The 72,089-nt window shown below is 38.7% G+C and overlaps 1 protein-coding gene across 1 annotated transcript; it reads right to left on the bottom strand.

Moving 5' to 3' along the window:
• Positions 1-22,429: 22,429 nt before the first annotated feature.
• Positions 22,430-40,834, bottom strand: LOC110933248 (RNA-binding protein 25-like). Its single transcript, XM_035989291.1, has 6 exons — positions 40,322-40,834; positions 26,405-26,422; positions 24,752-24,974; positions 24,600-24,694; positions 24,393-24,503; positions 22,430-22,522 (listed from the first exon to the last, which is right to left on the bottom strand). The coding sequence occupies exons 1-6, from the start codon at positions 40,832-40,834 to the stop codon at positions 22,430-22,432; spliced, it is 1,053 nt and encodes a 350-aa protein (XP_035845184.1).
• Positions 40,835-72,089: the final 31,255 nt, after the last annotated feature.

Raw genomic sequence — 72,089 nt, 5'->3', positions numbered from 1 at the left:
AATCATGCTTAGGCATGTTCAACAATATTTACCAATTCATTAAAGTGATAAACTGATTTTATGGTTTTTATGTTAATAGTTGTGTATTTTATTTAATAGTAACCCGTTTGACTTTTATTTAACCCGACAATTTAACTAAGTAAACGTGGTAATTAGGAGGTGCCCTTTTGAGGGTTTAACACCTACCTAATTACGGTCACATAGTGTTGGTGCATACATCTGTCGACTTCATCTTGTATCGAGTCTTAGATTGTATTGTATAGATTAGGGCACGTTTTACGAGAAAATAGGATAGTTTATGTAGTTAACAAGCTGTTCGCTCATAGGGTGAGTTTGGTGATTTTGGGCGAAATCACAATTACTGATTTCGCTCCTGATGGTCTGTGCATGTTCGGGCGAAATCAGAAACCTATAAATAGGTCATCCTAAGCGAAATCAAGTATCTGTTGTCTTGTATTCCACGCCGAGGTGCTGCCGGCGTGAAGACTGATTGTAATCGTTGTTAGATCAATATAATCAGTAGTTAAAGTGAAGAATCAGCTATTTCTAAGTCAATTACTTGTTTTCCGCACCTGTATTTGATCAAAGCTCCTCTGAACGACTCATTCGGGTCAGAACACGATCCTACAAGTGGTATCAGAGCTCAGGAGGAGGAGTTCTGCAGAGATAAGCTGGAATTCATCAAGATTTCTTACTTCTACACCTTCTTTCTTCACCAGAACGAGATTTAACGGACAAAACCTGCTCAAAATTTCACAGATAATAGATAATTGGATATTAACAAACCCTGGAAAGTTTCACACCTAAAATCGGACTAAAAATGGACCAAATTGACATCTGAGCTGATTTCGCTCGAAATGAACTTGTCTGATTTCGCTCATATTACATCCTGATTTCGCTCCTGGTTGCCAAATCTTGCTAATTTCGCTCTAAAGTGCATTCTGATTTCGCTCCATTGTGCCAAAATCAGTTATTTCGCTCTAAAATACATTGAGATTTCGCTCCTGGGTTACATTAGTTGAGATTTCGCTCCAGGGTAACATCTTGTGATTTCGCTCAAGGGTGAATTGTAGTGATTTCGCTCCAGATTGTGTTGTGGGATTTCGCTTGAAGCTGCAATCAGATTAATTTCGCTCCAAAGTCACTGTTTTTTTTTAACAACGTGTTGACAAATCATGGATACCGAGTTCCATAACGCGTTTGCAACACCGTCTGCTCCGGCTGCCATTGCTCAAGCCATGAGTTTGGAAAATGAGACGGGAACCACCCAAAAGCCCCCTAAATTGATGAGTATCGAAGAATACTACGGGTGGAAGGACATATTCGAAAATTGGGTTCAGGCAAACCATCTTAGGTCATGGGAATGTATACTGAAGAAATATGTGTTACCTCGAACAGATTTACAGGTTATCAAAGATCTATCAGAGTTTACTGATCAAGAACGGGTTATGTATAAGGCCGAAAAGATGATGATCAGTCTGCTGCAACAAGCTATCAAAGAAGACATCTTCATACTTTTACAACATGACAAAACATCGAAATCGATCTGGGATGCTCTTCGTGTTAAATTTGAGGGTAGTGAGAACATGATAAAGAGCAAAAAGGCGCTGCTCAAGAAAGAGTTTGACCTATTTAGTAGTCTACCGGGTGAGGATACGAAGAAACTGATTGAGCAATACTGCCACTTAGTGCGATCCATGTCAATGCTGAGTATTACAAAAGATCGTGAAGAGTGGGTAGACAAGCTTGCTGATGCATTACCGCAGAAAGAGTGGGGAACGTATTTGATGATTCTGAAGAATACTGGGATTTATGACGGGCAAACGATTTCTCAGTTTGTTGAAAAGATCGAGAGTCAGAATTTGGAACAGCAAAAAATCGCGAGGATGAACAGTCCAAGTGGTCAACAGGATGTAAAGATGTATTACAAAGGTAGTGTTCCGGTTCCAGAATCTGAGAGAAGTCCTAAAATCCAGACTGCATTTAGTGCTGGGGATTCAACAGAAAAGGTTGATCAGGGTTCTAACAAAGGCAGTAGTGGATTCTCATCATTTCCTAGTGTCAATCCGAAAGAATCAACTACAAGTTTTCATTCTCAGAGCACAAAGACAGGAAATGGTTATGTGATTCAGTGCAACGTCGCTTTAAATCTTCCAGAAGGTCAAAGTTTTTCGGAGAAACTGCTAAAGACCATATGGCATTACTTGGTTCAGTGCTTCTTTCATATGAAGGTCTTGTTGCTGGTCGGGTCGGAAATCCTATGCTCACAAAGGAGGATTACGATCAGATAGACGCCAAAGAGATGGAATTAATGGATATCAAATGGTGTCTAGCGAGTGTTCTCAGACGAGCTGAAAAGTTCAAGTTTATTACTGGGAGAAATGACTTTCTCGATGCACATGTTTCTACTTTAGGTTTTGATAAATCTAAAGTTACTTGTTTTCGATGCAGGGAGAAAGGCCATTTCAAGCGAGAGTGCAAGAACAGGGAAGCTAGTGCTGCTCAGAATCCGTTTGGAAAAGACGATTACTACCGGAAAGCCATTTATCAGCAGGTTGGTCAACAACAAGATTCACAGACGGCTCATGGTAGAAAGATTGAAGATTCTAAAAGAGCATGTTTGGTGGATTTTAACTGGAACAACTACATATCACCTGAAAGCAAAGCATGTTTAGTCGATCAATATGATGAAAGGCTACCTGAAGGCTTTAGCTGGGATATGTTTGTTGATGAAAAGGGAGAATTCAAAGCTTTCATCGCTAAGATTGTCAGAGAACCAGACATGTTTGCCACATGGATGAAGTCTATTGGTGAGACTGTAAAGAGTGTGGAAGAAGAGTCTGTTACATCTAATGAAAGTTTAGAAAGTGCTGATGAAAACTCACAGAGTTCAGATGAGAGTGTACAAAATGATGTTAGTTCAGAAAAGGAAGTTGTTTTTGATCAAACTCCATCTGATTCTGGTTTATCAGATGCTTGTTCTGAAAAATCTGTTTAGTTTGATCAGTCACCTCCAGATGACAGCAGTGATGATGAGGAGGAAAAACACATTTATATTGCAAAATCACATTTATCTCCTGAAAGTTTTCATTTCTATTTTGCAGATCGCATGGAGAAGCTGAAGGAGAAAAGAGCTGCTAAAGAACAACAACAAAACAAATCTGAAGATGTTGTTCAGAATGATAATGTTGAAAGTGTTGCTAAGAAGATGATTGAAACTGAGCAAGTGAAAGTAGAAGAAAAGGTGACTGAAGCAGAAAAGGTGGTTGAAGTGGAGAAAACAATCGAAGTTGAAAAGATTGTTGAAGTCATCAAGCCTTGCATGAAGTGTTTGGAAGCATACAAGGAATGTGCAGCAAAAGATAATATGATTACTGAGTATGAGAAGAAGAAGAAGAAGAAGGAACAGTTGCTGTTTAATCTAAACTATGTAAAAGAATCTTATGATGTCTTGAACAAGACAGTAACTGGTCTTCAAAAGACAAATTCTGAGAGAGAACAAGCACTAACGATGATGAATGCAGTCATGATGACAAAGCAAAAAGCTATAAATTTTTACATCGAAGAGAGTGCTAAATGGAAGCAAGAGTTGGAAACGGAGAAGATTGAGAATGAGAGAATCAGACATTTATTGCAGAGTTATTCTAGTTCTGATTATCTTATTGATCGTATTTACCCAACTGTTGCAGGTATGGAAGTTTTCCAAGATGAGAAGCCAAAGAAAAAGGATACTGGTAAGAAACCGACTGTTAGCTATAACAAGTGTCCGCCTCCAATTTGGGAAGGGTATTCTCCTAGAAAACTGAATGAGGAGCAACTTGAAAAAGCAGTCAATATAAACCTAAAAACCGACACAACTGACGTATTACCAGAAAACATTGATGTCACGTTTACCTCGTCTGACACTGATCATGAGTCTGAGTTAATCAAAAAGGTGGTCGATCAGGTGTTGGATACTGATGAGGAGTCCGAGTCAAAGTCTGAGTCTGGAGGGTTAAATTCGTCAGTCAACAGTACAAAGTCGTCGGTCAAACGGTCTTATAGTAAAGAATTTTTATTATCAAAAGAAAATTTGGATGATGAAACATTTGAAGTCGCATACACTTCAAATGATTCTGACAAATTATACTCTGACAAAGAGTTTCCAATAAGTAGTGTTCGTTTTGACATGATCAAAAAGGTTTTCAAAATGACAGAAATTAATATTTCTGAAATAAAAGATTTAAATCTTATTGGAAAACCTAAAAAATACACTTCAAGAGTTCAATAATGATTAAACAAGAAAAAAGGTTACAATTTTGGTCCTGGTTTTCAAAAGAAACCAAACCAAAATCGTAGCTACAAAAAGAAAGGTCTTGGTTTTGTTCCACCAGAAAATCATAAAAATATGAAAAATTCTAAAACAAAAACAGAATTTGTGTCAGGTGGAAGTGCAGAGGATGAACAGAAGAAACCGTTCTGGAGACAGTCAAACCAGGAGTTTCTTGCTGAGAAGAAGAGGAGTGGAACTGAAATGTTGTATCCAAAGGAAACTCGAACTTGTTACAAGTGCAATGAAGATGGTCACATTGCATGGAATTATCCAAAAAATGCCAAAACAAAACAGAGAGTTTCTAAGAAATTGAAAGAAAAAGTTGTTGATGTTGAACCACCAATCGAAAAATTTAAAATTTTTGAAAACTCAACTTATGAGATTGGTGAGTGTTCTAAAAAGAATGTTTACAAAAAGAAAGAGAAAGACAACCAAGTGTGGGTTGTTAAAAAGGTTGATGAGAAAGTCGGCGATGAATCTGGTTCCACAAAGCCAGAAGAACCACAAGTTGAGGTGAAAATTTCAGTGAATGATGATGAATTTCCATCACTGAAGTTTGAAGAGGTTAAACAAAAGATTGGAAAGGTTGAAATCTCGAATCAGTTTTACACAGAGAAAACTAAGTTTGATGTCGAGAAAACGTTCAATGGGAATGTTAAGAAAATTTTTGGGAAAATGCTGAATGGGAAAGCTAAGGGGGTTAAAGATTTTTATGCAACTAAAAAGGCAACTTACAACCCCACTGCGCAAGAATTGAAAACCATCAAGTCTGAAAAGACTTGGATGGAAGTTTGTTTCCCTTAAAGTCTTAGGACTATGCCGGAGATCCCAAGTTTATATCGTGGATCAGGAATCGGCATCATTCATGTTTTATGAGTTTGTATGAAAGTTTTTGATAGTGTTCAAATGTTACAGGTTAAAAGACTATGCCGGAGCTTCCAGGTTGGTAAGTGTGAAGCAGGAATCGGCATCCTGATTGGTAAAGTGTTTTATGTAGACGTGACATTCCTACAAGTGGTAGTGTTTCGGATATACTTACAATTGGTACAGAGGTTGCTTCATTGCAAAACGGTAAATCAGGGACATTAAGTTGTACTTGATTTACTACATATGGGTAAAGGACAAAGATGATGAACCAAATCCCCAAATCTATTCTTGTTGATCCTAGAATTGGTTAAAACAAACTCATTTTCCGGAAAAATCATTTTGATTAAAACAAACTTAAGTGTTTTGAAATCTAAATGAGAAAATGGTTTGTTGAAAGGGGGAGCTCGGATTGTTTATGCCTTAGTGGATGGTGAATTGATGCAATTCGATGTCAGTTGTCAAGTTTCTGTATAGTTTTAGTTTACAATTGGGTCAAGAGTCGTGTTTTCAATTTTTCTTTAATGTGTTTGCATTTTAGGGGGAGTAGAAAATTTTCAGAAAATTCAAAAACATTAGAAAATTTGAAAAAGACAAAAAACATGATAAAATCAAAATGAGTTTTGTTGTGAAAAGAGGAAATGATAGTACATCAGTGGACTGTCACAACATGCTAAAGAATTGGAATGTTAAAAATGTGATAAACAATCTCACTGTGGATGTGTCAGTAGGTTTTAGCACATTTAGTAAATTGTGACGAGATATAAACATAAAAATTCAAACTTGGTTATTCTGTGGGTAACAACTTCTTGAATATATAGGTAACCCCTGAAATCTTGTTTGAAAGGTCCCTTATTCTGAGATACTAGGTCTTTATGCTCAGTGATATCTGGGGTATTATCCCGGGACTTCTGCTGAATGGAAGTTCTGACCTAGTCCCCGGATAATGCTTTCCACAAAAGCTTGAAACATAGCTTCACCCCGAGCAAGTCGATGAAACAATAAAATTGATAGTCACTGCTGTTGTAATCAAAAGATCCTCTAAAGGGGACACACCGATAAGTCGAAGCCGTCATCTCTCTGCGTATACGAAAGTATCGACCTGAGCTCTCACGACCCTCGCAATTAACCCCTAAACAGATATCATCTGTGGTATACTCACCTGTAAGACTGAATATTGGGATCTGGATACGAGAGTATATTCAAGTGGTGGGACACACGAATAAGTTCAAGCGTTTAAGACATTAACATCGTATCTCGGATCATTTGAAATTTGTGTGAAAATTTAAGTGGACAAATATACTGGCAATCTAGGTGAATTGTTTAGAACTTATAATGAAATACAGCTTAACGGTGTTAGTGACATGTCTCATAAACTGATATGATCCTCTTACACAAACTCACATAAATATTATTTGTAAATATTTCATTTCTGCATTTTCTTGTTTTTACAATTGGTGTCAGTTATTTTCGTTCCAAAAATCCAAAAAGATTTTGTGTGCGTTTTAGCATAAACTTTTGAAAGAAGTCAAAAAGATTTTTGACAACTGATGTTGGAAAGCTGATTTTCAAATTTCGAGTGCTAAACATGATGACATTGTTGTGAGGGGGAGTGTGTTTTAAATGTTAAAATTTGTTTTAAATCAACAAGTGGTTCATCAAAGAGGAAGATATTATGAGAGGGAGTCGTTTGATTATATCAGCGTGCTGATGCATACGTTTATACTCACATTGTTAAATGTAAATCTTACTTTGAGGTAGAGTTTATGCAGGTTAAGTTGAGCCAGGTTAATTCAATCCTGAGATCTAAGCTGAAAGAGAGCAAGGTTATGATACCTGAGGACTCTGATTGAAGAAAGCCAGGTTTCCGATTCCTGTAAACTCTGAAGACAAAGCATGAACCAGGCCATTGATTGTAGGCAAAACTAGAGCCAAGTTTTGATTCTGTGGTGAAAATTAAAGCCAGGCAATAATCTTGGACCTGTCAAATCCAAGCTGCGATCCCAGCAAATCGAGAGGGGGAGTCTGAAGATATTCAAGTAGAAATTGCTAAAGGGGAGTCTGTTGATGAAGAAAGAGAGAGAGAAGCCCAGAGACAGATCAAGACTGAAGAAGTGAAGACATGACATTGTCAAAGACTCGATGGACGACTCGTCAACATCTGAGGGGGAGTCTGTTGGTGCATACATCTGTCGACTTCGTCTTGTATCGAGTCTTAGATTGTATTGTATAGATTAGGGCACGTTTTACGAGAAAATAGGATAATTTATGTAGTTAACAAGCTGATTTCGCCTATAGGGTGAGTTTGGTGATTCCGGGCGAAATCACAATTACTGATTTCGCTCCTGATGGTCTGTGCATGTTCGGGCGAAATCAGAAACCTATAAATAGGTCATCCTGAGCGAAATCAAGTATCTGTTGTCTTGTATTCCATGCCGAGGTGCTGCCGGTGTGAAGACTGATTGTAATCATTGTTAGATCAATATAATCAGTAGTTAAAGTGAAGAATCAGCTGTTTCTAAGTCAATTACTTGTTTTCCGCACCTGTATTTGATCAAAGCTCCTCTGAACGACTCATTCGGGTCAGAACACGATCCTACACGTAGCCACGTTTAGTGCGAACAATGGCTTTGTTGGGATTGAACCCTACCAGAGGAACAGATAATGAAAGCCAAAACCGAATCACAACAGTGGATTCAGAATAAGCAGCTGTTTACACTTTGCTTTCCACTTGACAATGGTAATCTAACAGCTGATGGATCTTAAGTACTGCTCACTATAACAACTGATGAACCAAACACTGATGAAACTCTAAAGACTGCTGAAGACAAACACTGTTGCTCTATCTACTGTTGTTTCCTAACTACTGCTGAAGAGACAAGCACTGCCCATTCAAGGACTGATCACCTTTGAAGAAAGCACTGATGCTCAACATCAGTGCTCAGGCTACAACAGCGGAACGTGAAGCAGTAGTTATCTCTTGTTTTGTATTGTACTTATAATCAGTTGTTAAACATCAGTAGCTTGTATAGAACAGTGTTTATAGGTTGTTAGGTTGTTAGATGTCACTATCATGGTGACGTCAGCTGAGATGCCTCAGTGGTTTGGTTTGCCTATAAATGGAGCAGTACCCTATACTGTTACATTTGATTGACTGAGTGGTTTCTTCTCCTCCAGTCTAATCCTTTCATCTTGTGCAACCAACCTTGGAGTATCAGGCTGAGGGGGAGCTTAGTTCTGTAAGCATGCTTGTAATCATTTGCTTTGTAATTGAATCATTCAACTTAATGAGAAAGCATTTGTTTACTAAACTATTTTCTCTCTTGATTGTGTTCACAAGTTTGTTTTTCATTTCCGCTGCACTTAATCTTATTTTATATTCATTGATTTGTCAAATTCTTACAAACAAGCACAATCATGACAACCTTCGATCCTAACAATTGGTATCAGAGCTCGGACAGTCAAATTCGATCTAACAATCAGTTTGACATAACAGTTCAGCTCAAAATTCATTGATACTACGGTTGGTTGTATTTAGTTGAAAAACAGAGTAACGAAAAATCATGTTCAAAATGATGAATTAGATACTCTGTAAAACAACCAAGATGTCATAAGATTCACAAATTTCAAACAACAAGTGATGTCATGCACAAATCACTCATAGTTTTCAGATCTGAAAACATGTCTGGTAACTATGGTATGACTATCTTCATTCAAAATTGATTTCAACTGTTGTTATGGAATTTGTGATGATTTTATCATGTTTTATGCTAAAGTATGAACCTCAGATTAACAAAACCTATGTTCATATAAACATTAGTGTTTTGCTAACATTGAAAGAGGAAAATAAAACTTTAGTCATGAGATCTTATGTGTTAGAAGGCAGGTTGAGAATTCTCAAAAGGACTAAATCAATCTTGTCAAAACACATTAAGAAAATCAGGGATTATAAACGGTCCAAATCATAAGTAATGTGAGATTGGGTAATAAAACATGTTCACATGTGGCCAGATCTCTCAAAACATTACTGCAAAATGATTCTGGATTAAGTATTTTCCTAATTAAGTTTCCCAGTGAGTATTTTTGTACTTATGGATGGGAAGGGTAGAAAGGGAAAGAGGAAAATGAATCAAACTCAAAAGTGTGTTTATCTCAAAACTTTTGAAATCAAAAGAAAAGAGTATAAACATAAAACACTTATGAGCCCAGAGTTGGGTAAACAATGGTCATCAAGCAAATGTGTGCATTCATTAAATCAGGAATGTTCAGGTAACAATTGTATCTCCAGTGATTGGACTTAAAAGAGGACTTTGCAATCAATTGATAAGAAAATGATCCAAAATGGTGGTCATTAAAATTTGAGAATGATATGATTATAAACTTATTTTGAAAGGTACCAGATCCTTTTGATGTTATTTTTGAAATTACCTTTAATTTTTGGAAAGGTAGTTTTCTCTAATTAAAACCGGATATATTATTCACTTTCTTGAATAATGTATTTTGTACTTCTACTTTTTTTTATAGTAAAAGTATCAATCACTGGCCAGGATGTAATTTTCCCTATTTTTGTGTGGAGTTACTATCCTTAGAATAAATTAAAAGGAAATGGTACAAGTGTCAAGGTCATGTCACACTCAGGTTTGTTTATCATAGATCAAAAATTGATTGCTAACAGGTCTTAAACTACTGAGATACTTATGTTCTAATTCAGATAATTAGACAAAATGAGTAGCTTTAGTAAAAAGCTTTCATCATCTGGGATGCTAAATCACTGTCGGGATTTATGGACGTGTGGTAAAGCCTAGAGCATAAATTCCTGAAGAACTACTGGTAAAATAAATTGACAATTTGCATCTAAAATGTAAATTGTTAAGAATAGCATTCCTGCAGATCAACAGGTGTTGGATATGATATTGTGTTTACACAAGATAAAATCAATTCTCTCATCTGAACCAGCAGGTGCTCAAATTATTTGTCAATAGTTCAACCTCTGTCTGCACTAACAGTTGCTGAGAATAATTGTTTTTCATTAATTTAGCACTGTTTTACTCTAACTACTGTTGTGGTCAAACATCTGCTCTCTAATGTCTGTCCATTACTGAAAGTCAACCCCTGTTCTCCTTTTTCTCTGATAAGCACTGTTGTTCAAAATCAGTGTCTTATCCACTGATGCAGTAAAAGCATCCACTGATGGTAAAAGTCACCCACTGCTTCATTTATTACCGTTGTAACTACTGATGTTCGTTTCATCAGTGGCACTCAAAACAACTGTCTTCCGTTATTTACTCTTTCATCAGGGGTTGGCACGTGGTCTGGTTTTAGCCGTCCAATCATTATAACTGCTGCCACATCAGTATTCACTTTTTCCCTAAATAAAACCCTGATTAAACCTAAACAGGGTTTCACTGTCGAATTGAATTCCAAACATTCTCTTCACAAAGCAGTTTCCCACTCATAACTCCAAAAATCTTTTTCGATCTTCTTCATCAAAAATGACGAAATCAAAATCATCTTCTTCCTCCGCTCCCACTGACGCCACTCAAATGGCCACTGAAACCACAGAAATTCGTTACAAGTCCCCGCACAACTATGTGGGTATACTCACAAAACCCACAACCAACAACTCTTTCGACTCCATCATCGACATTTTATCTGCATCAAAGTACAAAACTTTGATAACAGCAGACGCTCCCATTTATCTACAAACCCAGAGAGAGTTCTGGAACAAGGCTACCCTTGAAAAACAAGGAGAAACTATCATAGCCATAAACTCCTCGATACAGGGTAAAAAGATCCAAATCACTCCACAATCCATTTCAGAAGTCTTCAAACTCAATGATTTGAAAGGTAAAACCTCATTTTCTAAAGCCGAGTTGAAAAAGGATTTCATAAATAGGGGCTATGCAGAGCAACCGAAAAGGGATACCTTACAAAAAGGCTATTTCCCTCTACACCCAGATTTTTGTTTCACACACTTCTGATGTGTGTTTCTAATAAAACAACTGCTTTTAATGAAATACCATCAAAGATTCAATGCCTGGGATATGCTATCTCAAATAATGAAAATTTTAATTATTCCCAGGAAATTTTTGATGATTTGGTGAAAAATGTTGATAGCAAAGCATTTATGCTCTTTCCAAGGTTTTTAAGCTATTATTTCGAACAAAAATTTGTAAAAGAAGATGAAAATTTGCCCAAACAAGGTGCTTATTTTAAAATAAACTGTTTAACGCCTGAAACATTCTCTAGAATGTTGGCATCAATAAAAACAAAAGCAGAGGTACCTTAGCAGAATTTAGCAGATGAAACTACTCCTCAGGTATCAGCTGCTGAGCCCACTGCTCCAGGTGATCAAAGCAGCACACCCACTGTTTTGAAACCCACACCTGCCACCACTAAAAAGACCAAAAAGAAAATATCCAGAAAGCCCCCCAAACCCAAAACAAAGGCACCTCTGGAAGATGAGATCCCAGAGTCAATGCCAGTGACAGCACAAAAGTCACCAATAACCACTACTGCTACTTCCTCACAGCAGATGGAAGAAAGATCTCAACCCTTGCCTCAAACTCCTCCTGCATCCTCACAAAAGGATCAGGTTGTAAACACAGGGACCCCACAATATGAAGCTCTGGACCCACTCGGATCCATCTTCCACAGTCCTGATCCCAAGGACATGTCTCTTTCAACTCCCTTACCTTCACCCCCCACATTACCACCATCCATATTACCTTTGTTGCATGTAGTTGATATTACTCAGACACAAACCAGTTCCTCTCAATCACCTATCAATGAGAGCATATTCCTACAAGTGACTGGGTCTGATGCTAATATCTCTTTTATCCCAGCAACAACTGAGGAGGTTACACAGCAGGAGTTACAAGTAATTCCTATGAGTAGTTCAAGTGGAGCAGCCACTACAAATGTTGAACCCACTGGTTTACATTTGGATAGTGGTTACATTCATAAGACTCCCTTGAAGGCAATTTCTTCAATAGCACCTCTGAGAACCACTAGTGAGGTTGTTATGCCCACTGGTACCTTTACAAGGTTAACAAGTGCTGAAGGAAGAAGTCCCCAGTACCAAGAACAAGGGGCATCAATGAATGAATTTTGGGACTCAGTTCCTAAGTCATACATTGGTAAAACCACTGCTGGTGGGGATTCAGATGATCCCGTTAACTCGGGTGATGATTCAAAATATCAGGAATTGACGGGCAGAGTTGAAAACCTGGAAACCTCAGTTGCTGAAATAAAGGATATGGTGCAGTAGTTGTTAAAAGCTCAGAAAGCCCAATCCACTGCTGCTCAAGCTCAAGCACCTGCACAACAGGCACCTGCTGCAAATGAGTTATGGAACATGTTCCAACCACTGCTGGAAAGACAAAAGCCGATGGCTGATCAGCAGCATGCTATGCATGTACAAAAGCTGACAAACATGGTGGAGTCAAGATTTAAAGATACTCAGGCAGATATTAAAGCTATTAAGGCTCATATATAAAGTGCTTCTGGAAAAGTTCCTCCCACTGTTCTCTTCATGAATGAACCCTTCCCAGATAATGCCAAAAAGGGGGAGAAGATCAAGTGAAAAAAAAGGAATTGATGATGGCATCTTTATTGAGCCAGAAAATAGCCAAACCAAAGCTGCTGTATTAACACACACCACATCACCACACACCCCCACAACCACTGCTCCACCATCATCTGTGATCACATCACCAACAACAACTTCACCATCAAAAACAGCCACCCCATCATCACCTCCTGCCAAAAAGCAGAAGACAGCAGATGCTACAACATCTGCTGTAATGGCAATAGTAGTTGTAACACCAGTTGTTCCAACTACTGTTAGTCAGTCACTCATCACCACACAAACCACTACCATCATAACCCCTGCTCAAAAGCAGAAGACATCTGCTAATACATCAGTAGTTGTAATGAAAACAGCGGTTGGAACACCAGTTGTTTCAACCACTGTTAGTCAACCATCCACCACTGCTCTCACCATTCCTACATCACAACCAAAGCTCTTCACCAGAAAAAGAAAACCAATCTCTGCCGATGAGGACATACATGATCCTAATGCTGCAAAATATCCATTGGAACTAGAAGCTGTAAAAAATGAGATGAGACAATTCTACACAGAGGAAGATCCTTCAAAAAGAAGATTCCCCACACTCATAGGCTTTCTGGCACCAGAGGATATGGAGGATTATCTCAAGCTCAAGGCAAGGCAAGCTAAAATAAGAGCTAAAGTTGAAAGTGAAGGTCTAAGTGACGAGGCCATTGCTGAAAAACTGGAATTCTTACTCTCAAAAGTGAAGCAGATGGAAGAGTTTGCACAAGAACTGAACAAAGAAAAGGCTGATCAACGAAATAAGTTAAGAAAAGAATATCTAGCCTACATCATGAAATAGAAATTCTATCCTGCTGAAGAAAAACAGTTTGAAGAATGGCAAAGAGTTGCTCTAAAGCATGAGGCGGATAGGATTGATAGAATAAAAAACAATCCTAGAAAGAAGAAGACTGCTCCAAACTGGAGCAAGTACAAAAAGCTCATTGCTGACCTAACATCTGAGTACCAGAGAAAGAAACAAGAGCTAATGGATGCAAATGTGGATACTGCCGAAGCCATATCAAAATGGTCAAAGCAACATACTAATGAAGCCTATGAAAGGCTGAAGAAAAGAAAGATAACTGTTTCAAGCACCTCAAAGAAGCGTGAACAAATGTTAAAGCTTGAACAACAGATTGAAAACCTCAGAACACTGTTCAAATCAACAGATAATCCTATTCTTGTGTCAAACCAAGAAGAAGGAAAACAGCTGTCTGAAGAAGAGGTAAAGAAAAAGGAAGCTGAGTACTTCAAAGAAACCATCATGAAAATGGGTCTAAAAGAAGAGAGCTCAACAAAGCTTCAAAACCTTTTTAAGAAGGTATTAACCAAGCCTGCATCACCAAACACTTCAATAGACATGACAAACATTAAGAGGCAAGAGCTAATTGAAAAAGAGACTGCAGAAGACATAGCTGCAGTAAACAATGTCATTGAAATGGCCTTCAAAAGAATGTCTGAAAGTCTGCAAGTGTTCTCAAGGCCAACATCTCCAAACTCATCTAAAAATAAATCTCTCCCAAAAAACCCATTAGGATTAAAAATACTAAAGTGGACGTCTGATCAAAAGACCCACGTATTGACCGTGGTCAAATCCAATGGTGAAGTGAAGTACATATCAAGGAAAGAAGCACTAGGCCTTAGTGTTGAAGATTTGCAGGATCTCCTTGAACTTACACTGTGTAGGGATGAAGATGACACAAGTTCCAAGGATTTTGAAGAAGAATTTAAAAGACAAGCTAAGGAACTTCTGATGAGGAATAAAGGTCCAGAATAATGAAGGGTTTTGGCATTATCTGTTCCAGGGGGAGATTGTTGGGATTGAACCCTACCAGAGGAACAGATAATGAAAGCCAAAGCCGGATCACAACAGTGGATTCAGAATAAGCAGCTGTTTACACTTTTCTTTCCCCTTGACAGTGGTAATCTAACAGCTGATGGATCTTAAGTACTGCTCACTATAACAACTGATGAACCAAACTCTGATGAAACTCTAAAGACTGCTGAAGACAAACATTGTTGCTCTATCTACTGTTGTTTCCTAAGTACTGCTGAAGACACAAGCACTGCCCATTCAAGGACTGATCACCTTTGAAGAAAGCACTGATGCTCAACATCAGTGCTCAAGCTACAACAGCGGAACGTGAAGCAGTAGTTATCTCTTGTTTTGTATTGTACTTATAATCAGTTGTTAAACATCAGTAGCTTGTATAGAACAGTGTTTATAGGTTGTTAGGTTGTTAGATGTCACTATCATGGTGACGTCAGCTGAGATGCCTCAGTGGTTTGGTTTGCCTATAAATGGAGCAGTACCCTGTACTGTTACATTTGATTGACTGAGTGGTTTCTTCTCCTCCAGTCTAATCCTTTCATCTTGTGCAACCAACCTTGGAGTATCAGGCTGAGGGGGAGCTTAGTTCTGTAAGCATGCTTGTAATCATTTGCTTTGTAATTGAATCATTCAACTTAATGAGAAAGCATTTGTTTACTAAACTATCTTCTCTCTTGATTGTGTTTACAAGTTTGTTTTTCATTTCCGCTGCACTTAATCTTATTTTATATTCATTGATTTGTCAAATTCTTACAAATAAGCACAATCATGACAGCCTTCGATCCTAACAGGCTTAACCGTTTAAAAGTCAAAGCGTTTATCGAAAACGCTTGACTTTTTGGTTTAAAATGCTAAATACTTAAACTAAGCACGAATGAACACTTACAAAGGGTCCAAATGATAGAAGGAGGTTCTCAAGATGCTCAAGACCCTCTTAGATTCAGAGATAAGCAGATGTGAAGGAAGAATGTGAGTTGTAAAGAAAGTGGGGGAAGGGTATTTATAGGTTTTTGAGAACCGTTATGTCACACCCCGATTTCCACGTGTCTCACCGGTGGGCCCGGTGGGGGATTACCGTGACGTAGTTGGCAACAATATAGTCAAACCACACAATATATAAATGCACAGCGGAAGCATAAAGATAAATTATATTTCAACCACTGATTGTAATATCCAAGTATCACGAGTAGTCGAAACAAATCCACAGGGGATCAAAATAAAATATAAAATATTGTTCAACAAATATTGGCATCCCAAGCTTGCGAGACTCTAACGATGCTAAGGAGTAGCCAGCCTATTACGAGTAGAACCTGCATTAATCTTTTTGGGGAAAATACGTCAGTTTACACTGGTAAATACATTCAACCGACACATTTGTAAAATGTTTGATAATATTGATTTGAATGCACAAGGCACAAACTCTTTATAACTTGGGATAATTTATAATCAAATCTTGTAAAAGAATTACATGTTCACTATGCGTTCGGTCGCCCGGGTCGTGCCGGGTTTAAGGTTAATAGACACGCCACAAAGCATAAAGCCGTGGCGGGAAAACCAACGGTTATACCTTTAATAATATAGACACATTGTCGGGTGTACGCCTACACCCGCGTGTCGAGGTCGTGGCCATTTCGTAAAATGATGCCAAGGATATCCGGGACATGGTCATTAAGCTCCCAAAGGCGTAAAGTTAACAAAACGTATTTAAACGGGCCGATTAAATTATTGAATTAACCACCATACGATGGAAGATTTAATGCCCGACCAAGCGGTATTTTATATACCGTAACCCAAGCCCGTATAGGGAAAATAAGTTAAAAGTATTTACCTGAGCAAGTAATAATCCTTAATCAAATAAATGCAAGTTTCTTTTACCGGTCTCCTATTCTGGAACGAAGGTTTAAACAACCTATTAGAATCCTAACGGGTCTTTAATTTAGCCTTAGTTTAGACCGGTTAGTTTCGAAGAATAATTACGGTTTAATCGCGTGAAAGGCGAAAACTGGGAAATGGAATGTGGTTTGGACCCAACAAGTTTTAAGACTTGTTTTATATGGGTAATATAACCACACTCTGGATTTTGAGGTATAAATGATAAGGTTTGACCTGTTTCGGCTAGTTTATGTATACTAGTTACATAAACCGAACCGTGCGTGCAAAAGGCGTATCGGGTAACCGTAAGAGTCCTACATAGGTTTCTAAGTCAATATGCTTTAAAGAGGTTGTGGTATCAGTAGGATACCTTCCATAATGCCCGTAACGAGTTTAAATCCATTATATGCCCCGCAGGGGTATTTTGGTCATTTTAAAGATTATAAAAGAGGTTTCTGAGTTCTACAGGAAATCTGAGTTTTCCGAACAGCTTATAAAGTCCAAAATACTCTACTTATTATTTAAAATCAGTAGCAACTGGAATCGGGTCAAAACACCTTGTAGAACTCAAGTTATGTCCAAAAAGGGTATATTCGGTATATACCGAACCGATGCCATAACCGCAGGTGATAAGCAGGTTAAAAATAATTAAAAATCTTTAAAAATCCCAAAATAGTATTTTACATCAGTATGTAAAAGGTTTGGTGTCGAAATTTGGGTTTAGATAGGCGTTATGCTAATTGCGCCATTTAATTACTAAAGTTTCCGTAATTGCGCTATTTAGCATAACTCCTATTCTGGACCTCGGATTGACGTGAAATTTTAGGGACATGCTTAGAAATCAGTAACTAAGGTTATTGTCCTTTCACGTGTCCAAAATTCTCTTTTTAAAGTAAAAAGGGCGTTACGGTCAACTTTTAAGCTTTTAACGGAAATGTGCTAAAGACTCGGACAAACCACGAACCGGTCACAGAGGGTTATACCATCATGTAACCTGGTCCTAAGAGAGTCCTAAGGCATATCCAACTCATACCAAAACGGGTCAGAACTGAAGTCAAAGCAAAAGTCAAAGTTTTGCGACTTTCGGTTCCGAACCGGGTCTAAACAGTAAATGGTCGGATCAAACAAGCTTAGACTAGCTAATATACTTATTATCATGTTATATGAGTGTTAAAATAGATTACACGCCATCTACATTACTGATTATGCATAAAATCACAAAATAGCATTCTGTTGACTTTTTCTAAGCAAGTTTGACTCGACATTCGGACTAGTTAGAGTGGGAATCAGAGGGTGCCCTTTCAGGGGTTTAAGGCCCACATGATTACCAACATATAACTACCTTTGATTCAACAAACCACTGGACCATTTGTGATTTATCGTAAAGTCAATCGTTAATTACGACGGATTGACTTTTAAGCTAAAACTATGTAAAAACTAAACCACAAAGGGTTAGGCATACTTACAGAAGCTTGGTACACGACCAGAGATGATAGAAGAGTGTTCTTGAGCTCCAGAAGTGATCAAGAAAGCAGGTTTGAGGTGTGTTTACTAAGTGCACAACTCATGGCCTTTTATAGTGAAAATGGAAGCACAAGATCATCATAACTAAGGCTACAAGGGTTCCTTGATCATCAACATGTGTCCCTGGGTGCTAGGGGTCGTTTAGGGGGCGCCCATGCTCTCATAATGGCATTCTAAGGCGGTTAAAATAGCAAACAGTGAACCTGTCCCCGTATTCTGCATCTGGCGGTCTGACGCGGCCCGCGTTAAGGATCAGGCTACCTTTACGCGGGTCGCCTGGATCCTATTGTCAGTAAACGAATCTACACATGGCTCGCGGCCCGCGTAAGATCACTTGAATCTTTAACGCGGCCCGCTTGAGGCTTGATTTCCAAGATTTTCAAATCTTTTGCCATTATTGCCCTGGCCTTTCGGTTTCGAAGGGGTAACTTTGCGTTTTGGGCCTCGTTTATTTACGAATAAGGGCCTCGTGACTTTTACCCGCGCCATTAAGTCCCCGGTTAGTTTAATTACTATCCAAAAGCCCTACATTGTTGACGCTTCTAACCCCTCGCATACGAAATTGATCATAACTTTCTCGTTTTAAAACGGAACTTCGCGAAATTTATATCGTATATTCTAGTGAGCTCAATTTACTGTTACAAAGTCTCGAGTTTGTCAAAGGGTCACTCAGAGGTATAAATTAAACATGTTGGCACCTTTGACCCCTGTAGTTTCTAATCCCTCACTTTCTTCCACCTTTTGTTCCATACGATCCATGATTCATTCGTTTGAAGGTACGAGCGTCATTTAGGGTTACTGTACATTATATTTACCCCTCGTTGACATTTTTAACCCTAGAATTTACATACTTTCAATGTTTGTCAACTTTAGTCCTTTATTTAGCATTTAATACCACGTGTAAACCTAAGACACGTGTCAATACATTATTGGACCCAAAATTTCGAGGTGTTACATCCTCACCCCCTTAAAAGAAATCTCGACCTCGATATTTATTGATATAAATGAGGATATTTTTCTTGCATCGTGGACTCTACTTCCCACGTATACTCGGGAGCTCTACGGGCATCCCATTTCACCTTCACAATTGGTATATACTTCCTGCGAAGTTTCTTAACCTGTCGATCCTCGATCGACACAGGTTTTTCAACGAACTTTAAGCTCTCGTCGATGTGTACATCTGTATGCGGTATAACCAGTGATTCATCAGCGAAACACTTCTTTAAGTTACAGATGTGGAACACATTGTGGATACCACTGAGCTCCTCTGGTAAGTTTAACTTGTAGGCAACCGATCCGACACGTTCGATTACTTCGAAGGGTCCAATATATCTCGGGCTTAATTTGCCTTTCTTACCGAATCACATCACCCCCTTCCAGGGTGATACCTTAAGCAAAACCTTGTCGCCTACTTCGAAATTGAAAGGCTTACGCTTCAAATCTGCGTAGCTCTTCTGCCTATCACGGGCAGCTTTCAATCGATCGCGAATTTGGACAATCTTGTCCGCTGTTTCAAATATTATATCAGGTCCTGTCATCTAGACATCTCCGACTTCTACCCAACAAACGGGCGTTCTACACTTTCTACCATATAGGGCTTCAAAAGATGCAGCCTTAATGCTGGTATGGTAGCTGTTGTTGTAGGAGAATTTGACTAATGGTAGATAGTTATCCCAACTGCCACCTAAGTCGATTGCACATGCACGAAGCATGTCTTCCAACGTTTGAATTGTACGCTCACTCTGTCCATCTGTCTGAGGGTGGTAAGCCGTACTGAAGTTCAAACGTGTGCCCAAAGATTGTTGGAAGCTTTTCCAAAAGTGTGACGTGTACCTGGTATCTCTATCAGAGATAATAGACACAGGCACGCCATGAAGGGCTACAATCTTGTCTACAAACAACTGGGCTAATATATCGGAGCTATGAGTCTCCTTTATGGGTAGGAAATGTGCTGACTTAGTCAGTCTATCAACTATTACCCATATTGTATCGTTTCCCTTCTTTGTCTTTGGCAATTTGGTGATGAAATCCATCGTCACCATTTTGTAGGACCGGTTTTAACTCCGAAACGATTGCGAAACGAACGTATAACGTGCGGAATCCGTACACGAACGCGACCGAACACACAAGACGTAATATAATCTGTGATTCTATTGATCAGATCTGAAAATGTACAAGAACCTGAATCACGATGTCACTTTATCTCTCTAGTTTCTCTCTCTAGCTCTAGAAAGCTCCAAATGACAAATGTAGCAAAAGTTCCTAATCTAAACATAACCTCCCTATTTATAAGCCTTGGCTTTTAATGAGATTTCTCATTAATTACAATATTGCCACCTTGCCTATTTGTCTAGATATTACAATATAACGACTCGTATTCTTCTATCTCTCGCTACGGCTCGGATTGACAAAGGCTATAGACATAAATGTACTAACAGACTCCCCCTTGGATATTGCCGCAGTCAATCTCGAAGCGTCTTGTCTTTCTCTCTTTGAGTCTTCTTGAAGCTTTAACACTTTTTCATCAACATAGACTCTCTCTTGTTTGAACAGAATCCCCGTGGATCTATCTTCAGCTTCAGCTTCTCCTTTCTGTAAACTCTTTTCTTCATAAGGCTCCCCCTTTCGTCAAGCTTCCGTGCTTTGGGATTGACACCTTGCTTTCCGTATACAAGCTCCTTTAAAATATTTATCTGGCTTTGTGAATCCACGCTTCCTCTTGCGTTGAGCTCGTCTTCAGACTCCCCCTTAGACTCCGCTTTCGGGATCGTAGTCTGGTATAACATCTGCAACACTCAGACATTTATAAGTAACAACGTTTTGAACATTCAATTTTCCAGAAATCGTAATCTGGCACTATTCAACTCTCTAAATCACTCCCCCTATCAACAGTCTTTACAGATTTGGCAGTGTTAAAGAATCCAACTCCCTCACAATTAATCATCCAAGTCCAAATTAATGACCTTGGAGATATCACAAACTGTTTTTGAAATTTTTGTTTTTTTTTAATATCAAGTTTCAAATTAATGAACTTGTTTTATTTTCAGAAACACAATCAGCTTACTCAGATTTTAAAACTCAGCATGTCAGACATCGGTTGTCGAAACTAACGCAGAAATCAAAATCTTTTTGTATTTTCTGAAAAATAAAGCAATAAGAAATATGTACAAACATATTTACAAATAATATTTTTGTTTGAGTATGCGTCAGAGGATCATATCAGTTTTTGACAAGTCACAAGTACCGTTGAGCTTAATTACACATTAAGAACTAAACAATTCAGTTAGATCGTCGATATACTGATCCACTTAAATTTTCATACAAATTTCAACTAATTCAGGATACGATTTAGGTGTTTTAAGAACTTAAACTCATTCATGTGTCCCACCTCTTGAATATACTCCCGTATCCAGAATCTCAATATTCAGTCTTACAGGTGATTATACTACAATGATATCTGTATATAAATTAGGTATGCGAGGGCCGAGAGATCTCAGGTCGATACTTCCGTATGCGCAGAGAGATATCAACTTCGACTTTTCAGTATGTCCCCTTTAGAGGATCTTTTAGTTACAACAGCAGCGACTATCAATTTTATTGTTTCGTCTACATGCTGAGGGTTTATGCTATGTTTCAAGCATTTGGTGAAAATATTATCCAAGGACTAGGTCAGAACTTCCATTCAGCAGAAGTCCTGGAATAATACCCCAGACATCATTGAGTATGAAAACCTAGTATATCAGAATACGAGACCTTTCAAACGAGATTTCAGGGGTTACCTATATATCCAAGTAGCGTTCCCTACGAAATAAGCAAGTGTTTGAATTTAGGTTTATATCCCGAAAAAGCTTACTAAGTCTATAAAAACCTATCAACATATCATCAGTGAGACTGTTTAACACTTTTTAATTCTTTATAATTCTTTAGCATATTGTAACTGTCTACTGATGTATTATCATTTCCTCTTTTTTTTACGCAACAACTCAAATTTTTTAATTTTATCATGTTTTTGGCTTTTTCAAATTTTCTAATGTTTTTGTATTTTCTTCTGACAATTTTTCTCCCCCCTAAAATGCAAAATCATTAAAAGAAATTTGATAACCGGTGTAGATAGCTTTGTCTCGCCATCCATTTTCTGCCTCTCATGCTCTGATTGATAGTATCATGTTGTCAAATTTTGTACCCCCATGATTTACAACACATTGATTTTTACAGTTTGAAAACCGTTTTTCAATCTGGTGAAAGTAATCATGTTTGTTCAGCCGTGAGGGTTTCGGCGTATTCAATCAACACATATTTTTGAAATTTTCTATTTTAACAAACTAAAAACATATTTTTGGTTTTTAATTTTTCAAATTTTTAGGGTTTTGAAATATTGTTTATTTATGTACAGAAAACACATAAACTCCCTGTTTCAACCAACATAGGGTCCAGCAGCCTCTTCCTCCTCTCCAAGTACCAGGCTGCTCCTGTTTTGATTCTCACAGTCTTTGGTTCCGATGAGCACCTGCACATTTATACAAGTTGATTATTTGAACAATTTAGCCCAGGTCTGTTGGACCTTAGGCATTTCAACACAATAATTTTCATTCAATTTTGGAAATTCTTTGTCATTTAAAACTTTTTCAGCTTTGATTTCAACTTTCACATCTTTTACCAACAACACTTGTTTCTTAGCACTCCATACTTGACCTTTCGGAGTACCTCTTTTGTAAAAGTTCGTCTCTTTTTGAACCTTTTGATTTTGAACAACATTTTTAGGTTTCCAAAACTCTTGAGGTTTTGTCATATCAACAGATGTTCTCCAACTCTGTGTTGTTCTGAATCTGGGTGTGTGAGAATTCCAGGTCTGTCTTGAATCGAACCTTTTCAGATTTGATTTCCAGTTTTGATTTGAAGCAAACTTGTTTGTATTGTACCTCCAAGTTTGTTTCAAATCAAATCGGGTTGACCATGGTTTCACATTCTCATATTTCTATTTTTCAACATCAACAGGCTTTGGATTTGGACACTTTCGTGCAACATGTCCAATTTGGTCACATTTAAAACACACTTTCTTTGAAACATCCTTGGCCTGTTGTTGTTTCTTTTTCAAAGCATCAAACTCCTCATGAGAGTGTTGTCCAATTTTGAGTTTTTCCTCTTCTTTCAAGCTTTTCCCTTGAACAAAATTCATCTTTTGTTGCAAATTTGGTTTTTCATTTTGTTTCCAGTTCTGTTTTCTTTTATAACCCAAACCAGCCTTCATGTTTTTCTTCTTAAAACCAGGTTTATTATAAAAAAGATTTATAACCTTTACCAGCAAACTTCGGAATCTCAGACTTTTCAATCTCAACCATTTTGAAAACTTTATCAATCTTTTTTGAAATCACATTCTGAATCGGGAATACAACATCTAAGAATAATTTGTCCGATCCAATCATGGTATAAACCAATCCCTTTGAATCATCATTCAAATTTTTCTCAGATTTTGTGTTTTTCAGATAACCATCATAAAGATTTCCTTCATCTTCATCCTGTGATTCAGACTTACCTTTTGCAGACTCATCTTTCAAAACACTTTCGACGACCTTACTTACCACCTCTGAATCATTAGCATCATCAGATTTGGAGTAAGTCACATCGATACTTCCAGGTAACTGGTCAGCTATGTTCAAACCCTTTGCCACCTTTTCCTCATCATAAAAAGTATAATTGTTTCTCAATGGTGGTGGTACCTGATGAAATTCGGAACCAATACCCTTTTTGCAATTATTAGTATCTTTATCATCTGGTGTGATGTGGAAAATGCGTTCAAGAATGTACGAAGAGTTATGATAACTTTGAAGTTTTGTAACAATCTTTTCTTTTTCAGCCAAGACTTGTTTAAGATTAGCATTTTCAACTACACACTTGTTCAATTCAATTTGCTTTTCTTTAAACTTTCTTTCATACATTTCTTTAGTAACTAAAGTTTCAGACAATCTTTGATCAAAACTTTTGACTTGGCTCTTCAAAGTATCATAAGCTTCTTGTACTCTCTGACTTGACCACTTTAAAGAATCATACTGTTTTTGTAAATCTTGAAATTTAGATTCTTTTTCAACACAAGCAACACATTTTGCTATACACTTTTCTTTCAAAACCTTATTTTCTTCTTCAAGACCATGACATTTTAGTGTTAGCTTTTCGACTTTTAATTTCAAAATTTCTTCTGTTTCAACCATTTCTTTACATTTTGTTTTGAAAACATTTTCAAATTTGGTTGCTTCAATTTCTTTTGTTTTTATTATTTTTTCTTTTTCAATACAGGCTTTGCATATTTCTATGCAATTCCTGCACTTGTTTTCATGTTTATCAACAATTTCAACATTCGATAGATCAGAAGATTTTCTTACCTCAATCTCTTTCAGCACCAATTCTTCTGTTTCAGCTTTCTTTTCCTCTCTGTTCTCTTCTTTTCCTTCTTTCTGTTCTTCTTCAGCTTTCTGATCCTTTTCAGCAGCAATCTTCACAACAGTCTTTACTTCTTCAATCATCTTCTTCAATTCTTCTTCTTTTCTCTTCTTCATTTCTACCACCTTCGGTAGACTTGCTTCACAAACCTCTCTTATTTTCTTTTCCAAATCAGGCAGATAAGCTTTATCAGATAACCTTCGTGGGTTGAAAGTAGCCTGCCTTGGAAGCAAATTTGTTACAGCTTCAAAATCCACTTTTGATGGGTCAACAATTGGATTACCCCGTGGATCCATGTAACATTCCAATTCTTCATTCCATCGTTTGGCTCTCTGGGCTTCTTTGAAAGGTTCATTTAATTTTCCAATTTCCCATCTTGCATAGTCGACTTTCCACCATCTATCAGGATCAGCATCAGCAACAAAAGCATACCCAACAGCATCTTCTTCAGGTAAAACTTCTTTGCTCCAATCATATCCTTCATCGTCGTAGATAACTGTAAGAGCCCTTGATTTTTCTTCTGGCTGTTTCAATCTTGGTGGCTCAGACTTGTTCTGATGGTAAATCGCTTTCTTGTAGTAATCTTCGTTGAATGGGTTCTCAGAATCATCAGCAGCATACGCATTTCTGCACTCGCGCTTGAAGTGACATTTTTGTTTGCATTTGAAGCATCTCACTTTGGATTTATCAAATCCCAGTTTGGTAGTTGGTCCACCAATTGACTTTCTCCCCGTGATTTCCATGAACTGTTGTGCTCGACGAACCGCACTGGCCATGCACCATCTTATATCCATTAGTTCCATCTCCTTGGGGTCTAATTGATCATAATCTTCTTTCGTTAAATTGGTATTGCCAATCTTCCCTGCAACAAGGCTTTCATACGATTCAAGTACAGATGCCAAGAAAACCATCTGTTGTTTTGCTGACTCTTCGCTGAAATTCTGCCCATTCTTCAAATCAACTGCGATATTACACTGGAATAGATTCTTTGAAGCAGATTGGTCTGAAGTGTTTGAAGAAGATCCATTGTGAAAACCACTGTGAAGACTTTCATTGTTCACTGAATTTGAACTTTCTGCAGAAAACACTATTTTTGGAGATCCAGCCTGTGGTGCATTTCCTCTGTAGTAAAGTTCCACATTCTGCTGATACGCTGGACTATTGAATTTGGATCTTTTTATCTCCAACTCATGGCTTTCAAGCCTTTCAATCAGCAAATCCACTTTTAAATCATCAGGCTTGATTGTATTTTTCAGCATTAGAGTGAAGTATTGCCAATCTTGATCATTTGGCAATGAATCAAACAATTTATCCACCATCTCTTCTTCAGAATATTTGATTTCATGTCTAGCCAGCTCCATTTTCAGATGTCCAAATCTCTCAATCATTTTGCAAACAGATTCATTTTTCATACAACTGAATAAATCAAACTCTTTACGCAACAATTTCTTTTTGTTTTTGACAATTTCATTACTCCCTATACACTTTTTCCCTAACGCTTCCCACAAACTCTTTGAAGTTTTCTCTTGTTCAAGTAACGAGATAATATCCTCTCTCACTGACTGTTTGATTAATGTGATCATTTTATATTCAGCTACAACATTTTTTATGTCAATGTCAGTGAAATCTTTTGGATCTATCAAATCTCCTCCCTCTTTCACTGGTTCAATGTATCCATTTGTCAATTTTAACCAGCTTTCAGGAGCGAAAGCTTTTACCCAACCCTCAAATCTGTTTTTCCACCAGTTATAGTCTTCAACTTTCATTAACTTTGGTGGCTTCTGTTGGCTTCCGTACATGTTCTCAAACTTCAAATTCTCCGAAATCTCTCTTGAATATTCTTTCAATTCAGATCTTCTATCTGTCGATTCGGAAGTGAACGCGTTGTAAAATGTGTTGTAGAACTCTTCACCGTTGTTTGACATCTCTAATCACCTTGAATGTCTCGAATTACCTGAATATCTCGAAGTACCTGAATCACACAAAACAAACAAAATCAGTTCAAACACTATCAAACAACTGAATCAAAATAATACTCGAACTGGTGAATATTCTGTGCGAGACTGAAGGTTGACAGACTGTGCGGACTGCTATGATCCGAATCAAATTCAAATGACCTGACTCTACTCCCAACAATCTGACAAGGTTCAAGCGAACAGGACCTTTGAATGATCAAACTGTGCGAATTGAACTTAAGTCCAAATAACCTTGATGCAATGAACCTTGACTTTCAATCCATCCAAGCTAACATATCTCATGCACACACTTGAATTAATGCCAACACAACGTAAATGGGATATGCAATCAACTTGAAAATGGCCGACAATCAATGCAAAAATAAAATGTCAGACAACAATTAATAATGACACAATCTTATTTGACCATTACACTGTCATATGCAATCTTTAAATGTCCGACAATATCAATTTTTCTTTTTAAGTTGAACTTTCTTTTTAAATGTGCCCGACAACTTTTTAAAAGTCCAAAATATGATTGGGCCGCTAATATATGTCAGAATACTGATTGGGCCAATGTATTAAACACTTAGTAAAATATGATCAAACCGATTCACTAGGCTGTTATATTCAAATCACATGCACATGGAATGGGCCGTCCACTTTGTATACTAAAACTGTGTATATATCTCAAACATGGCCGACAATTATTTTTACACTTCAATTATCATTGGGCCGATTAAATTCTATAGTTTGACTAAGAGTGACGGCAACTGCAATTTAAACTTTAATATTCTATTTAAACTTCAATCTGGTTTATCCTATAGGGCCGGAAAACCCACTCAGCCAACAAAACTGATCTATTGGGCCGCCAATTTCCACTAACAATTTATGAGTTTGTGCCTTTAATCATTTCACATGTGCAACAGTTGATAGTATCAAGACAAGTATCACGTGAATCTCTGAACCAATTTCAAACGGACTGAATTTTTCAAACGGTTTCTTCAAACGACTAACCACTTTCAAACTAAATACATCATTCAAGCGGAATACTTCAAACGGTAGTCAATTTTCAAACGGAATACTATGTTTTCAAACGAGAGGACTTGTTTTCAAACGGAATGTATCACTTTCAAACGATAGTCCAAACGGAAGATTGCTTCAAACGGTCAGTTCAAACGGGAACCCAAATTTCAAACGGGCAGTCGCTGATTCAAACGGAATCGGACCAAAAAAACTCGAATTTCTCCTAATCGGCTAGGAGTTTGGATCTGAAAATTGGTAGGGTTGTAAATCAAGTGTTTTCGCACAACATATCAAAAAATCAACTGATTCGAACCGTAAAAACCTGTTCAATTTGACGATTTTCAGAAAAAACGTGAAAAATATGAAAAAGATGAAGAAGTAGATGAAATTCGGATCTGAATCTGATAATTTTCTGCTCAGAAATGTGTGATAGATCAGTGCAATTGAGCTCCTGCTCTGATACCACTTGTAGGACTGGTTTTAACTCCGAAACGATTGCGAAACGAACGTATAACGTGCGGAATTCGTACACGAACGCGACCGAACACACAAGACGTAATATAATCTGTGATTCTATTGATCAGATCTGAAAATGTACAAGAACCTGAATCACGATGTCGCTTTCTCTCTCTAGTTTCTCTCTCTAGCTCTAGAAAGCTCCAAATGACAAATGTAGCAAAAGTTCCTAATCTAAACATAACCTCCCTATTTATAGGCCTTGGCTTTTAATGAGATTTCTCATTAATTACAATATTGCCACCTTGCCTATTTGTCTAGATATTACAATATAACGACTCGTATTCTTCTATCTCTCGCTACGGCTCGGATTGACAAAGGCTATAGACATAAATGTACTATCACATTTCCCACTTCCACTCGGGAAGTTCAGGCTGTTGTAGTAAACCTGACGGCTTTTGATGCTCAGCTTTCACTTGCGCACAAGTCAAGCACCTTGCTACGTAGGTGGCTATAGACTTCTTCAAGCCTATCCACCAAAAGTTTGCCTTCAAATCCTGGTACATTTTATCGGCACCAGGATGAACGGAATATCGGGAACTGTGGGCTTCCTGGAGGATAACGTCACGAAGGCCTCCAAAAACAGGGACCCATATCCTTCCATTCAATCTCAGAATTCCGTCTTTTCCATAAGATAACTGCTCTTCAGTTACCCCTAGCTTTTCGTTAGGATAGTTAGCTTCCAACACAGCTTCTTTCTGTGCAGCTAACAATCGTTCATTCAGACTGTTCTTGATTTCAATGCTCTTGGCATTGATCCTTATTGGCTTCACTCTTTCTTTCCTGCTCAAGGCATCTGCGACTACATTGGCCTTGCCTGGATGGTATCTTATTTCACAGTCATAGTCGTTCAGAGGTTCCATCCAACGTTGCTGCCTCATATTCAGATCCTTCTGATTGAACAGGTGCTGGAGGCTTTTGTGATCAGAATAGATCACAAATTTAATGCCATACAAGTAATACCTCCAAAGTTTTAGTGCAAATACAACGGCACCCAACTCCAAGTCGTGGGTGGTGTAATTCTTCTCATGCACCTTTAATTGTCGTGATGCATAGGCAATCACCTTGCCCCTCTGCATAAGCACACAACCCATACTGGTGTGCGATGCATCACAATAAACAACAAATTCTTCCATTCCGTCTGGCAATGTCAACACTGGAGCATTGCTCAGCTTTTGTTTGAGGATATCAAAAGCTTCTCGCTGCTTAGGGCCCCAATTGAACTTTATACTCTTCCTAGTCAAGGAAGTTAGGGGTGCAGCAATTCTTGAAAAGTTTTCGATGAAGCGTCTATAGTATCCTGCTAGACCTAGGAAACTGTGAATCTCCGTAGGTGTCTTCGGCTCTTGCCAATTCATGACGGCTTCAACTTTGGCGGGATCTACTTGGATACCATGCTCACTGACTACATGTCCAAGGAATTGGACTTCTCGTAGCCAAAATTCACATTTAGAGAATTTGGCGTAAAGCTTTTCTTGATGGAGCAATTTAAGAATACATCGAAGATGCTTCTCGTGGTCAGCTTGACTTTTGGAGTAAATGAGGATGTCATCGATGAAGACAATGACAAATTTATCCAAATAAGGCTTGCAAACGCGATTCATGAGATCCATGAATGCGGCAGGTGCATTAGTGAGCCCAAAAGGCATCACTAGGAACTCGAAATGACCATAACGAGTCCTAAAGGCAGTTTTATGCACGTCTTCGTCTTTGACCTTCAATTGATGGTAGCCTGAACGTAGGTCAATCTTGGAGAAATATCTCGCTCCCTGCAACTGATCCAACAGATCGTCAATCCTGGGCAAAGGATACCTATTTTTGATTGTAACTTTATTCAGTTCACGGTAATCGATGCATAGACGCATCAAACAATCTTTCTTCTTGACGAACAAGATTGGCGCTCCCCAAGGAGATGAACTTGGTCTAACAAAACCTTTGGCTAGCAGATCATCTAGCTGCGTCCTCAATTCTTTCATTTCCGTGGGTGCCAATCTATAAGGCGCTCTTGCGATAGGCGCGGCTCTTGGGATGATGTCTATACTGAATTCCACTTGCCTATTTGGTGGAAAACCAGGCAGTTCTTCTGGGAACACTTTAGGATAGTCAGAGATGACTGGGATGTCTTCAATCTTGGGTTTCTCCTCCCCAATAGTCACCTGTGCCATATAGATGACACATCCTTTCTTCAAACATCTGGATGCCTTTAGCATAGATACTTGTGCAGGCAATCCATGTCGAGTATCTCCTTGGATGGTAAGTGGTTCTCCAGACGGAGTCTTGATTACCACTTGCTTCTGGTTGCACACGATTTGGGCTTGGTTATGCGATAACCAATCCATACCCAATACTACGTCGAAACCAGCTAATTTAAAGGGCAACAGGGATAAAGGAAATGAGTGATTCCTAATGGATATAACACATCCATCTAAAACAGTTGAGACTGTTCCCATAGTACCATCAGCTAGTTCTACTTCATATTTCACATTCAAGGCTTTAACAGGCAATTTTAACAATTCACAGAACTTATCATCCACAAAGGATTTATCTGCTCCAGAATCAAACAATACTCTTGCGAATACATCGTTGATAAGAAACGTACCGGTTATGACGTTGTCGTTCTGGATGGCCTCTTTAACATCCATCTGAAAGACCCTCGCATTGGTCTTTTTCCCATCTTCAGCCTTCTTCACTATCTTCGGGCAGTTCATCTTGATATGCCCTTTCTCGTTGCAACTATAGCAAGTTGCATCCTTGAGTTTCTTGCACTCAAGAGTCCTATGCTCAGAGGACTTGCATATCCCACAGGCCTTCGGCTGGGATTTCTTTTCAAATCTGCACCTTCCGAAGTGGTGCTTCTGACAAACCTTGCACAAGGGCTTATCGCCCGCCTGTCGGTCATTCTTCTTGTTCTCTGACCCCTTCTTGTGGTCACAATTGCCCCGATGCTTCTTGTTAGATCTACGTGAATCATCATCTTCACGTTTCCTCTTCTCATTATCAGCATTTCTCAACGATCTCTGCCTCACTGCATCCAGCGTGAGAGACAGAGATATATCTGCCACGGATCTGAAGGTAGCAGGCCTAGAAGCCTTCACGCTAGCTTTTATCTCTGGGGCCAAACCCCCAATGAAGCGCGCGATCCGTTTGGGTTCCGGTGTTACAAGATACGGAACCAATCTCGACAGAGTGTTGAAAGTCGTGAGATATGCCTGGCAATCCAGGTTCTTCATGACCAACGATAAGAAGTCAGACTCTATCTTCTCAACCTCATGCTGAGGGCAGTAGTTTTCCTTGATGAGAGCAATAAATTCCTCCCATGTCATGCTATACAAAACAGCCTTCCCAGAGGCTTGAACCAGAGATCTCCACCACGCTAGGGCTTCACCCTTGAACCACTGGGATACAAACTTCACCACGTCTCTCTCAGCACAACCACTGATGTCCACAACAGTGTCCATTTCGTCTAACCAGGTCATACAATCCACCGCGCCCTTTTCCCCAGTAAAATCTCGGGGTTTGCAAGAAACGAAATACTTATACGTGCAACCCCTGGCGCGAGGTGCATCATCGACCACTTTCTTCTTAGGGTGGACACTATTCTCATTGGATGAGTGCCTATCGTCGTCCTTCTTAGGCTTAGACGGAGTCGAGGGTGGTTTGCTGTGAGATTTAGAGTGGGTTTTTGGCTTTGAGTGTGGTGTAGATAGGGTTCTGCTTCGGGACTCGGTGTATTCTTCGTACTGTCGATCCAAGGCTGCCTTAACAGCGCCGTCTACTAGAGCTTTCAATTCCACGCCCGTTATATGAATTTGGGCGTTATCATTGTCATCCTCCTTCGAATGACTATTAACTTCATTTGGGTCAGCCATTGCAAACTTGAATCTGCTACAGAAGATAATGACAAAGTTTTATTTAGGAGTTTATTATGGAATTGTCTTTTATGGCAATTCATTAACCATGGTAAACATAGACCATATCTGGTTAATTTGTTACTCACTTTCACTTAGGATTTGAATATAACTTATCCTAATTACAAATAATATTGTTAGTGGCACATAAGCCTAGTCACAAGGACGTTTTTATAATATAAGCCGGGATTACAGAGAATCAAGGCATGAAGGTTTGAACCGTAGTCCTTTTACCTTTTTCTGACTGGGAGTCATAGACTATAATTGCCTTTTGTCTTATATGATAATAGGTATGGCCCGTAGGCACTATATCACTAATGGATGATTTAACCCTTGATTTACAAATCATTAATTTGGGTTTTGGAATCCTTTGAAGGATTCTTATATAGGAATGACGCGTGCGATTTTAACGAATCACATCTGCCAAGAACGTTAACATATTTACAGAGGTTAACAGGAATCTGAACCTTTTAATCAGGTCTTACCATCTTGGCCGGGTCTTATAATGACACCAGGCTCGGTTTCACCATTAAGATTCTTTATTTAAGCAGATTAATTTAAAAGGAATGATTTTTGATTTATTTATTTCATATATAATGTGACAAAAATGAAATTTATAAGCTTAACATTCCATTAATCATAATAATGATTACACACTGCCCTAAACGGGACTTTTAAATAGACCAAATACCTACGCAGAGGTTTACAGAAAACAAGTCCACGCAGGGACCAAATACAAGGATAAGTGTCCGCACAGGGACAAAAAGATAAGCCCACGCAGGGACTGAAAAGGCAATTGTCCACGTATGGACTAAACATAATAAATGTCCTCGCAGGGACTAAAGCAAATAAATGTCCACACAAGGACTTGATTATAATAGTAATACAGTAGTACATAAAGAGACTAATGATCTCGTTTCTTCCTCCCTTTTAGTAAGTTTGCTAGGCCTTTGAGGAATCCACGGTTACTTTTACGTTCTTGCTCAAAGTCTCGTTCCACTCGGTTTAGACGGTGGAGGATTTCTTCCTGCTCCGGTGGAGAAAAACGTGGCTGCTGCGACGATTGTTGAACCGGAGGTCTAGGAGGTGCTGGATACCCATGAGCTGAGTAATCTAGTCCCCAAAAGGTTTCCATAAGGTCTGTCGGGATGGAGGGCATTGTAATTGGCCGCTACCACGTATGGGTCGGCATCATAATTATAGTTGTAGTGTGTGTGAGTCGGCTGCTCAAACGGGTTGTACGCGGTGGAACCGGCGTACGCTGGTATCGGATTCTCATAGCCGAATGGTGGCGGAGGTGGTGCAACTGGTGCGGAATTCACCTCTGCAGGGTGACCAGAAGGTTCCCCTAACTGTGGTTCTTCAAGCACTGGCGGAAAGTGGCTTGCACTCGAGTGGCGAGGGGTGCTAAAGTGGAATTCCCCTCCTCGGGTAGACATCCGCGCGCCTGATCTCCTACGCCTTGGCGGATCCGGAGGTGCTGGTTGAACTGGTGGCAGAGGAGGCGGTGGCGTAACTGCCACGAAGCGCGAATCCTCGGAAGGATCCTGCTGCTGTTGCTGCTCATGAGGCGAGAAGTGGTGAGAAGGTGTGAAGTACCAATCACACTGGTTAAACCTCGCCTGGTAACTGTCGGGACCTTGATAGGGTGTTCCATGAAAGGATGACCCATCAGAGATCTCGATAGGGTGGTTGGGAGTACCTCGTGCAGGTTCTATGGGATCCGTGTCTTCATCCATATCTACCGCATTATCTTCGGAGAAATGGTCTTCGGGTCCTAAAGGGTTATACCCTATTGGTTCTTGGACATAATCCGCTGGGTTAAACTGTCCTCGGAAGAAAGGAGAAGGATCGCCAAAAGAACGATGTGAAGCTGAGCGCTGGAGAGGTATAAATGAAGGTTGAGGATTATTGGGATCGTTCTCCGAATTTGGTCCAAAAGAGTGACGGTATGAAGGTGTCGAACTGTGTGAGGTAGAATGTCTTGAAGGTTCAAAGAGGTTTCTTCTACGTCTCTGAGGTTCTTCGCTCCTCGTGCTGGAAGGAGCTCGCATGTTCGAAGGTCCGGCCTCGTGATCATTATGAGTAGTGATCGGCCCTTTGCCTCTTCCTCCTCTTCTAATTGCTGGTGGCATATTTCCTGCTTAACAAATCTTTAAATCACAATAAACGATAAAAGACAAACTGGAATAACAATTCGAATTTGTCCTATGTTCTTGTCTAGACTCAAGTATGTGTAATTGTGTCATTGAGATTAAACACATAAGGATAGTGTTTAATTCACTCAATGTTGGCTCTGATACCAACCTGTCACACCCCGATTTCCACGTGTCTCACCGGTGGGCCCGGTGGGGGATTACCGTGACGTAGTTGGCAACAATATAGTCAAACCACACAATATATAAATGCACAGCGGAAGCATAAAGATAAATTATATTTCAACCACTGATTGTAATATCCAAGTATCACGAGTAGTCGAAACAAATCCACAGGGGATCGAAATAAAATATAAAATATTGTTCAACAGATATTGGCATCCCAAGCTTGCGAGACTCTAACGATGCTTAGGAGTAGCCAGCCTATTACGAGTAGAACCTGCATTAATCTTTTTGGGCAAAATACGTCAGTTTACACTGGTAAATACATTCAACCGACACATTTGTAAAATGTTTGATAAAATTGATTTGAATGCACAAGGCACAAACTCTTTATAACTTGGGATAATTTATAATCAAATCTTGTAAAAGAATTACATGTTCACTATGCGTTCGGTCGCCCGGGTCGTGCCGGCTTTAAGGTTAATAGACACGCCACAAAGCATAAAGTCGTGGCGGGAAAACCAACGGTTATACCTTTAATAATATAGACACATTGTCGGGTGTACGCCTACACCCGCGTGTCGAGGTCGTGGCCATTTCGTAAAATGATGCCAAGGATATCCGGGACATGGTCATTAAGCTCCCAAAGTCGTAAAGCCAACAAAACGTATTTAAACGGGCCGATTAAATTATTCAATTAACCACCATACGATGGAAGATTTAATGCCCGACCAAGCGGTATTTTATATACCGTAACCCAAGCCCGTATAGGGAAAATAAGTTAAAAGTATTTACCTGAGCAAGTAATAATCCTTAATCAAATAAATGCAAGTTTCTTTTACCGGTCTCCTATTCTGGAATGAAGGTTTAAACAACCTATTAGAATCCTAACGGGTCTTTAATTTAGCCTTAGTTTAGACCGGTTAGTTTCGAAGAATAATACGGTTTAACCGCGTGAAAGGCGAAAACCGGGAAATGGAATGTGGTTTGGACCCAACAAGTTTGAAGACTTGTTTTATATGGGTAATATAACCACACTCTGGATTTTGAGGTATAAACGATAAGGTTTGACCCGTTTCGGCTAGTTTATGTATACTAGTTACATAAACCGAACCGTGCGCGCAAAAGGCGTATCGGGTAACCGTAAGAGTCCTACACAGGTTTCCTAAGTCAATATGCTTTAAAGAGGTTGTGGTATCAGTAGGATACCTTCCATAATGCCCGTAACGAGTTTAAATCCATTATATGCCCCGCAGGGGTATTTTGGTCATTTTAAAGATTATAAAAGAGGTTTCTGAGTTCTACAGGAAATCTGAGTTTTCCGAACAGTTTATAAAGTCCAAAAATACTCTACTTATTATTTCAAATCAGTAGCAACTGGAATCGGGTCAAAACACCTTGTAGAACTCAAGTTATGTCCAAAAAGGGCATATTCGGTATATACCGAACCGATGCCATAACCGCAGGTTATGAGCAGGTTAAAAATAATTAAAAATTTTTAAAAATCCCAAAATATTATTTTACATCAGTGTATAAAAGGTTTGGTGTCGAAATTTGGGTTTAGATAGGCGTTATGCTAATTGCGCCATTTAATTACTTAAGTTTCCGTAATTGCGCTATTTAGCATAACTCCTATTCTGGACCTCGGATTGACGTGAAATTAAGGAACAACAGGATTACAACATTGCACAGGATCAATCAGAATGCGGGAGCGCAAAGCCTTTTTTCGCCCGGAGAACTAATTGGATTGTTGCGAGCGGAACGAATGGGGGGACATGCTTAGAAATCAGTAACTAAGGTTATTGTCCTTTCACGTGTCCAAAATTCTCTTTTTAAAGTAAAAAGGGTGTTACGGTCAACTTTTAAGCTTTTAACGGAAATGTGCTAAAGACTCGGACAAACCACGAACCGGTCACAGAGGGTTATACCATCACGTAACCTGGTCCTAAGAGAGTCCTAAGGCATATCCAACTCATACCAAAACGGTCAGAACTGAAGTCAAAGCAAAAGTCAAAGTTTTGCGACTTTCGGTTCCGAACCGGGTCTAAACAGTAAATGGTCGGATCAAACAAGCTTAGACTAGCTAATATACTTATTATCATGTTATATGAGTGTTAAAATAGATTACACGCCATCTACATTACTGATTATGCATAAAATCGCAAAATAGCATTCTGTTGACTTTTTCTAAGCAAGTTTGACTCGACATTCGGACTAGTTAGAGTGGGAATCAGAGGGTGCCCTTTCAAGGGTTTAAGGCCCACATGATTACCAACATATAACTACCTTTGATTCAACAAACCACTTGACCATTTGTGATTTATCGTAAAGTCAATCGTTAATTACGACGGATTGACTTTTAAGCTAAAACTATGTAAAAACTAAACCACAAAGGGTTAGGCATACTTACAGAAGCTTGGTACACGACCAGAGATGATAGAAGAGTGTTCTTGAGCTCCAGAAGTGATCAAGTGATCGGAGTGTCGCGCTCCGGTCAAAGATAATATTTATATACCCTAATTACCCTTAACAAATAGCTAGTGGTAGCAAGGGGTCGAACCACGAAGAGTATGTGGTTTGCGAATGGACTTTGAATGAAATGTAGGAAATGTCACTTTTATGAAGCTTGCTAAGATATGTTTTTGTATTTTTGTTTGATTGGAAGATATAAATTATAACTACTAAAAACAAGCAATTGCAATAATGTAAATAAAGGTTTTGACAAGATAGAGAAAACAAGGTTCACACCCGGTTCGATTATTGCAATCCTAGGGTTCTTACACGTTTTAGATTTAATTCACTTGAATATGTTGTTAACGGATTTCTATCATCAAAGCTTAGGTGCCAATTGTTATCAACGCATACACGGACTACAATGCACTTTGTTACTTCGGACAAGTAAAACCTTTTGAATGACAAGGCATAATTGCACAAACTTATTTCGTAAAGTCAAATTTCATAACTCACTCGACAATTCACAAATATAGGTCAAATGCAAGACAATTGTCAATCAATTCAAATACAAATCAAGTTGTCACAAAACCAAACTAAAACATTGTTCAAACCCTAGACTTACAATTAACCTACACCGGGGTGAAACCTCCGAGGAATTAGCCGCTCATGGTGTAAATGGCACGATCAACGGATGTAAGAGACGTGAATTGGGTCATCTTGGAGCTTGAAGATGGATGGTTGAATGATTAGGGTTTGGAATGGTTGGTGGTGATGAATGGGTTGAATGATTGTAATGGTGAAGAACTAGGGTTTTGATTCGGATGAATAATTCAGGTTGTTGGATGGATCGTGATTGATTAGAGATGAAGTGGTGATGAAAGATGGGTGAATAATGGCTCCAAGAATGTCTTTCAAACTCAAAATTCAGTGTAACTCCCGTCTTCAATGAGTTTTAACCAATAGAAATCGGAATCCCCTCTCAATTTGCAAAAATTCGCGTTTTGAAAATCCCTCACCCGTCGCCGACGGGCCTGACCCCATCGCCGACGGGTCCCCAAAATTGCAAGTTTGGCCGACGGCCTAATCATCTGGATACGGGAATTTCAGCATACGGGGTTATCCAGGGGGCGTCGCCGACGGCCTGTACCCCGTCGCCGACGGCTCCCTAAAAACCAAATTTCCATTTTTAGCTCCTTGCACTTCCGGTTGATCCGTAACGCATCCCGGTGCTCCGGTTTTCGACCCGATGACCCGTAAAGCTCCCGAAAAGCTCCTTAAACTCCATCAAACCTGCAAAACACATTCTTGATTAAAAGTAGGCTATTCGAAACTAAAACTTACGTAAAACGTTAAGTTAAACAATAACAAGCACCGGTTTTCAACCGCGTATCACATCCCCACACTTGTCTTTTGCTTGTCCCCAAGCAAATCTGTTTTTCACTTTCACGTGGGTCGAACAACGAACATACATCCCATTCCCGAGACAAAGGTTAAGGTCTAATGTCATACAAAAGTTCAAACTCTTTACAATATTCAATGTATTTAGCGGTGACGTGCTTTAGATACACAAATGGTTACCCAAGATTAACCCGCCCGTAAAACTAACAAATCATGCATATCCCTCACAATGTGCTCTCCACTCGGCTTAAAGTTTGCTAACATGTGTAATGTATTAGCTTTTCAACAATTAATCGCTCAAAACCAAATAGAACACGTACCCGCATAGGCTTGCAACTCAATCATTCTCCACTATCGAACACAAATACTAAGCACAAGTCAAAAGGTCTTTGAGGGGTTGTAACGGGGCTAGGCGAAGGGTAGGAATAGGATATTTTTAAGTGGCTATGGTGATGAAAAATTCGAATTTTATTACAAAAGACTATCCTAAACAAAAGCAAACTATAAACATCCAAAATGGGCGAAAACTTTCGCCTTTTATTCAACAAACTACTAGCACATCTTTTTGTGTTTTTCTCACTGCTTTTTTTTTCATTCTTTTTCGCAACATTTTCTGATTTTATTTTATTATTATTATTATTTTTTTTTAAATGAATCACAACTATAAAACTTAAGTTCCTATAATCGAATTTTCATCACACGGGTTTAAAAAGAAAAGGCTTATGGTTATGGGCTAAATGGGTTGTCAAACGAAAGGTTTAGGCTCAAATTAGGCGACTAGGGGATTTGTTTGGGTAAGGATAGATAAATGGTTTAAAAGTAAAAAGTTCACCTAATGCCTTAATCATTCTCGTGCTTGTATTCGGTCTATAGTCTCGAATGTATCAAAAGTTGCAAGTTCTACAATACGCGACTAATGGCCCACTCAAACAAAGAAACATGTGAATGTGAATCTATGATGTATAAAGGGCTCAAACCTCACGTATAAGGGTATGATATGTGATATGCATACATTGCTAGTTCCTTAGGCGAATTATTCTCAAATAACCACCCACTAAATACCCGATATGCTTATTAATTTGAACTTGACCATGACAAAAGACCAAATGGTTTGTGACATCCCTCGTTGACTTGGTTACTTGTGCTTTTGAGATTGCTTTGAAAACAAGACATTTTTGAAAAATTTTTGAAATTTTCCCCCATCCCCACACTTGAGGTAGACATTGTCCTCAATGTGTAGTATTTAAATGAACGGGTCAAAATCGAAAATTTTTACTACTCCCCCATCCCCCACACTTGAAGTACATATTGTCCTCAATGTGTAAGAACTAGAGTTTTTAGAGCACAAGGGATGTGACACGGCTAACCTCCCCAAAATTACCCCCCGGAAAATAAAATACAAAATACAGTCCACTTATTTGCTAACTAAAAATCAAAGGTAAAAAGAAACGTATGCACCTGGTTTTTCGCTAGTTCCTTGTGTGCTATTCATCTTTTCAACCAAGCGGTCGTCTCACGAACATAGTGTACCTACAAATCTTAACCCTTGTGTAGAAGCATGCTTCTCACAACCATCAAAATTTGTTAGTTACCTAGTTCTACCACTTTTATGAAATTATTACCAAGCCATACATTATTGTACCTTTGACTTTATGTGGAAAAATATTTTACAACAACAATAAACCTAACTCACTTTCGTAGGAATCACGACGGCATTTAGCATATGCACGCAAGCCCTTTAAACCTCTCGATAGCTCGGGAGGACGAGTCGGTCTCATGAGGGTTATATAGGGAACACACCCACAAAGTTCATTTAACTAGGCAATAATTAAATAAAAACAAAAAGAAATAACGGAAAATAATATACAACAACAACAACATAAAACATATCATACCTCTACCGCTGATATCGCTCGTTTGGATGTATGGGCGGGTTGGGTTGGTATGGATAACCAGTGAGGGCCTCGAACATCTCCCTATAGTTATCTAAGGGGCTTTGTTCCCCTTGGGGTGGTGGTTGGTACGGGATTGGAACGAAGCTAGACCCTACCGCTTCGGGCCAATGCGGAGTCGGGTCGGATGGGCCTTGAGGATAGGGAAGATCGGAGTAATTTGTCCACCCCGAGTGCTCGGCGTAGGGGAGGCCGGCTTGGTAGTCTCTATGGTGTCGCTCCTGATCATGCAACACTTTGGCGTTATTAAGCGCCATCTCTTGAGAGACATACATGGCACTCCAACGGCGGCGGTTCAATTCTTCTTCTTGTTGTCGACGCGCCGTTTCCGCTTCTTCCCATGCCCGCCTTCGGGCTGCTTCATCCTCCTGTTGCTTTGCTAACTGTTCCATGTGTGATCTTTGCATGGCTTGGAACAGTTCTTGCTCTTCCATGAACTTATTCATTCTTTCACGTTGGGCTCCTTGAGCGTCCCAGTATTCTTGCATTGAAGCTCCGTAAGACCCTTGCCAAGCTTCTCTCCTTTGATTGTATTCCTGACCTTCTCCTATACACGCGGAGACGTTATCATATATCTCCTGTTGCCCCCTGTCAAAGTTTTTGTAGGAGGGCACCCGTCGTCGGGTCACAAAACCTGCCACCTCAGCGTTGATCTCCCTATGTGGCCGCATGTAACGTTGCCCTGGTCTTTGTGCATCGGAGGGTTCAGCTTCCTCCTCTTCTTCCTCCATCTCCACATCTTCTTCCTGCACGGGTGGTGCCCCGGAAGTACGAACCTCAAACTTGTTCCCCAAATCATCGGTCACCACATACCTATTTCCCGAAAACTTGACCTCTATCCTCCAATTTTTCTTCATGTAACCCCAAGTAAATTCCTCCACTGGCTTAGAGACCTATAGTGCTTCCGAGGGTAAGCAATTCTGCTGCACAAGCATGGCACTAATGAGGCGTGCATACGGAATAAACCGCCTCTGAGACGACTCCCTGGTAGCCCATGTGTTCATCATGACTATGTGCCTCCACGACAGTGTCGGGGTCCCATACAATAAGGCATGCACCACCCTGCAATCACTTACTCTCACACCCCCACGATCACCAAATCTTGCTAAAATGTTCTCAACCGAGATCCCTTGAAGGATCTTTCCCTCGAGCGACATATGTTTCCGTTTCATGTCACCTCCTGGGTGGGTTGGCAAAATAACATCTATCAATTGATCCATATCGTTGATGTTCAAATGATTATCCAAAAAATTCTCAATGGATGGGTAATCATAGGCTTGTACCCCCAAAGAGTCAAACCCAGCAATACGATTCATAGTTTCGAAAGACATCGTCATGTTTCCTCGAGATGTCTTCCCCACTAACTTCCATTGCGAAGGGGATTCATTCTTGTTTACAAGCTTCAAAGTGGACAACCACTCACATACTTCCGACAAGTAAATCCGGTGAGTATTGTCTTCACACCAATCCAAAACGCTCTCCCATCCCAACCTCTCAAACATTTGTACAATCCCGATTTTCCGGAATTCTTCTACATTCACGGTCCGTTCACATATCACTCTTGTTGGAACCGACGTGTTCACCCCATTTGTCATCTTCCATTTCCACAACTTAGCTTCCAACTTTCTATCTTGGTAGCTCGACAACTGTTTGTTCTTCTCGTCATCCCAAATTCTGGCATTTTGACTATCCCTGAACTTTGCCCATTCCCAATCTTGTCGGTATAATCTTGCATCATTTTCTACAACAGTGCTCGGTTGCTCCCACTTCTTCGGTATTAAACCGGAAGAAGACCCAATCCCGGATGATGAAGCTTGACCCGTAGTCTTTTGTCTCTTGCTTCCTGCCATGACTACAATCAAAAACAAGCAAAACATCAATATAGATTCAACCTTCATTAACTCCCAAACTTTGAACATGAAGTATGATGTTGACAATTTAATTAACAAGTATACGCAAAGTCGCCTCTTTAAACTTCCAAAGTCGCTCACTTTATCATAACTTATTAATCTTTTGTCAATCTTACAATATCTTATAATTTTAACAAAGGTCAACATCATCTTCATGTTCAATCATGTTCATAACAGTGTAATCACTTCACTATGGTTATGACATACTCAAATTCCATTCAAAACAACTAATCTTGCTCAAAATCATGCTATCATAACATACATTGTCTAAACAACCTACTCTTAAACCAAAAAGTTTAAAATTTCGGAAGAAAAACACTAATATATAATAATCAAGCATAAATTTAAGAAGAATCCATACCTTTGATGTTGTTAGACAAGAAGAACTAAGAAAAGATGGCAAACAAGCAATTTGAAGAACACCCTTTCAAAAACCCTAAAGAACACGCCTAGAAATCTTGCACAATAGCAAGAATTGATGAAAACCGTGTTAGGGGTTTCGTTCGTCTTGAAAAATTACTCAAGATGGACCCAAGAATCAGTGGATTTGGTGGAGAATTGAGAGAGTTATGGTAAGTTGAAGGTTTAGGGTTCTTAGGGAGGAAGGTGGAGAAGATGAAGAATTGTGGAAGTAGGAGAGAGAGAGAGCAGGGAATTTGTGGTGAAAAAGTGATGTGGGGTGATGTGGGAATGATATGGGTCGAATTATGTGGAGAGAATTAAGTTTAGGAAGTGTTTGAGAGGTTTGAGAGGTGTTAAGTTCGGCTAAAAACGCTAGTTCACGAAATTGCAGCGGACAGGAATTGAGAGCCCGTCGCCGACGGGTCCCACCCCGTCGCCGACGGGTAAGGGAATTGGATGTGGTGGCGACGGGCTAAGGGTCTGCCGACGGTCAAAATGGTGTCTACGGGCATTTTTGGAAGCCGTCGCCGACGGCCACCACCCCGTCGCCGACGGGTTTTTTTAAAATTTTTTTTTTTTTTATATATGAGGAAAATTATGAACTTTTTTAAAGAGGCTATGTACATAAGAAATTCCTAAAGATTATTAAAAATGTTTTGTGATTTTTTTTTTATATAAGTTAAAATTTTAAACAAATAACCGTTAACGGCCCTACCACCCCCCAAAAAAAATCGTGGATTGTCCTAAATGCACCAAATCAAGTCTAAAACATACCTTATATCTTCATGACCCGTTTGGAGTGCCCGAACTTCACACAATCAAGAAAGGTTAGTATGAACCGGAAACGATTCACATCCAATTACGCAAACAATTGAATAAGTATACATAACTTTACAAAACGTATTACCGGTCTTTTTAATTCACCTCATATGTTGGTACGCTTCCCAAAAAACATACCAACTCCACATTTGCATCCTTTTTCTCTTCATTACCATCAAGGAATGGTTTAAGGCGGTGACCGTTAACCGTTTGCTTCGACCCGTCCTTCGGGTCCTTGATTGTAACATCGCCAAGTTTCCCGACCCGTGTAATCACATACGGGCCCATCCACTTGCTCTTGAGCTTTCCGGGGAAGTATTTAAGCCTCGAATTGTAGAGCCAAACCTTTTGACCCACTTCAAACTCCTTTGGCTTCAACTTCGCGTCATGTGCTCTCTTCATGTCATCCTTGTACTTTGAAGCACACTCGTACGCTTCTTCCCTAAGCTCCTCCAACTCACAAAGCTTCAACTTTCGCTCCTTTCCTGCATCGTCATATTTCATGTTAACCTCTTTTATAGCCCACCAAGCACGATGCACAAGCTCAACTGGTAAATGGCAATTTCGCCCATAAACTAAGCGATAAGGAGTAGTTCCAATAGGTGTTTTATGAGCCGTTCTATAAGCCCATAAAGCATCATTCAACTTCGTTGACCAATCCTTTCGGTCGGGTCGAACGGTCTTTTGCAAAATTTCTTTTATTTGCCCATTGGAAACCTCAACTTGACCGCTTGTTTGTGGGTGGTAGGGAGTAGCAATTCGATGGTCAACACCATACCGTTTCAAGAGTTTGCCAAAATAAAGTTCTTGAAATGAGATCCCCCATCACTAATGATTACCCGGGGAACCCCAAATCGAGAAATAATATTCGTTTGAACAAAATTGCAAACAACGGTGTGGTCATTTGTTTTGGTGGCAATCGCTTCGACCCATTTGGATACATAATCGACCGCCACCAAAATGTATAAATTGCCATGCGAATTAGGGAATGGGCCCATGAAATCGATCCCCCATACATCAAAAATATCTACAATGAGGATCGGTTGCATGGGCATTTCATCCCTTTTTGATATACTCCCCAACTTTTGACACTCAACACAATTTTTGGCGAAATTAAAAGCATCCTTAAAAATAGTCGGCCAATAAAGACCGCTATTGAGCACTTTGTGCCCGGTTTTGTGACCACTAAAATGGCCCCCACAAGCAAATGAATGCAAGTGCATCAAGACGCTAGGAATCTCCTCGTCGGGTATGCATCTTCGAACGACTTGATCCGGACAAATCTTGAATAAGTCCGGTTCTTCCAACGTGTAATACTTAATTTGAGACAGGAAATGCAACCTCTTCCGTCTATCCCAATGAGCCGGTAAATCACCTGTAACCAAATAGTTGACAATATTAGCATACCATGGTAATATTCCAACTTTTAAAATTTGCTCATCTGGAAAAGTCTCATTAATTTCTTCACGGGAAGAATCCTCTACACTCAACCGCGACAGATGGTCCGCGACCACATTCTCACTCCCTTTCTTATCTCGAATCTCTAGGTCAAACTCTTGTAGCAAGAGAACCCATCGGATTAGCCTCGGCTTCGCATCCTTCTTGTCCATGAGATACCTAACTGCAGAATGGTCAGAATAAACAATGACCTTAGTACCCCATATATAAGCACGAAACTTATCCAACGCATATACCACCGCAAGTAGCTCTTTCTCAGTAGTTGTGTAATTCAATTGTGCATCCGAGAGAGTCTTACTTGCGTAGTAAATGGCAACCGGTTTCTTGTCTACCCTTTGACCCAACACGGCCCCCACCGCATAATCACTTGCATCACACATAATTTCGAATGGTAACGACCAATTCAGTGATTGCAAGATTGGGGCCTCAACCAACTTTTGTTTCAAAACATTAAAGGCACTTTGACAATCTTGGTTAAATTCAAACGGTTGGTCTTTTAGCAATAACTTACATAGGGGTTTGGTTATATCACTAAACCCTTTTATAAATCTTCTATAAAACCCCGCGTGACCCAAAAATGATCTAATACCCTTAACATTCGTGGGATAAGGTAAGGTAGAAATAACTTGCACCTTTGCACGATCCACCTCTATCCCACGACTCGACACTACATGCCCCAACACAATCCCTTCTTGAACCATGAAATGGCTCTTTTCCCAACTCAAAACAAGATTTTTCTCAACACATCTTTTCAACACTTTTTCGAGTTGGTCAAGGCATGTATCAAATGATGACCCAAATATTGAGAAATCATCCATGAAGATCTCCAAAGACTCCCCCACCATATCTGAAAAGATACTCATCATACACCTTTGAAAGGTGGCGGGGGCATTACAAAGTCCAAATGGCATCCGCCTAAATGCGAAAGTACCATATGGACAAGTAAAGGTAGTCTTTGCTTGGTCTTCCGGATGTATAGCAATTTGATTGTATCCGGAATAACCATCCAGAAAACAATAAAATTTTTGTCCGACCAATTTCTCAACTATTTGGTCAATAAACGGCAAAGGGAAATGGTCTTTGGAAGTTGCGGCATTCAACTTCCTATAGTCAATACAAATACGCCACCCGGTTACCGGCCGAGTGGCTACCTCTTCACCTGCGTCATTTGTGACGACTTGAATACCCGCCTTTTTTGGAACTGTTTGTGTCGGGCTCACCCATTGGCTATCCGAGATAGGGTATACAATACCCGCATCTAGCCACTTCAAAACTTCCTTCTTCACTACTTCTCGCATATTCGGATTTAGTCTTCTTTGTGTGTCGCGAGAAGGATTCATTCCATCTTCCGTGATGATCTTGTGCATCACCACCGAGGGACTAATTCCCTTCAAATCCGCGATGGTCCACCCGATAGCGGCTCTATGGGTGACCAATACCTTCATCAACCTCTCTTCTTGCTTCCCGGTTAAATTTGATGCAATAATGACCGGGAGCGTGCTACCTTCACCCACATAAGCATACTTAAGATGCTTGGGTAGCACCTTCAACTCTAATGTCGGAGGCTCTTCCAATGACGGCTTCAACTTCGTGTCTATGCTTTCCGGAAGACTTTCCACTTGATGTGTCCACGTGGGCCTTCCTTCTTTTGCCGCCATCACCTCCAACTCTTTCATCTCTTCATCCATGCTCCGATTTGTTTCTCCTTGCAACCTGTCAAACATGAAACACTCCTCTATTGTGTTTTCCTCTTCGACATAGTGTCACATAGAGGTATACACTCGTCAACGATGTCCGCCATATAACATTCATCGCCAACTAGAGGATCCGTTAATCCCGAAAAGACATTTAACCGCAACCGACGGTTACCAAAAGTCATGTCGACCGTGCCCGATTTGCAATTAATTTGGGCATTCGATGTTGCCAAAAATGGTCGACCTAGGATCACCGTTGGTTGCTTGCTTCGGTCCAAAGAAACATAATCTAACACAAGAAAGTCCACCGGATAGTAAAAGTCCTCGACCTTGACTATTACATCCGTGACTATCCCACGGGGTAGTTTAGGGGTTAAGTCGGCCAACACCACGGTGGTGTTAGACACTTGAAGTGGACCAAAATCGTATTGGTCATATAAACTACCCGGCAAGATACTCACACTCGCCCCAAGATCCAAAAGTGCCCGGGTCATTTTAAATTCACCAACTTGTATTGAAATAATGGGCGCCCCCGGATCTTGAAGTTTTGGTGGAAGTGCACCCGAAAGAATCGAACTCACATTTTCGGTTAAATCAAGTTTTTTTGGAAATTTGTGAGTCCTCTTTTGGGTGCATAAATCTTTCAAGTATTTCGCATATGAAGGAATTTGTTTGATAGCATCCAAGAGTGGTAAGTTGATTTTAACTTGTTTAAAAATTTCCCACATCTCTTCTTGATGTGGGCCTCTTTTGTTTACCACTTTCTTAGATGGTCCCAAAAGAGCTTCGGGAAAAGGGGCGGTATTACCCTCCACACCCTTGTCCTTAGCCTTTGGGATGGGAACGGTCGCAACGGGTGTATCTTTGTTAATTTTTAATTCATTTTTATTTTGACCCGTTCGACTGTTATTCTCTTCATCATCACTCGCATCTTCCACCACCCCTTCAACAAACTTGGGTGGTGGTGGCTCAACACCGCTATCTATCACTCGACCACTACGTAAAGAAATTTTGTTTATTGGTACCTCACGTGTGTTTTTCGAGCTCGACCCTTGATGCTTAGGGTTCATCGTGGTGTCGCTTGGAAGTCCTCCTCCACTTCCGCGCATTTGAGCCATCTCTTGAGCAAGTTGCCCCACTTGCTTCTCCAACGCCTTGTGGGATTTATCTCGTACCTCAAACTCTTTCTTCATCTCTTGATTTGAATGATTGATAGCATTCATAATAGCATCAAATTTTGAATTTATCGAGTCATCACCTTGAGAGTTTGAAGCACTACTCCCATTTCCGCCTTGGTTGTAACCTCGTTGATAATTACCTTCACGGTTTTGATACCCTTGGTTACCCCCTTGATTGTAATTCCTTTGATAACCCCCTTGGTTACCACCTTGACGATTGTTGTATGAGGACCCACCTTGACTACCTTGATTACCCGATTGGAAATTCGGATTCATTTGATTTGAGGCGTTACCATACCGGAAATTAGGGTGATTTCTCAAACCCGGATGGTAAGTGTTGGAATTCATGTCGTATTGCTTCCGATCCCCATACACTTGATTTACCTCTTCGGTGTAGTCACTCGATCCCGTTGGGCATTGCTTGGTGCTATGCCCAATATCACCACAATCTTCACACACTTCAAATTGAACCGCATTCACCTCCTTCTTTTTCTTCAATTAAGCTATTTCCCGCTCTAAGGTGGAAATCCGATCCTTGGAATCGAGATCGGGAAGTGACCGGGAAACCGGATGCCTTTTTGCTCTATCGGCCGATTCTTTTTGTTTGGACCGTTTGCTCATCCTCTCCAAAAATTCCCAATCGTCATCCTCATGATTGCTCAAGAGTGTACCATTGCTTGTCGTCTCGAGCCGATTCCAAGTCGCATCATCCAAACCCCGTACGAAACATTTCACCAATTCCCATTTTTCTATTTGGTGATGTGGGCATCTCCTCATGAGTTCTTTGAATCGGGTGAATGCTTCATGTAGAGGTTCACTTGAAAGTTGACGGAATGACCGAATTTCATCTCTAGCATCGTCGGTCTTGGCCATGGAGTAGTATTCATCCAAAAATGCTTGTTGCATTTGCTCCCAAGTTCGAATACTATTGGCCGGAAGTGTAAAGAACCACTGTTTTGCTTTATCTTTCAATGAAAATTGAAATAGCCGAAGCTTCACTTCCTCTAGTGCGAAATTATGCCCTCCAATAGTATCACAAATAGACGAGAACTCCGTCAAATGGGTGTACGGCTCGTCATTGGACCTTCCGTTGAAATGAGGAAGGATGTTGATGTAATGCGGCTTACAATCGAACATCCTCCTTTCGCATACTATTGGAGAGTTGTTCTCGGTCACTATTGGTCGGAAACGGTCGTTTACTCCCCGTGGAGGTTGTTGACGACGTTGTGGCCCATTAACTTCTTGATCGACCGGTCTTCGATTATCCCGTCTTTCATCCCGTCGCTCCTCTCTTCTATTATCTCTCGGGTTACCACCTCCCACAAAACGAGGAATCCGGTTAGGGTTTACATTGTTGTTGTTATTGTTGTTGTTGTAAAACCCTTCATTCCGGTTCCGTTGGTTGTTGTTTTGTGGTTGACGGTTGTTCCCATAACCATTGTTTCTTCCACCCCCGTAGCCATATTCCTCTTCCCCAACATAGTTGGCGTTTTGAGACCCAAACTCCTCATCGTCGTACCTTCGAGCATTGTATACATTTCCCCTATTCAAGTAACCCCAATCTTCATCATCATTGATTAGAGATGAAGTGGTGATGAAAGATGGGTGAATAATGGCTCCAAGAATGTCTTTCAAACTCAAAATTCAGTGTAACTCCCGTCTTCAATGAGTTTTAACCAATAGAAATCGGAATCCCCTCTCAATTTGCAAAAATTCGCGTTTTGAAAATCCCTCACCCGTCGCCGACGGGCCTGACCCCGTCGCCGACGGGTCCCCAAAATTGCAAGTTTGGCCGACGGCCTAATCATCTGGATACGGGAATTTCAGCATACGGGGTTATCCAGGGGGCGTCGCCGACGGCCTGTACCCCGTCGCCGACGGCTCCCTAAAAACCAAATTTCCATTTTTAGCTCCTTGCACTTCCGGTTGATCCGTAACGCATCCCGGTGCTCCGGTTTTCGACCCGATGACCCGTAAAGCTCCCGAAAAGCTCCTTAAACTCCATCAAACCTGCAAAACACATTCTTGATTAAAAGTAGGCTATTCGAAACTAAAACTTACGTAAAACGTTAAGTTAAACAATAACAAGCACCGGTTTTCAACCGCGTATCATCAAGAAAGCAGGTTTGAGGTGTGTTTACTAAGTGCACAACTCATGGCCTTTTATAGTGAAAATGGAAGCACAAGATCATCACAACTAAGGCTACAAGGGTTCCTTGATCATCAACATGTGTCCTTGGGTGCTAGGGGTCGTTTAGGGGGCGCCCATGCTCTCATAATGGCATTCTAAGGCGGTTAAAATAGCAAACAGTGAACCTGTCCCCGTATTCTGCATCTGGCGGTCTGACGCGGCCCGCGTTAAGGATCAGGCTACCTTTACGCGGGTCGCCTGGATCCTATTGTCAGTAAACGAATCTACACATGGCTCGCGGCCCGCGTAAGATCACTTGAATCTTTAACGCGGCCCGCTTGAGGCTTGATTTCCAAGATTTTCAAATCTTTTGCCATTATTGCCCTTGCCTTTCGGTTTCGAAGGAGTAACTTTGCGTTTTGGGCCTCGTTTATTTACGAATAAGGGCCTCGTAACTTTTACCCGCGCCGTTAAGTCCCCGGTTAGTTTAATTACTATCCGAAAAGCCCTAACTTTCATTGTTGACGCTTCTAACCCCTCGCACACGAAATTGATCATAACTTTCTTGTTTTAAAACGGAACTTTGCGAAATTTATATCGTATATTCTAGTGAGCGTAATTTACTGTTACAAAGTCTCGGGTCTGTCAAAGGGTCACTCAGAGGTATAAATTAAACATGTTGGCACCTTTGACCCCTGTAGTTTGTAATCCCTCACTTTCTTCCACCTTTTGTTCCGTACGATCCACGATTCATTCGTTTGAAGGTACGAGAATCATTTAGGGTTACTGTACAGTATATTTGCCCCCCGTTGACATTTTTAACCCTCGAATTTACATACTTTCAATGTTTGTCAACTTTAGTCCTTTATTTAGCATTTAATACCACGTGTAAACCTAAGACACGTGTCAATACATTATTGGGCCCAAAATTTCGAGGTGTTAGACGTTAGGATCGTTCCTCAATGACCGTGCTTAAATCTGGATCGTACACCTCATGCCCATTGTTTTTCAATACCATGGGTGCTCAAAATGGCCCATAGAATTAAGGAAACAATGTGTGGAAACCAGAAATCAGCTGCTGTAATGAAAACAACTGTTTTTACAGGTCTGATGCACTTTAGTTCAGCAAACAAAACTTTTAAAAATTGCAGAAATGGTCCCTATGAGCATATAACTGCATATAACAGCCCTTTATAAACCCGTATATCTTATAAAAAGACATATTTAGTCCCTTTGACCTCTGAATCAGATGGTTACAGGTTTAAAACAACTTTTGAAGGCTGTTAAGATCAGAAACAGTTTGCTGAATTACAGTTTCAGTCCCTGCATATGTTAAATGTAATTTCTGACACATTTAAAGCCCGTTAAGCCATCTTCAAGGCTCTACAATGATGCTTAAACATAGGGGACATGAAACATGCTCAAAAATATGCCAGATGTGGGTTCGTTTGGCCGTACGGTCACGTTGTTCGTCTAATTACGACGAACCACGACCGGACGCGAAAAACGATCCAAATTACGCGACGAATGAATTTTTATCATGCCGAACACTAAAACAAAATATTCTAGTGCTTACATAAAGTTTTAAGTGTCCAGAGATATTCAGAATGTGAGATATGCGCGAAAATGCAAACTTGTGCACTTTTTGACACTTTTAGTCCCTACTTGACTTAAAAGTTTATTTTTGCGCATCAAACACCTCTAAGCCTATATCTAAGCTATAAAAAGAATAAATAGGTATGTTTAACTCATGGTCATATTCCGGAAGGTCCGTTACCATATGAATCGACATACTTTTTCAGTTTGACGCAAATAGTCCTTTAAATGTGCAAAGTAGCGTGAAATGTCGTTTTATGATATCCAAGCCTTCCATGGCCCATAATGGGCATTCCCAAGCATATACTTAAAAATTACCACGCTTCTGTTCGCTTAAATGGTCACTGAAAGGCGTAGATTCAAAAGTTGACGCTTTAGGCCCCTCTATTGCGCAAACTTGCGCATCTCATCATTTAATAGCATTGAAGCCTCATTTAATCCATATTAGGAATTCTTGAAAGTATTATTAAACATCACGATGTTTCGGGTTCACTAAAAGGTCATTCAGAGGTATAATTAAACATATTGACACTTTTAGTCCCTCTAACTTGCAAAGTTGCGCGTAACTATACTTATAGGCATAAAAACCTTAGACGGCCATTATTTGGCATTCCCGAGAGTATAATTAAATATTATGAAGCTCCCGGGTTATTAAAAGGTCACTCAGAGGTAAGAATTAACATGTTGACGCTTTTAACCCTTTATTGCGCAAACTTTCAATTAATTACGCAAACGGCTACACTTATTCATCAAGTGGCACATTTGTGAATATAAACATCGTAAGAGGTTATTTAGAAGCTTATTTTGAGTATGCTAACACTTCCAGCCCTTTCATAAACAAAGTTTTTGATTTTTCAAAAAATTAGTCCCTTAATTTCAGTGTTGGACTTTATTAGGGTTTATCACACGTGTCAATACATCATTGGACGTGATTTTACGAGGTGTTACATAAAAACCTCAAAAATAAATGAAAATGTTACAAATGTAAGATTTATTGTTTCTCACATTAGAATTCAAAATAAAATATGGAAAATTTTTAGTTTTCATATAACCTACACATAGGTGGGTTATGTGTAGGATAAATTATATACATGTATGTAGGCTATGTGTAGGTAAAAATATATGGTTTTTTATGTATATGTAATACACATATGAATGTAAGAAACATAAAAATTAAAAAAATATCAACCTTAAATCCCAAAATTTAGTGATTCAGAGTTGTTCTTTTTGTTCTCGCAATATTTAGTGTTCTGTAATGATCCTCATCCTCATAAGTTATTCAAACGAAATTTACACCAAAATGTAGAAACAAATAAGCACGTCATTTGCGTGTTACGGCACGTCGGTTTAAACATAGATAAAAAGACATGTCGAGATGTTGTATTTTGAGATGAACGTCAGACAATTTAAAACGTCTAAACAACCGGTCGCAATAAAAATGATGTAAGACTGAGTTGGATCGTCCGAGGATGAGGCTCTGGTTGAGGCAGGTGAGGCAATGAATATACAACCAAGAACAATTGTCGTATTGTGGCGTATGGTGAGAGCGAGAGACGACTGACAACTGACGATTGATGAGAGAAAGATGTCAAATATTGTCTGTTCATGACTTAGAGATTTAATTTTAAATTTGGTGTTAAATTTTTTATTGGTTTGATTAAGCTAGTATGGATAAATATAATTGTATATTTGAGTATAGTGGTCCAAATCTAATATAGTGGTATGTAAAAAAATATGAATATACATGTAATTTGTGTGTGCATATATAACTATATATGTAATAAATTAATAAAAATTAATTCGAGCCGAACCGAGCCGAGCGGGCCTTTGCTCATGCTTGGCTCGTTTGCAAACCGAACCAAACCGAGCGAGCATATTTTGAGTGTTTTCCGAGCGATCAGCGAGTGAACGATGAGCAATGAGCGATTTGAAGAGCCCTAGCATATTTTAATGTAGGCTAAATTACAGTTTTCGTCCTTTATGTTTATATTGGATTGCAATGGATGACCTTTAACTTCAATAATTACAGACACAGTCCTTTATTTATAAAACACATTACACCCTACGTCCTTTAGCACTAACCTAGTTAAAATTTTCAGTCAATTATATCATGTGCCTTGCACATAAGGGTAAGGTGGTAATTTTACTCAATTTATTTAAAATTTATTTAATAAATAAAAAAAATTAAAATTAAATTAAAAAATATATATATACCAGTGAACTCTCTCTCTCTCTCTCATGATCCCTCTCTCACTCAACTATCTTCTCTTTCTCTCTCACAATTCCCTATCCCTCTCTAGGTTTTCTCCACCACCACCACCATCATCCTCATCTAGCCACCACTACCGCCGCTAGAAATCACCATAATTTTCGTAACCACCACTTCCCCAACCTTCGGTAACCAAGAGAACCACCACCATCTTCACAACCACCATGGTCGAAAACCACCATCATCTTCGCAACCACCACCGTCGGAAAGCACAAAACTTAACCATTAGAAACCTAATCATATAACCCCCTAATCTTTCATGTCTCCACTCTCCTTCCACAAATTCGTACCCAGATCTGTAAAATCGCAGCCATGGTAACTGTTAGTGTGTTTCAAATCAAGTAGATCGTGGATGCTGTGATAAGATTCAGAGGAAGACAATGATAGAACAGAGGAAGACGATGATAGAACGAGATGTTCATTCTGATTCAATCTAGGGTTTCGGTAAATGATGGGAATAGTTTGGAGATCTTGGAGATTTGCTAAGTGGTGTTAAGTTGTGTTTTCAGATCAGGTGGGGATTGTTTTGGTTTGCTTATTGTGGGTTCAGATAGGGTGGGGATTGTTGTGGTTTGTTGGTGATGGTAAAGTTCTTGCAAGTACAAAACAACAGTGTGTGTTGCAATTTAAAGTCAACTGATTCGGCTTGTGTAAGGACTTTCAAAAAAAATGTCCCTAAATAACTCACAACTAAAAACCTAGACCCCTGAAACCCTAATCCATATCAAAAACCAAGAAATCTAGAAAATTGGTCTTCAGGCGGGCCATGTAAAGGTTAAGTATGTCCTTACGCGGGCCGCGTTAACTAGGAATTTATCAGATAAGCGTTTAGGGTTTCAGACGGGCCGCGTAAGCCATAAAGGGAAACTTACGCGGGCCGCGTCAACTTGAATTTCATCCGGATAAGCATCCGGGCCACGTATAACCCATCTGTCAACCCTAAACCCATGACCCATGCAGCCTATACGTAGACTAGGCGGCCACGCGGGCCGCATAAGATTTAACTAAGGGTTTACGCGGGCCGCGTAAAACCCAAATTCAGGCTATAAATAGCCTAGCTCAGGGGCTTTCATTTTGTGTCGACGAAATCAATTATAAACGAATTCTCACTATTTGAAGCTATAATTTCATAATAGCGAGGTGCTGCTACGATACCGGGTATTAACTCGATCGCTGTTACGATTCAATGTCCGATCGATTAAAACTATCCGATGAATGTTTAAGTGCTGCTCAAATTAGGGTTTATACTTTGTCATTCGTCGTTAATTCGATGGATGTTTAAGTATTGCACTTTGTCATTTATCGTGAGGGTTTAATCTCGTGAGTTATCGTAAATGCTGTATTAGTTACTGACCTGGTTCATATGCATTGTTATTTAAATTAGGTTAAAAGGCTAATCAGTAGGCTAAGCTCTGCCCGCATAAATCTGCAATGTGAGTCATTCTCTTTTTATCAACTATTTTACAAAACTCCAAATTATTTTCTAAGTTATAATTACAGGGATTAAGTCTTTGTAATCACCAAGTTACAGCCGGTATGTGAGGTTTTGTATACATTACTTGATAACCGTCACCATTGGACAACGGGTTAGCCAAGGGGTGATATGACCATAGTCACAGACACCAATTGGACAACGAGGTAGCCAATAGGTGGTCGAGTGACAAATACCGTGGGTATATGGTTGATAGACAGAAACATTGTAATCGCTCTTAATACTGTAAATTATAACAATATGCCATTTTTACAAAAAGAATGATTCACTCAGTATTTCCCCGCTGACAAAACCTTTTTCAAACATGTTTCAGGTGATCTGTTGTGAAGCACTACAAGCTTAAGGAAGTGGCTCAATATAAAAAAGAAACATGTTTTGTAAAATAAAGATTTCCCAGTGAAATCATGTTATTGTAAATTACGAGATTATGAGATAAAATAAAACGGGCAGTTCAAGTTTTAAAAATATCCTGATAAAATCTACCGATGTCACATTAACTAAATAAATAAATACCACGGGGTTCCTGTCCCGCGGCTCCGGACCGGGTCAAACCGAGGCTGGGGCCGTAACAGGAAAAGGTGGTATCAGAGCCACTGATTTAAGCCTATTAAGTATTTGAGAAATACTTAAAATTTCGGATTGCCATTCTGTGATTTTGTGTTTTATTAACTGATTATTTGTTAGTTACAGTATGGGTAAACAAAGACTTTCGGCCATCTATCATAAATTAGATACTTCACCTAAAGAAAAAGGAACTTCCTCAAAATACCCAGCAGATATGGAGGAAGGAATATTTGTCCGTAAGGCACAATTTGAAAAGCCACTTTCTCCTAATAAAAGAAGTTTGATTATTAGGAAAAGTCAGGAGAAAGGAAAGAAATCACAACCAAAAGAAGTAAGGGTTAATCAGGAAACCCAAAAAATAAGCAATAAACCACCTTCGGAAGATGAGTTAGATGAGAAATGGGCAGATCTCTATATGTTAGCCACTGTAGCAGTAAATGCTAATCTTTAAAACTGCCAATACCCTGACCCAGTATTAGCACTTCTATTATCTACAATCTAGAAACCTTAAAGAAAATATTACCCAGTAAATAAATAAAGTTATAATAAAACCTAGTATGTTTTAAATTTCAGTTATCCTTTGTGTAAAAATTTGTCACACGTTATGTAAACTTGAAAGATTATCTGTGAATTTTATTATTATATAAAAAAAATTAACTTAGCCTTTCTATATGCAATACAGCATGAATAAATTATCTGACGCCCTAGAGAATCTCAATCTCTATCCTGTGAAAGTAGAAGTTTCCAACGACTTTACTGGTTACTTTGCTGATATAGAGGAACCTATGGAATTTCAAGCTCCACCTTCGGAGAAACCAAAGCCTAAGAAAAGGAGAAGATTTGTAGGATGGAGACGTGTGCGCAGGAGAAAACCAGCGACTAGGAAAATTCCCAAGATAGAAAATCCCATGGATAAAGGAAACGGGATCGAGATCAGGGATAGTTCTAGGCAAGCAGGAAAAGAGATCGGGGAAAGTTCTAGGCAAACAGGAACAGAAATTGGGGAGAGTTCTAAGCAACCTAAGGAATTACCATTACAAGAAGAATTAGATCGCATACTGGAAAATTGTGATGTCATTAGACCTATCAATAACAACCTTTACCCTTACTCTGCTGAAACCCAACTTCCAATAAACTTGGAACCAGCTATACCAGAACATTTAATCCACACTCGACCTTTAGGAGAAATGGACGAGTGGTGGACTAATGATTGGCAATTCCAAAACCTACTAAATAGCCCTTATACTTTTTCCCTCAGTTCGACCCAGAACCTATACCAAACCCACCAATGAGCAATGAAAACCTAGCTGAACTCCGCCATTTTGGCAAAGAACTTGTGAGTGCAGGGAATAGGATTCGTGAGGTGGGAGAACAAATCTCCTGAAAATACGACGAGGGGGAACGTCACTTCTAAAAGTACTAGTTGACCAGGGATCGTGTGGTTGGGAGACTGTAGTTGTATAATAATAACAAAAATATAAATCTGTAAAATAACTTAAAAATAAAACTTCTGTAAAATAAACAGTGTGTACGGATGCCTAAAATTATCTATAAAAACGGAAGTCGAGAAATCGACAATTTTGATTATACGTGTGTTGAAAGATTTATGTGATTATGTGCAATTTTTTGTTATATTTGGTTATCAATCACTTTATGCTAATTATTTATATAAATTAAATTTCCAGATGGAACCTGCTAATAATGAACCAGTTAATGAGATTAATCAATCTGAGCATAACAATGAGGATCATTTTCTCAATAGGCAAGATATCGAAAATATCGTTGCTCAAGGTATAGCCAATGCTATTCCAGCAATCCTGGCTGCTGCCCAGAAACCTGTTGAACCTCAACAAATTATTCCTAGTAAACGTACTCAAGAAGATAATTTCAGTAATAGCGTAAACGGAGGCGGCAATCATGATAATCACGACAATGATCCACGGCAGGCCCCACTCCTTAAGAAAATGAAAGCTGCAACGCCTGGTTGCACTTACAAAGAATTTCTTGCTTGTAAACCAGCTGAATTTGCAGGCAATGAAGGGGCGACTGCGACACTGCGTTGGTTGGAGAAAACCGAAGCAGTAATTATGATAAGTAAATGTGCTGAAGACGACAAGGTTATGTATGCGTCGCATCTTTTCAAAGAAGGGGCATTAGAATGGTGGAATACGGTACTTCAAGCAAAAGGAAGAAATATGACCTATGCCATGAATTGGGAAGAATTTAAGCAGTTAATGGAAAGAAATTCTGTCCCGAATATGAAAAAGAACAAATGGCAAATAAGTTCCTAACCCATAGGATGGGGGTGTAGATTGTCGAGGATATACGTCGACTTTCTTCGAATATGCTAGAGTGGTACCAACACTGGCTTCGCCAGAACCGGTACTTATTTCTCGTTATATTTGGGGATTAATTGGCGAAATCCGTAATATCGTTAAAGCTACGAGACCTCGCACTATTGACGATGCGGTATAATTAGCTAACACCCTAACTGATGAGCTGGTACGCACAAGAGAAGAAAATCGGAAGAAGGAGTTGGCTCAGAAAATTACCCAAGGATTTCGTATGGGTAATAATAACAAGTTCAAGAAAAGAGGAACCGGGCAATCTTCCACTCCGCCTTTCTGCAGGAATTGCAGAAAGAAACATTTTGGAAAATGTAATGAAACCTGCAACTTTTGCAAAGTTGTAGGACATCGTGAGGAAGATTGTAGGAAGAAGACCAGAATCTGTTATAACTGTGGAGAAGCTGGGCATTTCAAAGCTGAATGTCCCAAATTGGTCAAACCAGCAGACAACAAAGCCAAGACGACTGACGGAGCTACTAAGAAGAATGTTAGAGCATTCCAGCTGACCACTCAAGAAGCAGAACTCATTCCAGATGTGATAGCCGGTACGTTCTTAGTGCATAACGTGTACGCAAAAGTATTATTTGACTCTGGTGCAAACCAAAGTTTTATTAATACTTCATTCTGCCAAGCTCTTAATTTACCCTTAACCAATCTTAGGCAGATTTTTACAGTCGAAACGGCAAATGGAAATTCTGTTAACATAGATAAAGTTTTGCAAGAAGGAAAGATAGAACTTTTAGGTACCACCTGACAGGGAAGTTGAATTTAGGATTCATCTAATTCCTGGAACTACCCCGATAGCCAAGGCACCTTATCGGTTAGCACCCACAGAAATGCTAGAATTGAAAAAGCAGTTAGATGAATTACTAAGCAAAGGTTTTATACAACCTAGTTCATCTCCATGGGGAGCACCAGTGTTGTTTGTGAAAAAGAAAGACAGATCGATGAGAATGTGTATCGATTATAGGGAGCTGAATAAGGTTACAATTAAGAATCGATATCCATTACCTAGGATCGATGATCTTTTTGATCAACTTCAAGGAGCTAGATATTTCTCTAAGATAGACTTACGCTCCGGATATCACCAATTGAAAGTACAAGAAGAAGACATACCTAAAACTGCTTTCAGAACTAGGTATGGTCATTACGAGTTTACAGTCATGCCCTTTGGACTAACGAATGCACCTGCGGCATTCATGGACATGATGAATAGAATCTGTAAACCATACTTGGATAAATTCGTAATTGTCTTCATTGACGATATACTTATTTATTCCAAAAGTCAGGAAGAACATTGTGAACACATGCATGCACTCTTAACTTTGTTAAGAAAGGAGAAGCTTTAAGCCAAATTCTCGAAGTGTGAATTTTGGCTGCAAGAAGTACAATTTTTAGGTCATATGGTGAATCACGAAGGTATTCACGTAGATCCTGCTAAAATAGAAGCAATCACCAAATGGAAAGTCCCGCAATCAGCCATAGAAGTTAGAAGCTTTTTAGGATTAGCCGGATATTACAGGCGATTCATTAAAGATTTTTCTAAAATAGCCGTGCCATTAACTAAGCTAACCTGTAAAGTAGTTAAGTTTGAATGGGGACCCAGGCAAGAAGAAGCTTTTAAGATTCTGAAGAAAAAACTAACAAACGCTCCAATCTTAGCCCTTCCAGAAGGAACGGAAGATTTTGTTATGCGGTATTGGGCCTCCAAATACAAAATAGCCCGTTCCTCCACACTTGGGCCCGCATCAAAACCACTGATAAAATCACTCAAATTAAGGAAAGACTGAAAACGGCTCGAGATCGCCAGAAAAGTTACGCAGATAATCGACGCAAGCCACTGGAATTTCAAGTCGGAGATAAGGTACTTTTGAAAATTTCTCCTTGGAAAGGAGTAGTACGATTCGGTAAGAAAGGAAAGCTAAGTCCAAGGTACGTAGGACCATTCCCAGTAATTCAACGAATAGGACCAGTTGCTTATCGTTTATGTAACACCCCGAAAATATAAAACCTTAAAACTGGAATTAGTAAGGTTTAAATAAACAAGAATTAACTAACTAGGAATTTAACCTAAATAGTTATAAGTCTAGAAACAACCTAAAGTAGAGTTAAAATTAACTAAAATCAATGTTGATCAAAGTGGAGGGGTTTAAGTTGTCAAAATTGAAAGTTTAATTCTAATAAACAAATAAAACCATAGACTTAACACCCCACTTGGAAGCTGGTCGACCAGAACATCAGGGGCGACACTGTCACACCCCAACCGATGGCAGAAACATCGGGATGAGACGAACAAATTGCTCAAAACATCATAACACTACATGTGACAATATAATTAAATTTCATTTATTAAAATTGCAAAGTTTCATACATTGTCATAAAAGGAAATAACAAACATTAAACATAGTTTATTTCAAAAGTGGGTTTCTAGGCCATCCTATTCATTTCTTCAAATCTTGACTTCCTCACCCTGCAGTATGCATTTAAAATAAAGTCAACAAAACATGTTGGCGAGTATACAAATTTGAATATAGTATAATATGTTTGAAATAGTTTAACATGCTCAAATCCACGTGACTACATGATTTCATATTAACAGTTATACTCGTAACGATGATATCTATGTGTTCAAACCAAAGTTTAACGCAATTAACATAGCCTAACCCTAGAAGGGTGGTAAATGAGTAACATAGAAGAAACCTAACAATACCCATAATATTATGGGAGGGGCGTTTCTCAACCTACAGCGCTGCCATTGTTAGGGGAGGCTTACAAAGTTAATGAACACACAGTCATAAATGTTTAACAGTAGCATAACGTGATTAACATGAGTCAAGTAGATTCACATGAAATGTGGATTGAGGGTGCAAAAATGTTTAACATAGTGTGTTTGATATAGAAATGCATACAGCACCCAAAATGTGATAAAATAGAAAATGGGTCATGTATACTCACCTTAGGTTGCGTTGCGTTTTTCTTGGAAAAAGGTTAAGAATCATGAGTTTGCCCAAGTGGATGTGCACAAGAGATTTACCCTATTAATTTTGAGGATTTGTTAAATATTGAGAATTTAAAGGTCATTTAAATAACAAGGCATTTATAAACTATTATTAACATTTTTAAAATAATAATCATACGTCTCATTTTTATAGTTTGTATTTAATAATGTCAAATTTATTTTTATAAATAAGTGGATATAATAATACTGATTTTTATATGATATAATATTTCTGATTTTACCAATATATTATAACTATCATTTCTAAAATTCTGGATTATAAATAATAATAATAATAATTCCTGATTATTATATATTTAAAAATAATAATTTCTGATTTGTATAAAATAATAATTCTGTTTATTATATAAAAATTCTGATTTAAAATGAAATAATAAATCTGATTATTATATAACATAATAATTCTGATTTAAATAAAATAGTAAATCTAATAATAATTCTGATTATATAATATAAATTCTGATTTAAATAAAATAATAAATCTGATTAAATAAAGAATAATAATTCAGATTTAAATAATAATTTAAATAATAATTCTGATTAATAAATATTAATAATATTTATGATTAAATAAAAAATTCTGATTTTATATTTATATAAATAATTCTGATAATAACATTAAATAAAATTCTGATTATATATAATAATTCTGTTATAAAATTTCAGATTTAAAAATATTACTAAATCTGTTTAAAAGATATAATAATATTTCTGATAATATTAATATCTAATAATAATAATATTAATAATAATAATAATAACTGTAACAATATTAATAATAATAATAATAATAATAATAATAATAACACAGAAATTATAACAGAAAAGAAGAAAGTAAAACGGAGACGAACCGGTACCGGACAAGGTTTTCAGATGGCTTTCTGGTGGTCGACCGGAGGCTCCGGCGAAGTGTTCCCGGTGGCGAGGGTGGTGGTCGAACGGTTCGGCTACTTGCAGGTTTTCCGGCGAGGTTACGTGCGAGACGTTTACGGTTAGCTTCGGTAATCGGGTGTGAAGGGGCCAAAAGATTTGAGGTTCGGTCAGTTTATAAAGGAGACGTAGGCCCGTCGGTTACGAACATGAACGGTCCAACCTTTCCGGTAAATACTTCAAGGGTCGAAGGAAGAAGAAAGGCTTGGCGGTTATTTATTTAAAATCAGCGACGTTAATTAGATGTTAAATGAAATTAAATTACGATATAGAACGGATGTGGCATGCCCGGCCGAGTGGTTAGTACGCGTGTGTGTGAGGCGAGAGACCCAGGTTCGAACCGCACAAGGGCCGGTTCTCACCGAGGAGACCCCCTTTTTGCCATTAGTTAGTCTGACTAACTGGGTTAGCCACTAACTGAGTTTTCTAACTCAGTTAGTGCTGCCCTTTGATAAAATTAACCCAGTTAGCTGATTTAACTGGGTTTTCGCTAACTGAGTTAGTTTAACTAACCAAAACTAACAAAAATCATTAAAAATTCAGTTTAAAATATTTATTTATTTAATTTTAATTATTAGTTTACTTATTTAAAATATTAATAAAAAAATTATTTTAACCCAAATTTTGATATTTTTACCGAATTAACGTATAAATTCCCGGTATTTGTACGGTTTAGGGTAATCTCTTGGCAGTGATGAATTTGAGAGCTGAGATTAAGATGTATTTTCACTGTTTTTACGTGTTTAACTTAGTTTAACATGTTATCAATTGTTTTGACAATACATAGTATTCAAACACAAATATGAATAAAATAATGCACTTTCATTATGATTTCAAGTCTCGAGGTACAATTTGGGAATAAAACCAAATACCACAAAGGTACAACTTACAAAAATAGAAAGTACAAGTAGACTTGCCAAAAATGGAAAGATCGAAAATACGAGGTGTCACAGTCTCCCCTACTTTAGGAGATTTCGTCCTCGAAACCTTAAGAAGAAGACTGATCGAAGAGATGTGGATACTTTGCCATCATGTCACTTTTGAGTTCCCAAGTAAACTCAGCACCACGCTTGCCTTCCCATCGTACTTTTACAATGCGAATTTTGCTGCGTCTGAGCTGCTTGGTACCTTGATCCACAATTTCAACTGGTCTTTCCACGAAATGAAGTGTATCGTTGATTTGCAAGTCATCGACTGGGACATGAAGTCCTTCATCAGCTAGACATTTCTTGAGATTTGAAACGTGAAATGTCGGATGAACATTACTCAGTTCCTGTGGTAGATCCAGCAAATACGCTACCTTGCCAACTCGTTCGAGGATTTTGAAAGGTCCAACGTAACGAGGGGCAAGTTTACCCTTTTTACCGAATCGAACAACCCCTTTCCATGGAGATACTTTAAGTAATACTTGATCCCCAGCATTGAATTCCATGGGTTTGTGTCCTTTATCTGCGTAACTCTTTTGTCGATTCCTGGCCTTGAGTAAATTGTCACGGAGTTGAAGAATCTTGTCCGTGGTTTCTTGAATAAGCTCAGGACCAGTAAATTGCTTATCACCAATTTCGTGCCAACTGATTGGTGATCGACATTTTCGCCCATATAATGCTTCGAATGGGGCCATTTGAATGCTGGAGTGATAGCTGTTATTGTACGAGAATTCGACCAGAGGCAAATGCACATCCCAACTACCACCAAAGTCAATGACACAGGATCGAAGCATATCTTCGAGAGTTTGAATGGTACGCTCAGTCTGTCCATCTGTTTGAGGATGGAAGGCTGTACTAAAATTTAAATGAGTACCCATGGCTGATTGAAAAGTTTGCCATGGGCGAGATGTGAAACGACCATCACGGTCTGAAATGATGTCACGAGGTATGCCATGACGACAGATGATTTCATCAGTATAGACTCGAGCAAGTTTTTCAACTTTGAAGTCTTCCCGAATAGGTAAGAAATGGGCTGACTTGGTCAAACGATCAACAATGACCCAAATACTATCATTACCAGATGAGGTTCGAGGAAGTTTAGTTATAAAATCCATTGCAATACTATCCCACTTCCAAACAGGAATTTCTGGTTGTTCAAGCAAACCAGAGGGACGCTGATGCTCTGCTTTAACCTTCGAGCAGGTAAGACATTTTGAGACATACAAGGCTATATCATTCTTCATACCAGGCCACCAATAAGATGTTCGAAGATCATGATACATCTTATCAGCACCAGGATGTATTGAGTATTTAGACTTATGAGCCTCGTTCATGATAAATTCACGAAGATTGTCGCGATTTGGTACCCAAATGCGATTAAGATAATATTGAAGTCCGTCTGATTTCGTCACAAGTTGATCCATAGAGGCACCACGGATTTCGACGAGCAGACTTCCTTCGTTAGCTGACGCAAACTGTGCCTCACGAATACAATTGTGAAGGTCACTTGACACTTGAAAACAACGCATACGATAGGAATGAGTCTTACGACTCAGGGCATCAGCTACGACATTCGCCTTTCCAGGATGGTAGCGAATTTCGCAGTCATAGTCGTTAAGTAATTCCACCCAACGACGTTGACGCATATTTAGTTCTTTTTGATTGAATATATGTTGTAGACTTTTGTGATCAGTGTATACAACACATTTCGTACCATAGAGGTAGTGACGCCATATTTTTAATGCGAAAACGACTGCACCAAGTTCAAGATCATGAGTAGTGTAATTTTTCTCATGAATCTTTAATTGGCGAGAAGCGTACGCAATAACCTTGCCTCGTTGCATAAGGACGCAACCAAGACCACGATTTGATGCATCGCAATATACTACGAAGTCATCATTTCCGTCAGGTAGGGTTAAGATAGGAGCATTGCAAAGCATGTCCTTGAGGGTTTGAAAAGCTTCTTCCTGCTCGTGACTCCAAACGAAAGGTTTTTCCTTTTGGGTCAACATAGTGAGGGGAACAGCTATCTTAGAAAAATTTGAGATGAATCGACGGTAGTAACCCGCCAATCCTAGGAATGAACGAATTTCTGATGGGTTTTTAGGTGCAATCCAACTTTTGACAGCTTCAATTTTAGCAGGGTCGACATGAATACCTTTTTCGCTAACGACATGTCCAAGGAATTGGACTTCCTTGATCCAGAATTCACACTTTGAGAACTTTGCGTATAAACGTTCACTTCGCAAAAGTTCGAGTATGAGACGTAAATGACGCTCGTGATCGACTCGAGATTTTGAATAAATTAGGATGTCATCAATGAAGACAATCACGAATCGATCTAGATAAGGTTTGCAAACACGATTCATCAAATCCATGAACACGGCGGGCGCGTTAGTCAGACCAAAAGGCATGACTACGAACTCGTAGTGTCCATAGCGTGTTCGAAATGCGGTTTTTGGGATATCCTCTTCGAGGACACGAAGTTGATGATAGCCAGATCGAAGATCGATCTTGGAGAAATAACTTGCACCTTGGAGTTGATCAAAGAGGTCGTCGATGCGAGGTAGTGGATATCGATTTTTGATAGTGAGCTTGTTGAGCTCTCGATAATCGATACACATTCGAAACGAACCATCTTTCTTTTTAACGAATAGAACAGGAGCACCCCAAGGAGAGGTACTGGGTCGAATGAAACCCTTGTCAAGAAGCTCCTGAAGTTGGCTGGAGAGCTCTTGCATCTCAGAGGGTGCAAGGCGATAGGGAGCTCGTGCAACAGGAGTTGCACCAGGCACAAGGTCGATACGAAAGTCAACTGATCGAGGAGGAGGAGGACCAGGTAAATCCTCAGGAAAAACTTCTGGGAATTCACGTACAACTGGAACATCGCTTACGCATTTTCCCTTGCCCTTTTCTTCCACTACGTGGGCTAAAAAGGCAAAGTACTTTTTACGTAAGTATCTATTCGCTTGTGTGCACGACATTAGCTTTAGACCTTTGGAAGGTCGATCCCCATAAACATGTAGGGTATCGCCTGATGGAAGAGGCAAACGAACGTATTTTTCGAAACAGGCAATTTCAGCATGGTTCTTTCGAAGCCAATCCATGCCTACTATGATATCGAAACTACCTAACTCCATGGGTATGAGGTCAATTGAAAAGGCATGATCATTCAAAGTGAGAGTACAATTACGAAGAACAAAATCGACACGAATAGACTTGCCATTGGCAACTTCGACTGGGAATGACTTAGGTAGTTTTGAGCGTGTGCATTTTAACAATGGTTCAAATTCTACAGATACAAAACATTTATCTGCACCAGTATCAAATAAAATAGAAGCATACAAATTATTAACGAGGAACGTACCGTTCACGACCTCATTGTCGTTGCGCGCTTGCTGAGCATTGATAACAAATGCACGGCCTTGTGGTGCCTTCTGCTGTAAATCTTGCCTCAATTGAGGACACTGAGGTCGTAGGTGAGTTGGATCCCCACATTTGAAACATGCCCTAACCACATTTGCTGGCTTTAAGTTTTGGGCTGTCGTTGGGTTATTGCGACAGTATGCTGCCAAATGCCTATAACGATTGCAGGAGGTACAGTGTCTACATGGGCTCGTAGTTGGGTGATGAAAGTGGCAAGTGGTGCACTTAGGGTTTGTTCCTGTGTATTGCTTCTTTTCTAGGTTTGCTGGGTTAGGTTTTGGATTTTCAACTGGTGTAACAGCGTTGCAAACTGAGGATTGGTGAGCACGCTTCTTTCCCCTATTGTTGTGGGTGATTTGATGAGCGGGTTTGGAGGAGGATGTAGGTTTAGATGCTGCTGCGACTTGTTTATCACGAACTCGATTATTATTCAAACTTGCCGCGAGGCGGTACACATCCTCAATATTATCCAACCTAGCCGCCTCGATGGTATCACGCATCGTAGGAGGCAACCCATTAATATATTTCCGAATGGTGCGTTCTGTGGTCAACACCAAATGAGGCACGATAAAACACAACTGCTTGAACCGGGTAGTGTATGCAAGGTTTTCATCCCCAACTTGTTTGAGGGTCCAGAACTCTTCTTCTAACTTCTGCTGCTCATGAGGAGGGCAGAATTCCTCCATCATAAGCTGTCTGAGCTCTTCCCAAGACAACGCGTAAGCTAGCTCATTGGATCGAATGTTTCTCTCGTTAGTCCACCAGTCTAGTGCCCTGGCTTGGAAAACACCAGTGGCACTTCGCACCTTGAGTTCCTCTAGACATTCACTATTTATGAACGTGACTTCCATGTTGTCAAACCATTCTAACATAGCTGTCACTCCATCCTTCCCAGTGAAAGTTTTGGGGTTACAGGCAGTGAAGTGTTTGTAGTTGAACGAGACTGGTTTAGGCTGTACTACGTGAGAATCACCAGAATGATTGGGAGTGCTGGAGGCTTGAATCTCAGACACTATCTTTGGCACGATTCTGGCAATCTGATTTGCCATGAACGTCATCATTTTCTTTTTGGAGTTAGCCTTGGATTTTCTGGGAGAGTGTGAGTACTGACGAGATGACGACATCTAGAAATTCAAAACAAAGGAATGGATGAGACTTTAATCATAATGTTTTTGTTTAGGAAAATTGATTTCATGTATGCACCACATAGCACATTGTTTTTCACATGAATTGTCAAATAGTTTCACATAGAATAACATAGCATTGCACATAGAATAACATGATGTTACACATAGAATATCATGTATGATGAAAGCAAGATAAATTTAGTTTGTGCACGATGGAGTAATTATTAATAGTTTTAGATTGCGATAATAACGTGATTCGTGTTCCCAAACTTGAAATGAAGATAACGCTCAAATGTAAATCACGTGATAATTGAGATAACATAAAAAGAGATTTATCATAAAAATATGGATTGTCACGGAACGTAACATAAGACTATTCCAAAGTAAATCGAAGTCCTTTTCGAACTAAGGAAACGTGCTTTGGCCTAATAGACAAACACTCTCATCGAGGAGCGACTAACGATGTTTGTCCTTCCAGTTACTACACGTCCTTAATCGATTGGGAAAATCGAAACTTTGGCGAGATCAAAAATTGAGGAGTGGGACTAGTTATTAAGGTATGAGTTTCACCTCTAACTCAATAACATCGTACCTTAACGTGGTTAGTACTTATCAAAAGATAAGGTCCACCAGAGTATGAAATGGAAATTTCCCATCAAGGTTTGGATATCACTCCTAACTTGAGGGTATATTTCGTGCAAAATACAAAGTATAGCTGAGTGAAAGTCATCATCAAATGTGGGAATCACCCCTGTTTTGATGAGTCGTTTCGATTGTGTTATAAGAGTGTCTTCAAAGCTTCCATGTGTGTATTGTGTTAGCCTTAGGAAAGGCTTGTATGTCTTAAGAGACCAAAAGAATAAAGAGAAGCAAATTGAGATTGAAGGGAAATAGTTTTAAATAGCACATAGTGAGAAAAGCTCCTAAACTATAGACTAGGCAAAGCATTCCTACTTTTCCTAATTCCCTATAGTTATGGCTCTGATACCAATCTGTCACACCCCAACCGATGGCGGAAACATCGGGATGAGACGAACAAATTGCTCAAAACATCATAACACTACATGTGACAATATAATTAAATTTCATTTATTAAAATTGCAAAGTTTCATACATTGTCATAAAAGGAAATAACAAACATTAAACATAGTTTATTTCAAAAGTGGGTTTCTAGGCCATCCTATTCATTTCTTCAAATCTTGACTTCCTCACCCTGCAGTATGCATTTAAAATAAAGTCAACAAAACATGTTGGCGAGTATACAAGTTTGAATATAGTATAATATGTTTGAAATAGTTTAACATGCTCAAATCTACGTGACTACATGATTTCATATTGACAGTATACTCGTAACGATGATATCTATGTGTTCAAACCAAAGTTTAACGCAATTAACATAGCCTAACCCTAGAAGGGTGGTAAATGAGTAACATAGAATAAACCTAACAATACCCATAATATTATGGGAGGGGCGTTTCTCAACCTACAGTGCTGCCATTGTTAGGGGAGGCTTACAAAGTTAATGAACACACAGTCATAAATGTTTAACAGTAGCATAACGTGATTAACATGAGTCAAATAGATTCACATGAAATGTGGATTGAGGGTGCAAAAATGTTTAACATAGTGTGTTTGATATAGAAATGCATACAGCACCCAAAATGTGATAAAATAGAAAATGGGTCATGTATACTCACCTTAGGTTGCGTTGCGTTTTTCTTGGAAAAGATTAAGAATCAAGAGTTTGCCCAAGTGGATGTGCACAAGAGATTTACCCTATTAATTTTGAGGATTTGTTAAATATTGAGAATTTAAAGGTCATTTAAATAACAAGGCATTTATAAACTATTATTAACATTTTTAAAATAATAATCATATGTCTCATTTTTATAGTTTGTATTTAATAATGTCAAATTTATTTTTATAAATAAGTGGATATAATAATACTGATTTTTATATGATATAATATTTCTGATTTTACCAATATATTATAACTATCATTTCTAAAATTCTGGATTATAAATAATAATAATTCCTGATTATTATATATTTAAAAATAATAATTTCTGATTTGTATAAAATAATAATTCTGTTTATTATATAAAAATTCTGATTTAAAATGAAATAATAAATCTGATTATTATATAACATAATAATTCTGATTTAAATAAAATAGTAAATCTGATAATAATTCTGATTATATAATATAAATTCTGATTTAAATAAAATAATAAATCTGATTAAATAAAGAATAATAATTCAGATTTAAATAATAATTTAAATAATAATTCTGATTAATAAATATTAATAATATTTATGATTAAATAAAAAAATTCTGATTTTATATTTATATAAATAATTCTGATAATAACATTAAATAAAATTCTGATTATATATAATAATTCTGTTATAAAATTTCAGATTTAAAAATATTACTAAATCTGTTTAAAAGATATAATAATATTTCTGATAATATTAATATCTAATAATAATAATATTAATAATAATAATAATAATAATAACTGTAACAATATTAATAATAATAATAATAATAACACAGAAACTATAACAGAAAAGAAGAAAGTAAAACGGAGACGAACCGGTACCGGACAAGGGGGGTGGACTTGTAACACCCCGAAAATATAAAACCTTAAAACTGGAATTAGTAAGGTTTAAATAAACAAGAATTAACTAACTAGGAATTTAACCTAAATAGTTATAAGTCTAGAAACAACCTAAAGTAGAGTTAAAATTAACTAAAATCAATGTTGATCAAAGTGGAGGGGTTTAAGTTGTCAAAATTGAAAGTTTAATTCTAATAAACAAATAAAACCATACACTTAACACCCCACTTGGAAGCTGGTCGACCAGAACATCAGGGGCGACACCCACCTTCAATCAAACCTAGAATTCTACTAAAATCCACAAATTGAAGGAGCAAATCTGGTCCAAACAAAAATCCGAGCATAGAATCGTGATCCTCATCACAAGAGGATTACAAGGTATGTAAAATTTAAGGATTTCTCTCAACTTGAAATTTTCATGAATTGGGAAAAATCTGGAATTAGGGTTGCATGTGTATGTTATGATGATTGTGGAACAACTATAATGTCTAAGGACAAACCCTAGATCAATAGAAGTTGATATCATAAGAAATTTTGGGTGAATCCATAATCACCATGGTAGGTGATTAGTGGGTCATGTGTATTTGGATGAACACTAGAAAGTAGATTGTTAATCTAGTATAATTTAGCAATCTGGAAGTGATTTCAGCAATTAGAAGCTAACATTCATGTAAATTGGTTGATTTATATGAAAATAGGGTTAAATGATAAACTAAAGATGTGATGTTTAATCATGTAAAAATCTGCTTATGAAGTGTTTGTTGAAATGCCTCTATGAAGGCTTAAAAACTGAAATTTAGAATTTAAACGCATAATCATGAGGTTCGGTGTATTATGCGAATTATGATATGAAGAGAGAGTTCTAAACATGTCTTGAATTGAACTCTATAGGACAAGATACCGGAACGTCGAGTGGACAAGCCGGTGGTGACTCACGGTTGAAGGGCGTGCGCTAAGGTATGTAACTTGTTCCGTTACATTTATTATATTGGATGATTCAAATATGTAATTGAATTTTGAATAAGAGTTGTTTTGAATTAAGCAATGAAGTCGTTATATTGATTGATCGATTAAATTCGGTTGGTACCCGTTGGTAGTCGTCATATAGGAGGATTCCTTAGACGAGCCAAACGGGTCAAATAATCAAGTAAAACATGATTTATATTCCGGAATATGATGGATTGTTGTATGTTATTGGTTAATATTTATCACATGTTAGAAATACTAGAATTGGATGTAATGAGTTGTTAGAAAAGCGAATTACAAGATTGGTTTGAATGAGATGAACAAAATCAAAACAAGACATGGATTTCCAGGACCTACCGTAAATTACGGTAATACCGTAATTTACGGTAAAGATCAGATATGTTACGGTGAATATCTCCTGGTTTACGGTGACCAGGAATCTCCAGGACTCACCGTAAATTACGGTGATACCGTAATTTACGGTAGATCCAGAATAGTTGTTTTGTTTTCATTATTCCAAATGTGATGTTCAATCTTGTGATTATATTATATAATAACATCAAAACTAACGTTTTAATGGTTTTGATCATAGGTAAATTGGCAAATCTTACGGGTGGCGATCAAGTGATTAATGAAGAACCGAACACTACATCTCTAAGCTTCCGCTATGTTTTGAACCTTTAAAACTTTTGTGTATGGGATGTAAACATGTTTTGAACATCTTTTTAAATATTTCATCTTAGTTATTAGTTGACTAAGTTTGATGTAAGTTATGAACTTTGATATGAAAGTTAGGTTGTATCAACAACATTTACTAGAAATGGCATAAACTATTATAAACATCATGGGTATAAATTTAGGGTGTTACAAGTTGGTAATCAGAGCTTAAGGTTGTCTACAAGTGTTCGGTTCAAGCTTGATCGACCGTCCGGTAAGAATTAACTTCAGTTAATAAATTTTATATTACGTAAAGAATAAGAAATGAATAAATATGCATGAAAAGAGCAAGTAAGCTCATTTAAATACAAGAAATGCACAAAGCAAGAACGATCAAATCAAGTTGTGAACTTGATTGAATCAAAGCAAGAACGATCAAATCAAGTTGTGAACTTGATTGAATCAAAGCAAGAACGATCAAATCAAGTTGTGAACTTGATTGAATCAAAGCAAGAACGATCAAATCAAGTTGTGAACTTGATTGAATCAAAGCAAGAGCGATTAAATCAAGTTATG

This window comes from Helianthus annuus, chromosome 4, assembly GCF_002127325.2.
Source record: "Helianthus annuus cultivar XRQ/B chromosome 4, HanXRQr2.0-SUNRISE, whole genome shotgun sequence".
Lineage (NCBI taxonomy): Eukaryota > Viridiplantae > Streptophyta > Magnoliopsida > Asterales > Asteraceae > Helianthus > Helianthus annuus.
This window is presented reverse-complemented; position numbering and strand designations above follow the sequence as displayed.

Excerpts from the sequence above, each read along its gene's own strand:
- LOC110933248 (XM_035989291.1), bottom strand. The coding sequence starts at position 40,834 with ATGAAGAAAAATTGGAGGATAGAGGTCAAGTTTTCGGGAAATAGGTAT. Across the intron at positions 24,504-24,599 it reads TGGAAAAGAAAATAAGAGAG|ATTGCTGCTGAAAAGGATCA; the intron begins GTTTGTGAAGCA and ends ACTGTTGTGAAG. Across the intron at positions 22,523-24,392 it reads TGGTGCTGAAAGAGATTGAG|GTGCTCATCGGAACCAAAGA; the intron begins GTAAGAAAATCT and ends ATAAATGTGCAG.